This window comes from Salmo salar, chromosome 21 (assembly GCF_965601325.2).
Source record: "Salmo salar chromosome 21, fSalSal1, whole genome shotgun sequence".
NCBI classification, from domain to species: Eukaryota; Metazoa; Chordata; class Actinopteri; order Salmoniformes; family Salmonidae; genus Salmo; species Salmo salar.
In genome coordinates, this window is record NC_138311.1 from 52,169,260 (window position 1) to 52,241,348 (window position 72,089).

The 72,089-nt window shown below is 42.5% G+C and overlaps 1 protein-coding gene and 1 long non-coding RNA gene across 2 annotated transcripts; one reads left to right on the forward strand and one right to left on the reverse strand.

The window, feature by feature from the left end:
• The first annotated feature begins 6,808 nt into the window (after positions 1 to 6,808).
• On the forward strand, positions 6,809 to 56,062 carry LOC145862598 (uncharacterized). Its single transcript, XR_014382090.1, has 2 exons — positions 6,809 to 7,147; positions 55,587 to 56,062. It is a non-coding gene; the product is annotated as an uncharacterized LOC145862598 (long non-coding RNA).
• LOC123729575 (trace amine-associated receptor 13c-like) lies at positions 40,763 to 42,333 on the reverse strand. Its single transcript, XM_045704821.2, has one exon. It carries the CDS (start codon positions 42,272 to 42,274, stop codon positions 41,312 to 41,314), a length of 963 nt encoding a protein of 320 aa, XP_045560777.2. The 5' UTR covers positions 42,275 to 42,333; the 3' UTR covers positions 40,763 to 41,311.
• Positions 56,063 to 72,089: the final 16,027 nt, after the last annotated feature.

Genomic DNA, 72,089 nt, shown 5'->3' on the forward strand with positions numbered 1-72,089 from the left:
GTGTCTGTGAGTAAAACAGAACTCATATGGCAGGCAAAAAACCTGAGAAAAATTGAATCAGGAAGTGGGAGAATTTAGAAATGTAGTTTCTGTTTAGAATCCCTTGGAAAACTACAGTGACATAGGATTTACGTTACACCTCCTAACTCTTCCATTGGCTGTCAGCAATCTTTATGAACAGGTTTCAACCGTCATCTGTTACCGGGCAGATCATTTTGGCTCAGTCAATCACAGGCCAGTCTGAGGAGAGGTGTCTTATGATGTGCGTACACGTGACGTCATCGTCTTTTTATTTTTCCTCTTGGATGAATAGCTATTGCCTGGTTGTAAAATTATCGCAATTTTACGTAAAAAAAATACCCTAAAGGATTGATTGTAAACATCGTTTGACGTGTTTCTACAAACGGTAATGGAACTTTGAACATTTCGTCTATGGATTTGCGTCCACGCCACATGGCATTGTAAAGGGTTCTGGATGGGTCAACAAAACGGACGTATTTGGACATAAATGATGGGCTTTGCAGAACAAATGAACATTTCTTGTGGAAGTGGGTGCCCATCCGAGTGCATTCCGCCGAAGATCAGCAAAGGTAAGTAAATATTTCGAACATATTGTTAGAGATTTGTTGACGCCGTGGTTGTAGGCTAACTGTATAGCTTAGCATTGAAGGCTAAGTTCTGTACTCAGAATATTGAACAATGTGCTTTTTCTGTAACGTTATTTTGAAATCTGACAAAGTGGTTGCATAAAGGAGTAGATTATCTCTAATTCTTTAAATAATTGTTAGAAAATTTTTCAACGTTTATGAGTTCTTCCGTAAATTAAATGTGCCTATTCACTGGCAGTTATGGGGAGAAAACATTTTCTGAACGCCACGCGCCAATGTAAAAATTGGGTTTTTGGATATAAATATAAACTTGATCGAACAAAAAATGCATGTATTGTCTAACATGATGTCCTAGGAGTGTCATCTGATGAAGATTGTCAAAGGTTAGTGCTTAATTTTAGCTGTATATCTGGTTTTGTGATGCTATCGTGTTTGGAAAATGGCTTTTTTTTTCTTTGCTGAGGTCCTATGCTAAAATAATCAAATGTTTTTCTTTCACCGTAAAACCTTTTTTAACCTGTTAGGGCTAGGGGGCAGTATTTGCACGCTGGATAAAAAAATGTACCCGATTTAATCTGGTTACTAATCCTACCCAGTAACTAGAATATGCATATACTTATTATATATGGATAGAAAACACCCTAAAGTTTCTAAAACTGTTTGAATGGTGTCTGTGAGTATAACAGAACTCATTTGGCAGGCAAAACCCTGAGACATTTTCTGACAGGAAGTGGATACCAGATGTGTTGTATTACCTTTAAACCTATGCCATTGAAAAACACAGGGGCTGAGGAATATTTTGGCACTTCCTATTGCTTCCACTAGATGTCACCAGCCTTTACAGAGTGTTTTGAGTCTTCTGGAGGGAGATCTGACCGAACAAGAGCCATGGAACGATGATGGCCCATTAGACACCTGGCGTGCGAGTTCATGTTGGGTACCCTCGTTCCAATACGTTATAAAAGAGAATGCATTCGTCCACCTTGAATATTATTCATGTTCTGGTTAAAAAAGGCCCTATTGATTTATGCTATACAACGTTTGACATGTTTGAACGAACGTAAATATATTTTTTCCCCTCGTTCATGAAGTGAAGTCCGGCGGGCTTAGATCATGTGCTAACAAGACGGAGATTTTTGGACATAAATGATGAGCTTTTTTGAACAAAACTACATTCGTTATGGACCTGTGATACCTGGAAGTGACATCTGATGAAGAGAATCAAAGGTAATGGATTATTTACATAGTATTTTCGATTTTAGATCTCCCCAACATGGCGGCTAGTCTGTATCGCAACGCGTATTTTTCTGGGCGCAGTGCTCAGATTATTGCAAAGTGTGATTTCCCAGTAAGGTTATTTTTAAATCTGGCAAGTTGATTGCGTTCAAGAGATGTAAATCTATAATTCTTTAAATGACAATATAATATTTTACCAATGTTTTCTAATTTTAATTATTTAATTTGTGGTGCTGACTTGAATGCCGGTTATTGGAGGGAAACGATTTCCTGAACATCAACGCCACAGTAAAACGCTGTTTTTGGATATAAATATGAACTTGATAGAACTAAAAATGCATGCATTGTCTAACACAATGTCCTAGGAGTGTCATCTGTTGGAGATTGTAAAAGGTTAGTGCATAATTTTAGCTGATTTTATGGTTTTGGTGACGCCTGTCTTTGAATTGGCACAACATTACACACAACTCTTGTAAATGTACTGTCCTAACATACTCTAAATTTATGCTTTCGCCGTAAAACCTTTTTGAAATCGTAAAACGTGGTTAGATTAAGGAGATGTTTATCTTTCAAAGGGTGTAAAATAGTTGTATGTTTGAAAAATTTGAATTTTGACATTTATTTGGATTCAAATTTGCCGCTCTTGAAATGCACCTGCTGTTGATGGAGTGCACCACGGGTGGGACGCTTGCGTCCCACCTAGCCCATAGAGGTTAAATAAGACAATGTGATTGGATTAACGAGTTGAGTATCTTTAAAATGCCGTATAATACTTGAATTTTAATTTTGAGATTATTTTGTTTTGAATATCGCGCCGTGCTATCTCACTGGTTGTTGTCCAACCAATCCCATTAGCGGGATTGTAGCCTCAAGAGGGTATTTAGTCACATGAAAGTTCATATTTTCCAGAAGACAATTCTGGCAAAAAAAACGCATTTAGATTTAAAAAAAAATAATGTTTACACTCAAATGCCTCTCCTGTTAAGCAGTGATGTGTGATATATGCCTAGTTTCCTGAAATTACTCACATACAGATATTCAGTAACACTTTATAAAAATACTTTGGAATAAAGCATTTATAATAGATTAGTAAATCATGTATTCATTTATTTATCATTACTCCCACGTTTGTAAATGTTAGTAAGATAGGTATTTACACATTTATTCATAAGTGATGAATAAACTTTTTACTAACTCATTATAAATGCTTAATTACAATGTGCTATTATGAAGTGCTGACAATTAGGGTTACAGTATGAATGTAGTAACATCTCAAAAAGCAAACTAATGTCTACTTTAGGTAAACAACTTGGAAAGGCCTTATCAGAGGCCTGATTCAAGTCGTGAAATTAGTGCTGCGTTTGTGAAACAAGCATTTAGCATGTAAGATGTGTCTATATGGATCCTGGATCATATTATATCTGTGTTGATCCTTGATCATTATTTAGTTGAATTGACACTGGATAATATCATATCTGTGTTGATCCTGGATCTTCATATCTGTGTTGAACCTGGATCTTCATATATCTGTGTTGATCTAGGGTCATCATATATCAGTGTTGATTCTGGACCGACATATGTGACCGACCGCCTTGATTCGGTCTTACGTAGCAAAATTTGAAATTTAGTTTTTAACATTGGATAAAAGCAGAGACACAGAGCTACAAAATGGTATATCATGCATTGCATTTGAGGAACAATGAGAAAGAAATTCTGCTTTGAAATTTGATATACTTGTTATCTCACTTTTGAGAAAATGGCCTTTGAATATTGGGACCTACTGGAGAGCTGTTCTTTGTCTCCTCCCATTCAGCATGGTTCACATCCTCTAATCTTTAGCCCCCACCCAAACTCTGACCATTTTACTCACCTTAGTAGGGCTGGTTAGGTGGTTTTCATGTTATCCAGAGCGTTGGTGACTGTAACTGTGCTGCTGGTAACAATTTAACTATGCTTTAATTGCGGACGTTTACTGACACCGGCCATATTCAACGGTTGATGAGTGAATTCATTAGTTATTCTGCGCACTGGCACATTCAGACGAGAGTGCTCTGAAATCGGAGTAGATGGCCAGAATGAATTTACAAACGCACCTGAAATGGTTACTTGCATAGTGGAGTCTTTTGTTAAAACCGCTAACAATTAACCATAATCCCAAGTCATGACATTACTATCCTGCATGAATCTGCAAGTAGCTAACTAACCAGGTTCAATGTTAGTCAGCTAACATTAGGCTATAACTAGGCAAGCAAATGAATCTGAGGGAGAAACTCCACAAATACAGATGTGCTAAGCTTGTATCGTCATACCCTGTAATCACTGGCAAAGGTGCTTCAGCAAGTTACTGAGTAAAGGGTCTGAATGCTTAGGGCTCTCCAGAGGATGGTGTAGTCTTCCCAACATATCACCGGGAGCACACTGCCTGCCCTCCAGGACACCTACTGTACCCGATGTCACAGGAAGGGCAAAAAGATCATCAAGACCATCAACCACCCAATCCACGGCCTGTTCACCCCGCTATCATCCAGAAGGCGAGGTCAGTACAGGTGCATCAATGATGGGATCGAGAGACTGAAATACATCTCAAAGCCATCAGACTGTTAAATAGCCATCACTTGCCGACTACCACCCGGTTACTCAACCCTGCACCTTCGAGGATGCTGCCCTGTGTACATAGACATGGAATCACTGGTCACTTTAATAATGGAACACTAGTCACTTTAATAATATTTACGTGCTATTTTACCCACATCATATGTACATACTGTATTCTACTGTATTTTTTGTCAATACCTCTCAGACATTGCTTGTCCTAAAATGTGTATATATTTTTAAATTCCATCCTTTACTTTTTGATTTGTGTGTATTATTGTGAATTGTTAGATACTACTGCACTGTTGGAGATAGGAACAAAAGCATTTCACTACACCCGCAATAACATCTGCTAAACATGTGTATTTGACCAATAAAATGTGATTTTGAAATGATTTTGTTGTGTATTATGGTAGTAAACCTTGAAACTTAATGTTCAGTTAAATTATGTACTTAAATTATGTATTTATATACTGGTTCCTTTTCCATGTAAGCAGTCTATGAACTGCTCTTAGTCTGTGCCACTCTGATATTGTTCATCCATATATTCATATATTATTAATTCCATTCCTTTACTTAGATTTGTGTGTATTAGGAATTTGTTGTGAAATTCTTAGATATTACTTGTTAGATATTGCTGCACTGTCGGAACTAGATGCATAAGCATTTCGCTACACACGCAATAAGATCTGCTAAACACATGTTTTTGACCAATACAATTTGATTTGATTTCTAATGAGTGACTGCAATCAGTCACTGCCTAAAAGCAAGAATGTTATCATTTACAGACAAAACACGTTACTTCCTTCAGCACACTATTACAACAGTGTGACTGTTTTGGAATAAAATGTTCAATATATTTCCTTTAACATTGTCCAGGGTGTGTACGGGAGGAGAAGTCAGGTGCAGGAGAGCAAAGTGTAGTGAACAGGCGCACTTTAATTCCATTCCACAAAATACAGCACATCAAAACAATAACGTGGAAAAAACACGGAACATGGGAACCGACAATAATCCACATCACAAAAAGGAAATGACATACAAAGACATGGAGGGGAAACAGATTACTAAATACATGCAGTAATTATGGAATGAAAACCAGGTCTGTAATGGAACAAGTCAAAACCAATGTAATATTAGAAATGGAGCGGCGATGGCTAGAAAGCCGGTGACGTCGATCGCTGATCGCTGAACGAACAAGGAGAGGAGCCGACTTCGGTGGAAGTCGTGACAAACATCCTCTGTGTTGTGTGCTTGTTGTTTAATCGGCCTAGGAACAGTGGGTTAACTGCCTTGATCAAGGGCAGAACGTCAGATTTGTACCTTGACAGCTCGGGGATTCGAATGTACTATTAGAATACTTACTATTTATCATTAAGTAACACGGAACAACCACAACCTTATGATTTAGAGTACACAATCCACAATGACTATGATGTTTTTTATAAAACAAGCTTAAGCTTTCTTATGCCTTCTCTAAGTCATTCCAATCCAATGCAGACAAATCAATCTGTATCAACACCACATGTATCTATGATGACAACACTGACGTAAGTAATGTCAGTGTATTGTTACATGAAATAAATACTTACAACAATTGTAGAACAAAACTTTATCAAACCTAGGGAATAAAATTATAGGAACTATGAATGTCTTATCTTCAATGTTAATAAAAGTTTAGCTGTGACTTTGAACTATGGATAAAATAAAGCATAAATTATTGGATTAATTAAAGAATTAACAAGTGGCAGAAAAATGATGAAATATGATAAGAAATTGTCAGTTAAAAAAGAAAAAAAAAGTTAATAAATAGAGTTGAAATCCAACAAATGAAATAGTTGAAAACAACAATAGAAAGAGTTTTTGCTGCTTTTCTCTCAGACTTATTAGCCTGTAGAGTTTTAACACCAGACACACTGCCAGCCTCTTTTGAAAATACCTTTCTGGCCTGTGATCTGGCCACCACAAAGATTTTCATATAAAGTGTTATAATAATAGAGCACGGGACAACCATTGTAATTACAAGGTCAATGATATTACCCCGTGTTATTCCTTCAAAAATAAAACATTATTTCAAACACCTACTGGGTACCTGTACATTTACAAAGTTTTTTTAAATAACAGCATCGTATATGATACAACAACACCAGGTGATGGATATACAACACATAATTCCTGTTATTGTTATTCTAGAGTGGTATAATAAGGGATCACACAGCAACATAGCGGTCAATAGATATCAAGACCAAATTGCCAAGCAATAAAGAAGTACATAAAAAAGATCAGTAACCCAACCCTGTGAAGAGACAGGGGTTATAAACGATGAAACACCTCCCTCCCCCTCCCCACTATATAATCCTTTGACGAAAAGATAATCAGTAGTTCCAGTACGGGAGGGCTGCAGCCTCCACGTTAGAAGGAGACACACATATCAAGGACAGAACTATGCCAACCTCGGCGGGAGCTTTGATGGCGAATGGTATGAACTTTGAGCTTATTCACTACAGAAGTGATACTTCCTAGCCGTTGAGTTAACAGCTGCCGCTGTCGACGTGGGCTAGGAAAGGACGGACGACGGATCCAGTCTAACAGACGGACGAAGATACCACCACGTATCCAATTTACCACCAGAGACATTGTTCCGAGTACAGGAAGATCTGTTGGCCAACCCGGCCAGCATCTACGACCAATCTACCGAAGCGCAGCTCAGAGTAAATATTTATTGCATTTTCCTTTTCCAAATGGGCGGTAATTTAGAATGCATGAGATAATGTATTTACGATAGCATAGCTGCTGTTTCTTTGTTCCTAAATCTTCCCTCTCTTTCATTCAAGCCCAACCCCCTTTCCTTTGTGTAACCAGCTTTCATACAGGTTCCGTCCACCAGGACGCTTTCTGTATGACATCATTGTATTCTGTGTATTTGTAATTCTGTGTGATTAGTTAGGTATTTAGTAAATAAATAATTAAACCCAATTTTGTATTGCTGATTCAACTTGTTAGCCAGGGTTCGTGAAGATAACCAAGAATTTACAACTTTCATTATGAGACTGAAAATAAAACAAGGGTTAATATTGACTGCTATCGATGTAAAATATTACAAAGTATTTTAAGAGTTTATTCAGAAGATAACGGCTCTATAAACGTTCTTCCATGGTGCCCCGACTTTCTAGTTAATTACATTTACATGATTAGCTTAATCAGGTAATATTAATTACAGAGAAATCATTTTATAAGTTAGCATGTCATATCACTTAATCCGGCATAGCCAAAGACACGACACTGCCATGCTAGGCCATAAGTTAGCTGCCATGTCTGAAGTCTCCTGCCCAGCTCAGATCGCAGCCCCTTACAAAAGCGGCAGCTCTAGCCTTTAGCTTGATGCGGATATTGCCTGTAATCCATGGCTTCTGGTTGGGATATGTACGTACGGTCATTGTGGGGACGACGTCGTCGATGCACTTATTGATGAAGCCGATGACTGAGGTGGCATACTCCTCAATGCCTTTGGATGAATGCCGGAACATATTCCAGTCTGTGTTAGCAAAACAGTCCTGTAGCGTAGCATCTGCGCCATCTGACCACTTCCTTATTGAGCGAGTCACTGGTACTTCCTGCTTAAGTTTTCTTTATCTAGTCCTGGGCCTATCAATGCACTGAAGTTGTAAGGCAGAGATTTCCGAGTTGCTAACAATATTAGTTAGCCTCTTACATCTAGACGTTCCGCTAGCGGAACACCTGCTCCAATATCCAATGATAGGCGTGGCGCGAATTACAAATTCCTCAAAAATACAAAAACTTCAATTTTTCAAACATGTGACTATTTTACACCATTTTAAAGACAAGACTCTCCTTTATCTAACCACACTGTCCGATTTCAAAAAGGCTTTACAGCGAAAGCAAAACATTAGATTATGTCAGCAGAGTACCCAGCCAGAAATAATCAGACACCCATTTTTCAAGCTAGCATATAATGTCAAAAAAAACAAACAACTACAGCTAAATGCAGCTTTGATGATCTTCATCAGATGACACGCCTAGGACATTATGTTATACAATACATGCATGTTTTGTTCAATCAAGTTCATATTTATATCAAAAACCAGCTTTTTACATTAGCATGTGACGTTCAGAACTAGCATTCCCACCGAACACTTCCGGTGAATTTACTACATTACTCACGATAAACGTTCCCAAAAAACATGACAATTATTTTAAGAATTATAGATACAGAACTCCTTTATGCACTCGCTATGTCCGATTTTAAAATAGCTTTTCGGTGAAAACACATTTTGCAATATTCTGAGTAGATAGCACGCCATCACAGGCTAGCTATTTTGACACCCACCAAGTTTGACCCTCACCAAACTCCGATTTACTATTAGAAAAGTTTGATTACCTTTCCTGTTCTTCGTCAGAATGCACTCCCAGGACTTCTACTTCAATAACAAATGTTGGTTTGGTTCCAAATAATCCATAGTTATATCCAAATAGCGGCGTTTTGTTCGTGCGTTCAAGACACTATCCAAGGGTGACGAAGGGTTACGCGCCCGACGCGTTTCGTGACAAAAAAAATTGAAATATTCCATTACCGTACTTCGAAGCATGTCAACCGCTGTTTAAAATAAATTTTTATGCCATTTTTCTCGTAAAAAAAGTGATCATATTCCGACCGGGAGTGGTTGTTTTCGTTCAAAGAGAGAGAAAGTAAACATGGAGTCGACTCGTGCACGCGCCTCAGTCTCATTGTTCTCAGATCGACCACTATCAAAATGCGCTAATGTTTTTCAGCCAGGGCCTGCAAAGCCACCATTCAGCTTTTTGCCACCTTCTGAGAGCCCATGGGAGCCATAGGAAGTGTCACGTAACAGCTGAGATCCCCTGTTTTGGATAGAGATGATCAAGAAGGCCAATAAATGGTCAGACAGGGTACTTCCTGTACAGAATCTTCTCAGGTTTTGGCCTGCCAAATGAGTTATGTTATACTCACAGACACCATTCAAACAGTTTTAGAAACTTTGGAGTGTTTTCTATCCAAAGCTAATAATTATATGCATATTCTAGTTTCTGGGCAGGAGTAATAATCAGATTAAATCGGGTATGTTTTTTATCCGGACGTGAAAATACTGCCCCCTATCCATAACAGGTTAGCTAATATTAGGCTATAACTAGCAATGCAAATGGCTTTCTGAGATACGAGTAATATAACTACAAAGATCATGGATGTAATGTTATCTAGCAAGCAAGCAATGAAAACTACTTTTTTACAAAATTAGAAACGTATACTATCTGAAAATTTAACTTGCTAGACTCTTACCCATTTATAGTACATGGATGAGTGCAGATAGCATACACTGTCATGGAAACCATGGTTGTAATCCGGAGATAGGTGTTTTATACAACATCCTTCTCTGCTCTCTTTTTGAATCCCTCTACATATTTGCAATCAAAGCCAGAACTTTTCTCCATCTCCTCAGCTATCATACTCTGCTTCCACCGGGCATCTCGGGCAATTTCTTCCATGACAACAATACTGTTGATTGTCGTTTCTTCCCCATCATTGTCATCAGAAGACTCTACAATGTCTGGTTCAATGAAAAGGTTTTTACATAAATCATGGATTTCCTCATTGTCTGATTAATTTTCAGAATCAGAGAGAGTCAACGTGGCATGATCGTCCTCCAGAAACTGGGCAGCAGTAGTAACACTTGCAATTCTTCATGATATCTTTCAAAAAAGCAGAGGTAGAAAGGATTATCTACACATTCTGAGCAGCTCATGTTAAAGTCAGAAGCATGCTACATGGAAAACCAATCCAAACTCATCTCTTGACATGTCCAGCCAATCCATTATCAGCCAATCATGGCTAGCGGCAAGGTTCCTGTCTTTTTCCATGACTAAAGCAACTGAGCTCGTAATTTTTTGTCTTTCGTATTTACAGATAGCATACACTTTTGTTACATGAAAGTTGCACATATGTTCCAGAACGCATTTCTGCCAACCCAAAAAAACGCATATTGATTAAAGTAAATGTTTACGGTCAGATGCCTCTTCTGGGAAGTAGTGACGTGCGACATATGCCTAGTTTCCTGAAATGAGTCACATATAGAGATTCAGTGGTAACACTTTAAAATAACACCAGGTAATAAAGCATTTGTAATGGATTAGTAAGTTGTTTATTCATCATAAATGTATCATTACTCCCACATCTGTAACTGTTAGTAAGCTAGTTATTCACACATGTATTAATAAGTTATAACTAGTAAGCTGGTCATTCACATATTTATTTACCTCTTAAGGATCAGACCCTTCAATTTCCGCCTAAAATTACATCAAATCAAAATGTATTTGTGACTGACCAGCTCAAATCGGTCTTAAGTTGCAACATTTGAAATATTTTTTTTTACATTGGATAAAAGGAGCGACTCTAGAAAATGGTATATCATACATTGGAATTGAGGAAGAATGGGAAAGTAATTCTGCTTTGAAAGTTGATCAACTTGTATACTCATTTTTGAGAAAAGGGCCTTTGAAAGTTTTCGTACCTACTGGGGTGCTCTCCTTTGTCTATATCCATTCAGCATTGTTCACAACCTCTTAAGCCAGCCCCACCCATCTCTTCAAGGATTCACGTGTGAGGTCATGTGCTAAACAGTGAGTAGTATAGTAAAGATTAAGACTAATAGTGGTAGTAGCCTACAATAAGGAACAATTCCAGGTAAACATAGTGTCCAGACGTTAGTTAGCTAACAGCAAGCTTTAACTTGGGGTCTTTTGTTTAGACATGTCATGTTAATGTTAGCTAGCTAAAATATGAAATATAATCCCAATCCATAGAGTAGCTGTAAGGGGTGCGTAACTGGTGGCAGGGAAGTCAGACGCAGGAAAGCAGAACTAGGTAGTAGCCGGAGCAGTTTAACCTGTTAGGGCTAGGGGGCAGTATTTACACGGCCGGATAAAAAACGTACCCGATTTAATCTGGTTATTACTACTGCCCAGAAACTAGAATATGCATATAATTATTGGCTTTGGATAGAAAACACCCTAAAGTTTCTAAAACTGTTTGAATGGTGTCTGTGAGTATAACAGAACTCATATGGCAGGCAAAAACCTGAGAAGATTCCTTACAGGAAGTGACCTGTCAGACAAGATCTTGTTCTTCTTGGCTCTCTTTAATGAAAACTGAGGATCTTTGCTGTAACGTGACACTTCCTACGGCTCCCATAGGCTCTCAGAACCCGGGAAAAAGCTGAATGATGTAATTCCAGCCACTGGTTGAAAAACATTAGCGCCTTTGGTAAGTGCTCTATCAGGGGACCATCAGACTGAGGCTCGTGCACGAGGGGATCCCATGTTTTTATTTTCTCTCTCTTTGAACCTAAACACGCTTTCCCGGTCGGAATATTATCGCTTTTTTTACGAGAAAAATGACATAAAAATAGATTTTAAACAGCGGTTGACATGCTTCGAAGTACGGTAATAGAATATTTTGAATTTTTTGTCATGAAATGCGTCGTGCGCGTAACCCTTATTTACCATTCGGATAGTGTCTTGAACGCACGAACAAAACAGAGGATATTTGAACATAACTATGGATTATTTTGAACCAAACCAACATTTGTTATTGAAGTAGAAGTCCTGGGAGTGCATCCTGACGAAGAACAACAAAGGTAATAACATTTTTCTTATAGTAAATCTGACTTTGGTGAGTGCTAAACTTGGTGGGTGTCTAAATAGCTAGCCGTGATGGCTGGGCTATGTACTGAGAATATTGCAAAATGTGCTTTCACCGAAAACCTATTTTAAAATCGGACATAGCGAGTGCATAGAGGAGTTCTGTATCTATAATTCTTAAAATAATTGTTATGTTTTTTGTGAAAGTTTATCGTGAGTAATTTAGTAAATTCATCGGAAGTTTGCGGGGGCTATGCTAGTTCTGAACGTCACATGCTAATGTAAAAAGCTGTTTTTTTATATAAATATGAACTTGATTGAACAAAACATGCATGTATTGTATAACATAATGTCCTAGGGTTGTCATCTGATGAAGGTCATCAAAGGTTAGTGCTGCATTTAGCTGTCTTCTGGGTTTATGTGACATTATATGCTAGCTTGAAAAATGGGTGTCTGATTATTTCTGGCTGGGTACTCTGCTGACATAACCTAATGTTTTGTTTTCGTTATAAAGCCTTTTTGAAATCGGACAGTGTGGTTAGATTAACGAGAGTCTTGTCTTTAAAATGGTGTAAAATAGTAATATGTTTGAGAAATTGAAGTAATAGCATTTCTAAGGTATTTGAATAACGCGCCACGGGATTCAACTGGCTGTTGAGTAGGTGGGACGATTTCGTCCCGCCGACCCTAGAGAGGTTAATATCAAAACCAACGGCATCAAGAAAATAATCAACATGGGTACAAAACCTGACGCGCAACAGTAAACATGTGCACAAGCACTTACAACAAACAATCCCAAACAAAGACATGGGGGGAACAGAGGGTTAAATACACAACAAGTAAATTAGGGAATTGAAACCAGGTGTGTGGAAAAACGAGACAAAACAAATGGAAAATGAAAAGTGGATCGACGATGGCTAGAAGACCGGCGACGCCGCCCGAACAAGGAGAGGACCCGACTTCGGCAGAAGTCGTGACAGTAACGTTACTAGCAATACAAACCGATTGTCATAGCAAGCTAAAGTCAACCAAAAATGTTTAGGTTCATTGATAGTTAGCAAGCCAGCCATCGAACTCCAGCTGGTTAGCTCACAGCAAGCTTTAGCTTGCAATGAAAACAACTTTGACAAAATTAGAAATGTATAAAATCTGAATCTGTAGCTAGATTCTTACCTGGAAACATGGAAGCTTCATGAGAGACTGCAACCCCTTTTATAAGACCTCCTGTGTTGTTTCCGTTTAGTTTGCATAGCTTGAATGTACGGTAGTGTTTCACTGATTTCAAAACATGTTATTTTCAGAGTGAGAGAGTCAGCATTGTATGGCACGATAGTCATCTAGAAAGTAGTCCATCACAACTTTTTCCCACTGACCTTTGTCAATAGCGCCTGATAAATTCAGGGCAGCAATATTATTGAGAGCAGTAGTAACATATTTGCAGTTCTCCATGGCTAAAGTTATATATAAATGACTGCATTACGAGCAGCTCATTTTATAGACACAAGACTGCAAACCAATCCAAACTCGTCTCTCGGCATGTCCAGCCCACTCATTATCTCAGCCAATCATGGCTTGCGGGAAGGTTGCTGACTTTCTCTGTGGCTAAACCAACTAGGTTTGTAATTTAACCATTTTATTCGTATTTACAGATGACATACAAGTTTGATATGAAGGCACATGAAAGTTCACATGTTCGAGAAGGAATTTCAGCAAAACACCGCATTTTGCTACAAAGCTACAAAAATGTACGTTCATAAGGCTCTCCTGTGAAGTCGTGACTTGCAACATATGCCTAGTTTCCTGAAATTGGGTCACATTTGTCACGTGCGCCGAATACATCAGGTGTAGACCTTACAGTGAAATGCTTACTTACAGGCCACCAACAGTGCAATTTTTAAGTAAAAAAAATAGGTATTAGGTAAACAACAGATAAGGAAATACAAAATAAAAAAAACAGTAAAATGACAGTGAAAACCAGTTGGCTACAAACTGTTGTGAAAAGGGAGGATTCTCATGAACACCATGGCGTTCTCCCGTTTTACTCTACAACCCCCACAAGTGTCACGGGACTCATCTAAAGGTAACCGGTTTAAAAAATGTATGAAAGTATGGAGGTTTTGTGCCTACCCCATTATAAGTGTAAATCAATTATCTATATATATTTCCTGAGCTTTCTTATATAGGACAGACACTTCAAAACCTTATTCCTTATGATTTATTATTTGACTGTCTTTTTTGCCATTTATGAATGTGTTATTCAATGTGTTTCTATGGGCTATAGTAGTAAAGGCCAAATCAAATATCTTTTGGAACTGACTTCAAATTGTTTATCTTAAAACAACCCCCCCAACCCCCAAAGGCTGAGACTTTTAATAATTAATGCCACCCGCCCATCTGCTAAATGACCTAAATGGAAAATGTGTAGCAGAGGTGAGTCAGACTCATGCTCTCATGATGAGGTAGCCCTGCCTGGTACTTCTAAATCAGTGTCACCCTCAGTCCAAGAGGGACTTTCCTCTTGGACTATTGATTAAGATGTTGGTTTTCCACTCAGGATACCACGGTTCAGATCCCACCTGTGACAGAGTCATGATTCTTGACCTGTGCAGGGAAGACTAGTTTAGGGGTGAGGGTTGTACTGAAGCTGAGGCCTAATGGAAGTTGTACTCAGACAAATGACAATATAGCTGTACTCAGGTTCACTTTGAATGTTTATGCTGTTTTAGGGCCTTATTAGGTCCCTGGAGTAAAGCATTTGTGTGTCTCCAACACCTTAAATTGGTAGAATTCCTTAGAGTTCTGAACGTCATTCACAGAGCACAGGTTGAGTTTTGCTGATGTAATATGAAATCACAGTGTACTAGGTGTGTGTGTGTGTGTGGTGTGTGTGTGTGTGTGTGTGTGTGTGTGTGTGTGTGTGTGTGTGTGTGTGTGTGTGTGTGTGTGTGTGTGTGTGTGTGTGTGTGTGTGTGTGTGTGTGTGTGTGTGTGTGTGTGTGTGATCTTGTTTGATACCTTTAATTGTTAGAGTGACGTGTCATTATTACTGAGCCTTGCATGTTAGTGCTAACAGGTCTCTCTGGAATCTGAGACAATAACAAACTATACAACAATATGATTGGGTCAGAATACTGCAGGGTGATGTCTGGCAAATACTATGTGTCCCAATGATGTAACTGTCTCCCTCAACTTGAATAATTATTTCATAATTCAGTTCAGATGGACTTTTGTACAAGTCTATGGAATGTTCCTATGGTATGCCATTAGCGCATACTGCATAAAGATATACCATCTTATCAACTGCCCAACTGTCCATTTTCATATGCACTGGCAAAAGGACATATGCCGTGATGTAGTTTCACAAGGCCATCCTTCCAAATGTCATTTCGTTGTCTTGACTATTGGAAGTAGGACAGTTTGTGTTTGAGTGGCAGGGCTTGCATATAACACTCACCATTAGTTTCTTATCTTATGATACCTAGCTTGATGCTGAACATTTTTCAGAAACAAAACCTCTGTTTGGAGCTCCACCTATGCAAAAAAGTTGATTGGTTTGATAAGTGGCAACCTGTCACCAGTTCCCAGAACCTTTATAAAACCTTATGAAAGGGTTCTTTATGGCACCATGAAAGGTTTCAATTAGAACCTTACGATCATGGTTCTTTACACCTTTAACTGTCTCTTCTTGAAAAACATGTTGAAAAAATGATTTCATCTTAAATTCCTATTACTTACAACTCAAATAGGAATTTCCAAAAGTACATTTTTTATATTCCACTTTATTTCTTGGAAATAACCGAACTCTACCAGGCAGTTAACTAATGTCAAGAGAGTCATACCAGCTATGCCATATTACAATGTTCAGACTACATTTGGAGTTAATATATGTGACATGTTTCAGGAAACTAGGCATATGTCGCGGGTCAGTACTTCACAGGAGAGCCGTTTGAACGTAAACTTTTTTTCTACCAAATGCATTCTCAAACATGTGAACTTTCATGTGCCTTAATAACAGACCTGTATGCCATCTGTAAATACAAATAATATTGTTAAATTAGGAGCCTAGTTGGTTAAGCCACAGAAAAAGTCCACAACCTTCCCACTAGCCATGATTGGCTGAGATAATGAGTGGGCTGGACATACCGAGAGATGTGTTTGGATTGGTCTGCCATATATCACGCTTCTGTCTATTTCAAATCAAATCAAATCAAAGTGTATTGGTCACATACACATGGTTAGCAGATGTTAATGCGAGTGTAGCGAAATGCTTGTGCTTCTAGTTCCGACCATGCCGTAATATCTAACAAGTAATCTAACAATTTCACAACAACTACCTTATACACAGGAGTAAGTGTAAAGGAATGAATAAGAATATGTATACATAAATATATGGATGAGCGATGGCCGAATGGCATAGGCAGGATGCAGTAGATGGTATAGAGTACAGTATATACATATGAGATGAGTAATGTAGGGTAAACATTATATAAAGTGGCATTGTTTAAAGTGACTAGTGATACATGTATTACATCCAATTTTTATTATTAAAGTGGCTAGAGATTTGAGTCAGTATGTTGGCAGCAGCCACTCAATGTTAGTGATGGCTGTTTAACAGTCTGATGGCCTTGAGATAGAAGCTGTCCCTCAGTCTTTCGGTCCCAGCTTTGATGCACCTGCACTGACCTCGCCCTCTGGATGATAGTGGGGTGAACAGGCCCCCCTATTGGGTGATTGCGGTCCCCGATGATCTTTTTGGCCTTCCTGTAACATTGGGTGGTGTAGGTGTCCTGGAGGGCAGGTAGCCCGCCCCCGGCGATGCGTTGTGCAGAACTCACTACCCTCTTGAGAGCCCCGCGGCTGTGTGCGGAGCAGTTGCCGCACCGCCGACTGCGCATCTATAAAAGTTTGAGTGTTTTTGGTGACAAGCCAAATTTCTTCAGCCTCCGGAGGTGGAAGAGGCGTGCTGTGCCCTCTTCACCACGCTGTCCGTGTGGGTGGACCACGTCAGTTTGTCTGTGATGTGTATGCCGAGGAACTTAAAACTTTCCTCCTTCTCCACTACTGTCCCATTGATGTGGATAGGGGGGTGCTCCCTCTGCTGTTTCCTAAAGTCCACATCATCTCCTTTGTTTTGTTGACGTTGAATGTGAGGTTGTTTTCCTGACACCATACTCCGAGGACCCTCAGCTCCTCCCTGTAGGCCGTCTCGTCGTTGTTGGTAATCATGCCTACCACTGTAGCGTTATCTGCAAACTTGATGATTGAGTTGGAAACGTGCATGGCCACAGTCATGGGTGAACAGGGAGTACAGGAGAGGGCTGAGAATGCACCCTTGTGGGGCACCAATGTTGAGGATCAGCGGGGTGGAGATGTTGTTTCCTAACCTCACCACCTGGGGGCGGCCCGTCAGAAAGTCCAGGACCCAGTTGCACAGGGCAGGTTTGAGACCCAGGGTATCGAGGTTAACCTGTTAGGGACAGACGTTCCGCTAGCGATGGTATAGATTGGCGCGAATTACAAAAACCTCAAAAATGCAAAAACTTCCATTTTTCAAACATAAGACTATTTTACACCATTTTAAAGACAAGACTCTCCTTTATCTAACCACATTGTCCGATTTCAAAAAGGCTTTACAACGAAAGCAAAACATTAGATTATGTCAGGAGAGTACCCAGCCAGAAATAATCACACAGCCATTTTTCAAGCTAGCATATATGTCACAAAAACCAAAACCACAGCTAAATGCAGCACTAACCTTTGATGATCTTCATAAGATGAAACTCCTAGGACATTATGTTATACAACACATGCATGTTTTGTTCAATCAAGTTCATATTTATATCAAAAACCAGCTTTTTACATTAGCATGTTTTGTTCAGAACCAGCATACCCACCGAAAACTTCCGGTGAATTTACTAAATTACTCACGATAAACGTTGACAAAAAACATTATTATTTTAAGAATTAGAGATACAGAACTCCTTTATGCAATCGCGGTGTCCGATTTTAAAATAGCTTTTCGGTGAAAGCACATTTTGCAATATTCTGAGTAGATAGCCCGGCCATCACAGCTAGCTATTTTGACACCCACCAAGTTTGGCACTCACCAAACTCAGATTTACTATAAGAAAAATTGGATTACCTTTGCTGTTCTTCGTCAGAATGCACTCCCAGGACTTCTACTTCAACACCCAATGTTGTTTTGGTTCCAAATAATCCATAGTTATATCCAAATACCGCCGTTTTGTTTGTGCGTTCAAGACACTATCCGAAGGGTGATGCGCCGGCGCGTTTCGTGACAAAAAAAAATCTAAATATTCCATTACCGTACTTCGAAGCATGTCAAACGCTGTTTAAAATCAATTTTTATACGATTGTTCTCGTAAAAAAGCGATAATATTCCAACCGGGAGACGTATCCGTTCAAACACTGAAATAAGAAAATGGAGTCATCACATGCACGCGTGCGCCAGTGTCATTGTTCTCAGAAGTACCACTCACCAAAACCCCTACTGTTTTTCGCCCAGAGACTGCAGAGTTATCATTCAACGTTCTGGCGCCTTCTGAGAGCCAATGAAAGCCTTCGAAAATGTCACGTTACAGCAGAGATCCTGTATTTTTGATAAAAAGGCTACAGAAGGCCAAGAAATGGTCAGACAGGGCACTTCCCATATAGAATCTTCTCAGGTTTTGGCCTGCCATATGAGTTCTGTTATACTCACAGACACCATTCAAACAGTTTTAGAAACTTTAGGGTGTTTTATATCCAAATCTACTAATTATATGCATATTCAAACAGCGGCGTTTTGTTCGTGCGTTCAAGACACTATCCGAATGGTAAATAAGGGTTACGAGCATGGCGCATTTCGTGACAAAACATTTCTAAATATTCCATTACCTTACTTCGAAGCATGTCAACCGCTGTTTAAAATCAATTTTTATGCCATTTTTCTATATAAAAAGCGATAATATTCCGACCGGGAATCTGCGTTTAGGTAAAAAGAAGAAAGAAAATAAAGCTCGAGGTCGACTCGGGCATGCGCCTAAGCCCATTGTCCTCTGATCGGCCACTTGCCAAACGCGATAATGTGTTTCAGCCTGGGGCTGCCTCGATATCGTTCAGCTTTTTCCCGGGCTCTGAGACCCTATGGGAGCCGTAGGAAGTGTCACGTTACAGCAAAGATCCTCAGTCTTCAATAAACAGAGGCAAGAAGAACAACAACTTGTCAGACAGGCCACTTCCTGCATGGAATCTTCTAAGGTTTTTGCCTGCCATATGAGTTCTGTTATACTCACAGACACCATTCAAACAGTTTTAGAAACTTTAGGGTGTTTTCTATCCAAAGCCAGTAATTATATGCATATTCTAGTTACTGGGTAGGAGTAGTAACCAGATTAAATCGGGTACGTTTTTTATCTGGCCGTGTAAATACTGCCCCCTAGCCCTAACAGGTTAACCTCTCTGGGCTAGGTGGGACGCTTGCGTCCCACCTACTCAACAGCCAGTTGAATCCCGTGGCGCGTTATTCAAATACCTTAGAAATGCTATTACTTCAATTTCTCAAACATATGACTATTTTACAGCATTTTAAAGACAAGACTCTCGTTAATCTAACCACACTGTCCGATTTCGAAAAGGCTTTACAACGAAAGCAAAACATTAGATTATGTCAGCAGAGTACCCAGCCAGAAATAATCAGACACCCATTTTTCAAGCTAGCATATAATGTCACATAAACCCAAACCACAGCTAAATGCAGCACTAACCTTTGATGATCTTCATCAGATGACAATCTTAGGACATTATGTTATACAATACATGCATGTCTGTTCAATCAAGTTCATATTTATATCAAAAACCAGCTTTTTACTTTAGCAGGTGAATAGCATGTGACTAGCATTCCCACCGAACACTTCCGGTGAATTTACTAAATTACTCACGATAAACGTTCACAAAAAACATAACAATTATTTTAAGAATTATAGATACAGAACTCCTCTATGCACTCGATATGTCCGATTTTAAAATAGCTTTTCGGTGAAAGCACATTTTACAATATTCTAAGTAGATAGCCCGGCATCACAGGGCTAGCTATTTAGACACCCAGCAAGTTCACCACTCACCAAAGTCAGATTTACTATAAGAAAAATGTTATTACCTTTGCTGTCTTCGTCAGAATGCATTCCCAGGACTTCTACTTCAATAACAAATGTTGGTTTGGTCCCAAATAATCCATTGTTATATCCAAATAGCGGCGTTTTGTTCGTGCGTTCAAGACACTATCCGAAAGGGTAAATAAGGGTTACGAGCACGACGCATTTCGTGACAAAAAAAATCTAAATATTCCAGTACCGTACCTCGAAGCATGTCAACCGCTGTTTAAAATACATTTTTATGCCATTTTTCTCGTAAAAAAGCGATAATATTCCGACCGGGAAATTGTTTTTTATTACAAAGAGAGTGAAAGTAAAAGCATGCTATCCCCTCATGCACGAGCCTCAGTCTGATGGCCCTCTGATAGAGCACTTGCCAAACGCGCTAGTGTGTTTCAGCCTGGGCTTTGAATTACGTCATTCAGCTTTTTCCTGGGTTCTGAGAGCCTATGGGAGCCGTAGGAAGTGTCACGTCATGCCAGAGATCCCCTGTTTTTGTTAGAGATGATCAAGGAGGGCAAGAAATGGTCAGACAGGCCACTTCCTGTACAGAATCTTCTCAGGTTTTGGCCTGCCAAATGAGTTCTGTTATACTCACAGACACCATTCAAACAGTTTTAGAAATTTTAGGGTGTTTTCTATCCAAAGCCAATAATTATATGCATATTCTAGTTACTGGTCAGGAGTAGTAACCAGATTAAATCGGGTATGTTTTTTTCCGGCCGTGCAAATACTGCCCCCTAGCCCCAACAGGTTAAAAGCACTTATAAATGAACCTTTCACAAAAAAAATGACAACTCTTTTCGAATAACTCACTATTTGCAATTTGATCAAGTTAGGCCATTTGATCAAGTTAGGCCTCCTTACCAGCCTCAACGGTAGCCCCCAGACCCTGGGCAGAAGGATCATCTGTAAGGTTCTGCATTTATTTTCTTAGTCAACCTTGTGTTCTGTTTCATTGTGTTCTTGAACGTAGCCCTTTCTTTCATTTTGTTCATTGATTACACCTGTGTTAGTTACTCACCTGGTCTCATCAACTCCTTATTTAGTTCAGTTCATTCTGTGTGTGCTTTTGTGAGGTATTGTTCATTTTGACTCTTCTAAGCCTTTTCCTAGCTCGTTTGTGAGAAACAGTTATAGCCTTCAGTCCTAATTTTGATTCACCTGCCTGTTTGCCTACCTGTGTATGACCATTGCCTGCCTGTGACCACGATTCCTGCCTTCTGTGAAAGTGAAATAAACACCTACTGCGCGTGAATCTACAATTTTTCTCCCTGAGAATTCATGACACCATCTAGAGTGAGGGAAAAAAGTATTTGATCCCCTGCTGATTTTGTACGTTTGCCCACTGACAAAGAAATGATCAGTCTATAATTTTAATGGTTTATTTGAAAAGTGAAAGACAGAATAACAACCAAAAAATCCAGACAAACGCATGTCAAAAATGTTAGAAATTGATTTGCATTTTAATGACAGAAATAAGTATTTGACCCCTCTGCAAAACATGACTTAGTACTTGGTGGCAAAACCCTTGTTGGTAATCACAGAGGTCAGACGTTTCTTGTAGTTGGCCACCAGGTTTGCACACATCTCAGGAGGGATTTCACCCAGTTGTCCTCTGAATCATTCAGATGTTCATTGGCAGACTTCAGACAGGCATGTATATGTGCTTTCTTGAGCAGGAGGACCTTGCGAGCGCTGCAGGATTTCAGTCCTTCACGGCATAGTGTGTTACCAATTGTTTTCTTGGTGACTATGGTCCCAGCTGCCTTGAGATCATTGACAAGATACTCCCGTGTAGTTCTGGGCTGATTCCTCACCGTTCTCATGATCATTGCAACTCCACAAGTTGGGATCTTGCATGGAGCCCCAGGCAGAGGGAGATTGACAGTTTTTTTGTTTCTTCCATTTGCGAATAATCGCACCAACTGTTGTCACCTTCTCACCAAGCTGCTTGGCGATTGTCTTGTAGACCATTCCAGCCTTGTGTAGGTCTACAATCTTGTCCCTGACATCCTTGGATAGCTCTTTGGTCTTGGCCAGGGTGGAGAGTTTGGAATCTGATTGATGAATTGATTGCTTCTGTGGACAGGTGTATTTTATACAGGAAACAAGCTGAGATTAGGAGCTCCTAATCTCAGCTCGTTACCTGTATAAAAGACACCCGGGAGCCAGAAATCTTTCTGATTGAGAGGGGGTCAAATACTTATTTCCCTCATTAAAATGCAAATCAATTTATAACATTTTTGACATGCTTTTTTCCAGATTTTTTGTTGTTATTCTGTCTCTCACTGTTCAAATAAACCTACCATTAAAATTATAGACTGATCATTTCTTTGTCAGTGGGCAAACGTACAAAATCAGCAGGGGATCAAATACTTTTTTCCCGCACTGTATAATGCAAGTCTACAGTATTGTAACAGTAAACGTACCTTGCACAAAACCATATGACTGTCACCTTTGGGACATTAATATTTGTGACCTAATTCGGTAACACTTTATAATGATGTTCAGTAATAAACCAGTTGTAAGGCATTTGTATTTAAAAAAAGATTACAAATGTCAATGTTATATTTAAGTAGGCAGGTCAGTTAAGAACAAATAGTTCTTAACCAGGCCTAACCTGGGCTAATTGTGCGTCGCCCTATGGGACTCCCGATCGCGGCCAGTTGTGATACAGCCCAGGATCGAACTCGGGTCTGTAGTGACGCCTCTAGCACTGTGATAAATTGACTCAGACAGCTGAGCCACAAAGCTAGGTATTCTCACAGGTATAAACAACTTTTAAATGATGCATTAATGATTCATTGTCACGTCCTGACCAGTAAAGGGGTCATTTTTTTATTGTAGTATGGTCAGGACGTGGCAGGGGTGTGTTTGATTTATGTGTCTTGGGTTTTTTGGGTAATGTTCTATGTTGTCTATTTCTATGTTTGAATGTCTATTTCGTCTATTTCTATGTTCAGGGTTTTGGTTTGGCCTTCAATTGGAAGCAGCTGTTCTTCGTTGCTTCTAATTGGAGGCCATATTTAAGTAGGGGGTTTTTGTCACTGTGTTTGTGGGTAGTTGTTTCCTTTGTTGAGTGTGAGCACCTTACAGGACTGTCGTTCGTTTTCTTGTTTTGTTTAGTGGTCACGTTTAAAAGTATAAGTATGGACACTGCACCCGCTGCGTTTTGGTCCCATCATTACGGCGAGTGTGACATTCATTGAATTTTTTGAATGTAAACCATTTATTAATCAAATATTTTTGCAGTCCCTAATCTAAAGTGAGAACTATTTATACTTTTGAAATCAGGATTGGATGTTTTGAGTGACCTGTGCAATTTCTCTCAATTAGTAGACATTTAAGGTGTTAAAATGGCCTAGAACAGTCTCCTGAATGGCACAGTGGTCTAAGGTACCGCATCGCAGTGCCACTAGAGATTCTGGGATTGAGTCCAGGCTCTATCGACCGGGAGACCCATTGGGGCGGCTCACAATTGGCCCAGCGTCGTCCGGGTTAGGTTTGGCCAGCATTGATGTCCTTGTCCCATCACGCACTAGCGACTCCTGTGGCTGGCCGGGCACAGTGCACGCTGACACAGTCGCCAGCAGATAAACAAAACAGGAGAAGCATGCTGAACGTGAGCAAAACCAACACTGCCTAATGAATGAGGCTACTGATTGCTATATAAAAGGAGAGTATTCAGGGTGGTGATGAAGTCCAGGTGTGCGTAATGATGGGGAGCAGGTGTGTAAAATGATGGTTGCCAGGTGTACAAAATGTGGGTTGCCAGGACCGGTGGTTAGCAGACCAGCGACGGCGAGCGCGGAGGGAGCAGGCGTGACAATTGTAAAAGAATAAGCACACAACACAGGTTGTTTAAGGAAATATATCTGCCATTTAATTCACAAACAGTTGTTTAACAACTATTTTAGAAGACCTAAGGAAGTGTTGTATTGCAAATATTTAGCTAATGTTGTCAACCTCAAACTAATCATAAAACAGGGAGATGTAACCTACACACACACACACACAAAACAGCTGGTCAGACTGGACAGTTTATATCTAGTGGATTTTTTTCCCTTCATTACTACTGATATGTATGTTGTGTCGTCTGCAAACTTGATGATTGAGTTGGAGGTGTGCATGGCCACGCTGTCGAGGGTGAACAGGGAGTACAGGAGAGGGCTGAGCACGAACCCTTGTGGGTCCCCAGTGTTGATGGTCAGTGAAGTGATATGTGAATGAAATTTAGATGTATTTTCAGGAAGAAATTATACATATATATCCTAACCTTTAAATATTTCCAGTGGTTCAGTCTTTTAACCGCAGACTATCTTCAAACTTTGCTTTGTTTGGCTGCACTCTTACTAGGTCTTTAAAGGTACTAATCCTTTAACTGTAATGTTCAGCAAGTTATGTATTTACATATTGGTTTCCTAACCCTGTAAGACTTTGGTTTTGGTAGACAGGTCATGGCAAACAAACACGAATGTTTGCATTTTTGGAGTGTGTCTGAAGTTACACATCACACTATTACAATAGTGTGGCTGATTTGGAATAAAATATTCAAAATATACATTTTAACATCCTCTGTGTTGTGTGTTTTATTTTTTAACCATTGTTACCTAGGTCATTTTGAGACCTTAAAGGGCAGCTGAACTCAAAAACCAACTTCTCTGATTGAAAAAGGTCGATGTTGCATCGATATTAGTCAGACACATTGATTCTAGTGTATAAATGTTGTACAAAGTGTAAATAACATTATTTTCGTCATATCTTCCAAAACAGAGATTTGAGTAAGCTGTTATGTTCCTAGATCACTGGTAAATGCACGCTCGAAAATCAGAAATTTATGTTGCAGTTGACAATAAAAGTCCTCAAAAATGTGCATTTTCTCCCGTCGGACAACGTGAACATTCTGACCAAAGTGGGCGTGTGCAGTGTCCAGATGCGCATTTCCAAGCACTCTCATTGGTTGGGAATGGCAGGGCTTTGATTGGTGAGGGATAACTTAGGTAGGCTGAGCAGCCAAACTAACGGGACTTAAGGGAAACTGAAGGGACTGTGAGGGGAAGTTAGGTAGAGAGGAGTGGAGCAGGACAGCCTTTTTTATAGCGGCCCTCAAATATCCTATATAATTATTAACATCCACAAAAAAGGCCTCAAACCTAAATGGTACAGTCTCTAATGGGGGCAAAATTATTTAAAAGGACAAAGTCTCTGAAAAGCCTATTCTTAGCATGTCTAATCCAACCCTGCAGAAAAGGCATGGCTTAGGGGCCGCCCCACGAGGGAGGTATATAAATAAGTCGGAGACAGTCCTAGGCCGCTTCATGGAATGCAATGCGGGTGGGGGAGGGCCCTCTAACTCAGCTGGTGCAGGGCAGCTGGGGCCCATCCTTAGACGCTGAGTGCAATGCCAGAGGTTGGACACGGCTGAAGCTGGTGGCTCGACGAATTTGGCATGCCGGCCACAACTGTTATTGGCAACTCACTGGCTGCGGCTGGTGACTCTTTCACCACTGCTGAAAGTGCTAACTCCCATGTTGGAGCTTGTGGGGACCCCTGGGGGAGGATCATCAGGAATCTGGAGTTCCAAACATCTCTTAAATAATTATGAATAGATCCACCATTGAGCACAAAAACAACACTTGTTACAGAATATTTTACATAGATGTTATTTCTATCAGACAAACCATGCCTGACAACATGATCCAATAAGACAGAAAAATAGAAGAACATTTAAAGGCTGTGGACATTGTGAACTGCAGTCGAGAGACATCAGGACCCACTGGTCAGGGAATGGTGGTTCCCCGATGTCAGGGAGCTGAGGGCCTAGCAGGGCAGGGGACTTGGAACCCACTACTAAACCTGAGGACTGCAAGTCAGGTATAGTGGGAGGCCGCAAAACTAGCGAAGCAGGGAACGTATAGCCTAGTGCTAGTATAAGTGACTGGGGGCAGGCTGAGGGCTGTGAACTGTCTAACTGCACACCTAGAGGAGCAGATAACTCCGGGTCTAGCAGGACGGGAGACCCAGGGCCTAGAACTAGGGCGGGTGGTTTGGCATGTAGCACTGAGGGAGCTGACTGCTTGCCGACGGAGAGTGGAGGCTGCCGAACAACTGAGGGCAGATGCTGCATACCTAGTGGGGCAGAGAACCTATAGCATTGCAGAGCAGTGGACTGAGGGCCGACTAGAGCTGGAGACAGGGAGAACGACTCTGAACCTGACAGGGAGAACGACTCTGAACCTGACAGCGAAACTGACGCTGTACTTGGAGAATTGTAGAGCGCTGGCCCTAACAGAGCAACTGGTACCTTTGAACCTAGCGGGGCAAGAGCCTGATGACCCACCTGGGCTAGGGACTGAGGGACGACTAATGCTGGAGACAACAGACCTAGTGCAGCTGGAGACCATTGACTTAGTGCAGCTGGAGACCAATGACCTATTGTAGTTGGAGACCAATGACATAGCGCAGCTGGACACCAACGACCTAGTTTAGATGGAGACCAATGACCTACTGTAGCGGGAGACGAATGACCTAGTGTAGCTGGACAGCAATGACCTAGTGTAGCTGGACACCAATGACCTAGAGTAGCTGGACCCCAATGACCTAGTGTAGCTGGAGAACAATGACTTAGTTTAGCTGGAGACCAATGACCTAGTGCAGCTGGAGACCAATGACCTAGTGCTAGGGACTGAGGGCTGACGATGGTTGAGGACTAAGAACCTAGCACAAGTAACTTGTGGCTTAGCAGGGCAGTTGGCTCTAAGCATGGTGGGATAAGTAGCTACTGGATGACCATGTCTGGAGACCGCAAGCCTATTACAACAAACTTGGGGCCTTGTAAGGCAAGAGGCTCTAACCCTGGTGGGATAAACAACTGCCTAACAACTAAGGTAGAGGTCTGCAATCTGGGCAGGGCAGGAGACTGCAGACCTGCAGACGGAGAAGCTAACTTATGGTCTAGCATGGCAGACGGATCAAAGCCTGGTGGGATAGGGAACTGCCTAACAACTAAGGTAAGGGGCTGTGATCTGAGCTGGGCAGGGGACTGCAAACCTGCAGACAGGGCAGATAACTTATGGCCTAGCATGGCAGGATACACTAGACCTACTTGAGGGTCAGAAAATACTTTGCCTACTGAGAAGGCAATGGACTATAAACCTGACCCTACCGGGAAGGAAGGGAACCGGGAAGGAGGGGAACTCTCACCCTTCAAGGAAGGAAGGGAACTCTGACCTCACCAGGAAGTAGGGGAACTGGACAACTAGGTCAGGGGAGACATCAGGGGTGACTTCTGGTGGGTCACCTGGGGTGTTGTCTGGCTGGTCCCCTGAGGTGAGTTCTGGAGGTAGCAGGACCCTTGGGGTCCGGAACTATCACATTGCTAGCAGTAGGGACCAGCAGAGACTCCAGGACTGGGACCGGCAGGTCCCACCAGGATGTGACTGGAGAGGCCCCTGTACTTGACCTCTGCTGTAGCTGCAGACTGTGGACCATCCAAGGACCGGGTGACTACTTCAGTGTGGGCTTGGGCTCTGGGCCAGGAACAGTGAGGGGCTCCTGAGGGAGAGCAGGTGTAGTCTGTGCCTGAAGGTTCCAGGGTAGAAGAAAGTCAAACCTCGGGCACCAGAGTGACTGCCCCACTGGGAGTAGAAGTCTCAAAAACAGCAACCAGAACAGGCCCCTTGGCAGCGGATGGCTGTGGCTCCATGACTGGAGCGGGAGCCTCCTTAACTCTGGCTAGTCAAGGAGCTGGCTGAGGAGGGTGCAGACCTTGGTGTTGTGGACTGTGCACTAATGATTTCATATGCTTGGGAGCTAGGCTGCTCTGGGGAACAGAAGTGGACCCGATGCTCCTGTGCCTCTGGCCGGGGGGAGCTCGAGGGATGTCGGTCCGGAGAACGGCTGGAACACTTCGGGGGGAGGTGGCACTCCTGACGTTTTGGCAGACATGACGTAGACTCCAGCCGGGGGGCCTGGAGTGATGAAGATCTGTTAAATAGCTTGGCCACCTCAGGACGTGTAAAAACAAAGGGTGGGGGCTCAATGTAAATAGTCCGGGTTGCCATTTGATTCATTGTTCAGCAGTTTTATGGCTTGGGGGAGGGGGGGGAGTAGAAGCTATTAACTTCTTCAGACTAGGGGGCGGTATTTTCACATCCGGATGAAAAGCGTGCCCAAAGTAAACTGCCTGTTTCTCAGGCCCAGAAGCTAGGATATGGATATAATTATTAGATTTGGAGTTTCTAAAACTGTTGATGTCTGAATAACGTTTGTGAGTATAACAGAACTGATTTGGCAGGCAAAACCCCGAGCACAATCCATCCAGGGAAAACATTTTTTGAGCTCATTGTGTTTTCCAATGGTTTTCTTTGGGAATCCTGATATATAAGGGCCCTGGCTTCCGCTAGATGTCAACAGTCTTTAGAAATTGGTTGATGTTTTTCTTTTGAGGAATGAAGAAGTACGGCTGTTCTTGTACGTGTCACTCTGACAGGATCAAGTCTTTTGTTGTGCGTACACAGGACTGCGCTCCGTGGTATTTTTCTTCGGTATTGAAAACAGATTATCCCGTCTTACATTTTATCATATATTTACATTTTAGAATCCCTGAGGTTGGATTAGGAACGTTGTTTGAAATGTTTGGAGCAAGTTTACAGGTAACCTATTAGATACTTTGTAGTCATGTTGGGCGAGTTGGAACTGGTGTATTTCTGAATCAAACGCACCAAATAAATGGACATTTTGGGGATATAAAGAAGGAATTTATCGAACCAAACTACCATTCATTGTGTCACGGAGACATTGGAGATTGCAAAAAGATGAAGATCTTCAAAGGTAAGGCATTTATTATATGGCTATTTCTGACTTTCGTGTCGCACCTGCCTGGTTGAAAGTTGAATGTTGTCATTTTTTATGCGGGGCACTTTCCTCAGATAATCGCATGGTCTGCTTGCGCCATAAAGCCTATTGGAATTCTGACACCGCGGCTGGATTAACAAGAAGTTAAATAAAGGTGAAATAAATCAAATTAAATAAAAAATGTAATTTGCCATTTATTTATGTACATGTATAATATTCCGACCGGGAAACCCTGTTTTCGTTCAAAGACTAAAAATCTAAAATGGACTCTTCACGTGCACGCGCACCCCCGTCTCATTGTTCTCTGATCGACCACTTACCAAATGCGCTACTGTTTTTCAGCCATGGCCTGCAAAGTCATCATTCAACGTTCTGGCGCCCTCTGAGAGCCTATGGGAGCCGTAGGAAGTGTCACGTTACAGCAGAAATCCTCAGTTTTCAATAAAGAGAGTGTAGAAGGCCAAGAAATGGTCAGAGAGGGCACTTCCTGTAAGGAATCTTCTCAGGTTTTTGCCTGCCATATGAGTTCTGTTATACTCACAGACACCATTCAAACAGTTTTAGAAACTTTAGGGTGTTTTCTATCCAAATCAAACAATTATATGCATATTCTAGTTTCTGGGCAGTAGTAATAACCAGATTAAATCGGGTACGTTTTTTATCCGGCCGTGCAAATACTGCCCCCTACCCAAGAGAGGTTAACCAGGTAGGCTAGTTGAGAACAAGTTCTCATTTACAACTGCAACCTGGCCAAGATAAAGCAAAGCAATTCGACACATACAACAACACATGGAATAAACAAACATACAGTCAATAATACAGTAGAAAAAAATAAGTATATATACAGTGTGTGCATTTGAGGTAAGATAAGGGAGGGAAATAAGGCAATAAAATAGGCCATAGTGGCGAGGTAATTACGATATAGCAATTAAACACTGGAGTGGTAGATGTGCAGAAGATGAATGTGCAAGTAGAGATACTGGGGTGAAAAGGAGCAAAATGATTACATAAATACAGTATGGGGATGAGGTAGTTGGATGGGCTATTTACAGATGGGTAATGATCTGTGAGCTGCTCTGACAGCTGGTGCTTGAAGTTAGTGAGGGAGATAAGAGTCTCCAGCTTCAGCGATTTTTGCAGTTTGTTCCAGTCATTGTCAGAAGAGAACTGGAAGAAAAAATGCAGCCAAAGGAGGAATTGGCTTTGGGGGTGACCAGTGAATTATACCTGCTGGAGCGCGTGCTGCGGGTGGGTGCTGCTATGGTGACCAGTGAACTAAGATAAGGCGGGGCTTTACCTAGCAAAGACTTTTAGATGACCTGGAGCCAGTGGGTTTGGGGACGAGTATGAAGCGAGGACCAGCCAACAAGAGCATACAGGTTACAGTGGTGGGTAGTACATGGGGCTTTGGTGACAAAACGGATGGCACTGTGATAGACTGCATCCAATTTTTTGAGTAGTGTTGGAGGCTATTTTGTAAATGACATCGGCGAAGTCGAGGATCGGTAGGATGGTCAGTTTTACGAGGGTATGTTGGGCAGCATGAGTGAAGGGTGCTTTGTTGCGAAATAGGAAGCCGATTCTAGATTTAATTTTGGATTTGAGATACCTAATGTGGGTCTGGAAGGAGAGTTTACAGTCTAACCAGACTCCTAGGTATTCGTAGTTGTCGACATATTCTAGGTCTGAACCGTCCAGAGTAGTGATGCTGGACAGGCGGGCAGGTGCGGGCAGCGATCGGTTGAAGAGCATGCATTTAGTTTTACTTGCATTTAAGAGCAGTTGGAGGCCACAGAAGGAGAGTTGTATGGCATTGAAGCTCGTCTGGAGGTTAGTTAGCACAGTGTCTAAAGAAGGGCCAGAAGTATACAGAATGGTGTCGTAGAGGTGGATCAGAGAATCACCAGCAGCAAGAGCGACATCATTGATGTATACAGAGAAGAGAGTCGGCCTGAAAATTGAACCCTGTGGCACACCCATAGAGACTGTCAGAGGTCCGGACAACAGGCCCTCTGATTTGACACAGTGAACTCTGTCTGAGAAGTAGTTGGTGAACCAGGCGAAGCAGTCATTTGAGAAACCAAGTCTGTCGAGTCTCCCGATAAGAATGTGGTGATTGATAGAGTCGAAAGGCTTAGCCAGGTCGATGAATGCGGCTGCACAGTATTGTTTCCTATCGATGGCAGTTATGATATTGTTTTGGACCTTGAGCGTGGCTGTGGTGCACCTGTGACCAGCTCGGAAGCCAGATTGCATAGCGGAGAAGGTAAAGTGGGATTCGAAATGGTCGGTGATTTGTTTGTTAACTTGGCTTTCGAAAGACCTTAGGAAGGCAGGGTAGGATAGATATAGGTCTGTAACAGTTTGGGTCTAGAGTGTCTCCTCCTTTGAAGAGGGGGATGACCGCGGCAGCTTTCCAATCTTTGAGGATGTCAGATGATACGAAAGAGAGGTTGAACAGGCTAGTAAGTGGGGTAGCAACAATTTCCGCAGATCATTTTAGAAAGAGAGGGTCCAGATTGTCTAGCCCGGATGATTTGTAGGGTTCCAGATTTTGCAGCTCTTTCAGAAAATCAGCTATCTGGATTTGGGTGAAGGAGAAATGGGGGAGTCTTGGGCGAGTTGCTGTGGGGGGGTGCAGGGCAGTTGACCGGGGTAGGGTAGCCAGGTGGAAAGCATGGCCAGCCATAGAAAGATCACCTAGCATCACCAGCTCTGAAGATAGATGGGGGGCAATCAATTCACATATGGTGTCCAGGGCACAGCTGGGGGCAGAGGGTGCTCTATAGCAAGTGGCAACGGTGAGAGACTCGTTTCTGGAAAGGTGGATTTTTAGAAGGAAAGCTCAAATTGTTTGGTCGCAGACCTGGATAGTATGACAGAACTCTACAGGCATTCTCTACAGTAGATTGCCACTCCACCCCCTTTGGCAGTTCTATCTTGTCGAAAAATGTTAGTTAGGGATGGACAATTCAGGGTTTTTGTTGGTCTTCGTAAGTCAGGATTCAGACACGGCTAGGACATCCGGGTTGGCAGAGTGTGCTAAGGCAGTGAATAAAACAAACTTGGGGAGGTGGCTTCTCATGTTAACATGCATGAAACCAAGGATTTTACTGTTACAGAAGTCAACACAAGAGAGCGCCTGGGTTAACCTCTACATCACCAGATGAACAGAGGAGGATTAGGATAAGGGTACGGCTAAAGGCTATAAGAACTGGTCGTCTAGTATGTTCGGAACAGAGAGTGAAATGAGCAGGTTTCTGGGCGCGATAGAATAGATTCAAGGCATAATGTACAGACAAAGGTATGGTAGGATGTGAATACAGTGGAGGTAAACCTAGGCATAGAGTGACAATGAGAGAGATATTGTCTCAATAAACATCATTTAAACCAGGTGATGTCACCGCATGTGTGGGAGGTGGAACTGAAGGGTTAGCTAAGGCATATTGAGCAGGGCTAGAGGCTCTACAGTGAAATAAGACAATAATCACTAACCAGAAAAGCAATGGACAAGGCATATTGACATTAGAGAGAGGCATGCGTAGCTGAGAGATCATAGGGGTCCAGTGAGTAGTTAAGCTGTATGGAGACACGGCGATTCAGACAGCTGATGGGCCGGGGATATCAAGCTAGCAGAAGGGCCTTAGAGGTACGTCACGAAGGAAGAAGTCTATTGTAGGCTCCTCGTGTGGAGCCTCGCCGTGATGGATTAGTGTAGTAAAGGTGCCCAGTCCAATTGGCAAAATAGGTATGGTGGCCCAAGAAAATTGGCCGATGGCCTATTCAGCAAACAGTCCGATATGCTCTAGACAGCTAGCGGGCCGCGGATAGCAGGCTAGCAGATGGGCATTCAGGGGACGTCTCGACAGAGGGGCCTGTTGCAAAAAGAACCCTCGGGCAGATTACATCGGTAGTCCAGCCGTGATGGATTAGCAGGGCTTCGTGTAGTGAAAGGGGTCCAGGCCAATTGGCAAAATAGGTATTGTAGCCCAATGAGTGGCTGATGGACCTCTTCAGCTTGCCAGGAGATGGGCCTAGCATGGGCTAATTGATGCTTGCTTCGGGACAGAGACGTTAGCCAGCAGTAGCAACTCAGATTGCAGCTAGTTATGATCCAGGCGATGATCCAGGTGAAAAGGATCAGAGCTTGCGGTAGGAATCCGGGAATATGGAGAGAAAATAAGTCCGGTACGCTCTGGTTTGAATCGCGTTGTGCAAACTGGAGAAAGATTTCCGAGCTAGATGTTAGCTGATGACCGCTAGCAGTGGTTAGCTGACTACTTGCTAGTAGCTAGTTAGCTGGCTAGCTCCTGTTGGGGGATTCTGGTTCGGAAGTAAAGAAAAATACTTTAGAAAATAGCAGATCCAAACCACATTGGGTGAAGTGGGTTGCAGGAGTGTATATTGAAGTTGAGGTTTAGGAAAAATATAAAAAATATATGCGAAGAAGATAAAATATATATACACGGGACACGGGACAAGAGGAGGACAAAGACGTCTGACTGCTACGCCATCTTGGAATTAAAAAAAAACAAACATCACACTTACAACATGACTATAACAGGCTATAAACACAATATAAACATAAACATTTCACCTCTTAGAGAGAAACAAATTACTTGGATTGACAGAGGCTCAAGATTTATGGCACCCTCTCTCCAGCCCTCTGTGAGAATCTACCAGGCTGAGATCTTATCAGATCTGCCCTGGCACCACAGGGTCATAAATTACAATGCGAATGAGCAAGCGTCAAGAACCATCTGGGGTGACCCTGGGATGACTCTAGATGCTCGCCCATGGCAGAAAATGCTGTGGTAAGTGTGCATGCAAAAGACTATGTTTACCAATACAACAATGAAACCACTTCTGCAAAAGTATTTGTGCAACCAAAAGAATAATACTTACGCAGGAAGGAATAATACTACACACGATAAACAATACGCAAAGCATTATTGGCAACTCCAACATTAAAGAATAGTAACAGCCACAGTAAAACATATGGCTGAAACTTATCAAAGTAACATGAAAAAATGAGTGCTAATTACCTATTATTACTGTTCCTGCGAGTTGGATTTAGTTACTAACAGGTTTTACATGGTCTGTCATTTCTCCGGATTTAGCGACAAATAGATTTTACAAGACCTTTATTTGCTTTCTGTATAGGTTATGTTTATGTTTAAATGGTCTCATCATAAAGGCATTTAGTTAAAATGTCTCTCTGCTGAACATAATGCATTCCTATGTGATTTTACCTAGAGTGACGTCTACAGGCCACATTTAGTTCAATTGGGTTACAAACAGCACCCTCTAATTATTGGGACAGTAAAGCATATTTTCTTCTTTTGGCTCTATACTGCAAAGGTTTAGATTTGAAATCAGACAATGACTATGAGGTTGGCAGCTTTAAAGATGGAATCCGTAGCGGTGAAATTACCAGATACTCTTCCTGGGGTCCAGCAAAATTAAGGCAGTTTGAACAATTTAAAAAACATTACAATACATTCACAGATTTCACAACACAGTGTGCCCTCAGGCCCCTACTCCACCACTACCACATACATACTGTACAATATCCATGTGTATGTGTGTGTATAGTTCCGTATGTTATTGTGTGTGTGTATGCAAATGTCTGTCCCTATGTTTGTGTTGATTCACAGTCCCTGCTGTTCCATGAGGTATTTTTTTAATCTGTTTTTTTAAATCTAATTTTACTGCTTGCATAAGTTACTTGATGTGGAATAGAGTTCCATGTAGTCATGGCTCTATGTAGAACTGTGCGCCTCCCATAGTCTGTTCTGGACTTGGGGAATGTGAAGAGACCTCTTGAGGCATGTCTTGTGGGGTATGTTTGGTTCAACAGACAGCTCAGTGCATTCAACATGTCAATACCTCTCATAAATACAACTACTGTAGTGATGAAGTCAATCTCTCCTCCACTTGGAGCCAGGAGAGATTTACATGCATATTGTTAATATTAGCTCTCTGTGGACATCCAAGGGCCAGACGTGCTCCCTTGTTCTGAACAAATTGCAAAATTTCCATTTTTGTGGCACCTGACCACACGACTGAAAGGTTATCCAGGTGCGACAAAACTAGGTTCTGCTGTTAAGAAGGTAGAGCAGTGCTTTATTATGGACGTACTTCTTCCCATCTTAGCTACTGTTGTATCAATATGTTTTGACCATGACAGTTTACAATCCAGGGTAACTCCAAGCAGTTTAATCAGCTCAACTTGCTCAATTTCCAAATGATTTATTACAAGATTTAGTTGAGGTTTAAGGTTTAATGAATGATTTGTCCCAAATACAATGCTTTTCAATTTAGAAATATTTAGGAGTAACTTATTCCTTACTACCCACTCTGAAACTAACTGCAACTCTTTGTTAAGTGTTGCAGTCATTTCAGTCACTGTAGTAGCTGACATGTATAGTGTTGAGTCATCCGCATACATAGACACTTTCGCTTTACTCAAAGCCAGTGGCAATTCATTAGTTAAGATTGAAAAAGTAAGGTGCCTAGACAGCTGCCCTGGGGAATTCCTGATTCTACCTGAATTATGTTAGAGAGGCTTCCACTAAAGAACACCCTTTGTGTTCTTTGAGGCAGATAACACTTTATCCACAATATAGCAGGGGGTGTAAAGCCGTAACACATACGTTTTGTCAGCAGCAGACTATGATCGATAATGTCAAAAGCCACTCTGAAGTCTAACAAGACAGCCCCCACAATCTTTTTATCATCAATTTCTCTCAGCCAATGATCAGTCATTTGAGTAGGTGCTTTGCTTGTTGAATGTCCTTCTCTATAAGCATGCTGAAAGTTTGTTGTCAATTTCTTTACTGTAAAATAGCATTGTATCTAGTCAAACACAATTTTTTCCAAAAGTTTACTAAGGGTTGGTAACAGGCTGATTGGACGTCTATTTGAGCCAGTAAAGGGGGCTTACTTTTTTTTAGCGGAATTACTTTTGCTTTCCTCCAAGCCTGGGGGCACACACCTTCTAGTAGACTTAAATGTATAATATTGCAAATAGGAGTGGCAATATCGTTCGCTATTATCCTCAGTAATTTTCCATCCAGTGACACCATCTAGTGACACCTCTAGTACTGAGATTCAGTGCCTTAGACTGCTGCGCCAATCGGGAAAAGGGTTACATTTCCCCAGTCTCATCCCTAAAATGTTTACCTAAAAAGGTGGTGGGGTGGACGCTTTGTTGTTGTTTGAACTGCAGATTGCCCCTTTAGGATTTGTGTATGATAGAGGAATATGTGTATTGTTTTCTGAATTCCAATTTGAGACAAAGTAATTATTGAGCTGCATGGGCCTACACAAGCCATATTTGAACATGTTTGATATTTACGAGATACCATTTTGAAAACAGTTGCATCTTGAGTTCATTCACTCCCATTATTTTGGGGCCAAAATTAACCAATGAAAAAGAAACAAGGGGACAAAGTCAGACAACATTTGGTTTGTTTATGCAGTTCGAGGTTTATATTGACTTTGACATTCCAAATATTGCAAATTGAAACCTAGGTTCCTACTTCAGGAGTGTGAACCTAATATGTCTGGTTTGTCTGTCCCCTGCAGGTTGACTGGTGTCAATTTGAAGCGGCAGCTGCCACGGCTGTGTAGAGAAACATCTGTTCTTCAACATGTCCGTCTTGCAGCCAGTGAAGCAGCTTTCTCTGGCGCAGTTGGAAATGACGAACCAAGGTTCCTTCTGGTCCCATAGGCCCTCAGTGTGTCCCTGTACAAGGTGCCACGAGCCCAACCGCAGACTGGTGCTGTCCCAGTAGGTGCAACTGGAACCACACTAAAACATTTCCTGTAAAATGTACAGGAACTTACTGGAAGCAATTGGCCAGTAAGTTACTGTAATTTATTTTACAGTACAGCGACTGTAGTCCATTTTACGGCAAATAATTTCATGTAACCAACATTTTTACTGTAATCAAATTGACAGTATATTACTGGAATTCCCATGCAGCTACATATTGCCCAGTGTTCTTTGCAAGTTTTAATTTACATTTTGTTCATTTAGCGGGCGCTCTTGTCCTTAGTAACGTACAGTCAGTGCATTCAACCAAGGTTGATAAAAAAGAATGCATATCACAGACATAGCAAGTAAAACATTTCAGTAACCATTACGGAAAATGTTGTTGTAGTTAAGGATATGTTGGTCTTCAAAATAATTGTAATTACAATATTATCTTATGATATACAGTGCATTCGGAAAGTATTCAGACCTCTTGACTTTTCCCACATTTTGTTAAGTATCCCATGGTGGCGGTGGGGATATGGTATGGTCAGGCATAACCTACGGACAAGAAACAAATTCCATTTTATCGATGACAATTTGAATGCACATAGATACAGTGACGAGATCCTGAGGCACATTGTACTGCCATTCATCCGCCGCAATCACCTCATGTTCCAGCATGATAATTCACTCTCCAATGTTGCAAGGATCTGTACACAACTCCTGGAAGCTTAAAATGTCCCAGTTCTTCAATGGCCTGCATACTCTCCATACATGTCACATATTGATCATGTTTGGTATGCTCTGGATTGACGTGTACGGGAGCATTTTCCAGTTCCTGACAATATCCAACAACTTTCACAGCCACTGAAGAGGAGTGGGACAACATTCCACAATCAACAGGCATTTTTTCCCACCTTTAACTAGGCAAGCCAGTTAAGAACAAATTCTTATTTACAGTGACGGCCTACACTGGCCAAACCCGGACGACTCTGGGCCAATTGTGCACCGACCTATGGGACTCCCGGTTGTGATAGAGCCCGGATTCAAACCAGGGTGTCTGTACTGACACCTCTAGCACTGAGATGCAGTGCTTTATACCGCTGTGCCACTTGAGAGCCCAATCCACACTGCAAAGGAGATGTTTTGTGCTGCATGAGGCAAATTGTGGTCACATGAGATACTGAGTTTTTCTGATCAAGGCCCCTACTTTTAAGGTACACTTCATGACCAAAAGTATGTGGATTCCTGCTCGTCGAACATCTCATTCCAAAATCATGGGCATTAATATGGAGTTAGTCCCCCTTTGCTGCTATAACACCCTCCACTCTTCTGGGAAGGCTTTCCACTAGATGTTGGAACATTGCTGTGGGGACTTGCTTCCAGTCAGCCACAAGAGCATTAGTGAAGTCGGCCATTGATGTTGGCCGATTAGGCCTGGCTTGCAGTCTGCGTTCCAATTCATCCAAAGGTGTTCGATGGGTTCGAGGTCAGGGCTCTGTGCAGGCCAGTCAGAGTCTTCCACACCGATCTCGACAAACAATTTCTGTATGGACCTCATTATGTACAAAGCAGCATTTTTATGCTGAAACAGGAAAGAGCCTTCCCCAAATTGTTGCCACAAAGTCTAGGTTGTTATTGTATGTTGTAGTGTTAACATTTCCCTTCACTGGAACTCAGGGGCCCAGCTCGAACCATGAAAAACATCCCCAGACCATTATTCCTCCTCCACCAAACTTTACAGTTGGCACTATGCTTTGTGGCAGGTAGAATTCTCCTGGCATCCGCCAAACCCAGATTTGTCCATCGGACTGCCAGATAGTGAAGCGTGATTAATCACTCCAGAGAACGCGTTTCCACTGCTCTAGAGTCAGATGACGACATGCTTTACACCACTCGAGCCGACACTTGGCAATGCCCATGGTGATCTTAGGCTTGTGTTTGGCTGCTCGGCCATGTAAAACCATTTCATGAAGTTCCCAATGAACACTTCTTGTGCTGATGTTGCTTCCAGAGTTTGGAACTCAGTAGTGAGTGTTGCAACCGAGGACAGAGGATTTTTACTCGCTACGCACTGCAGAACTCAGCCTTCCAGTTCTGTGAGCTTGTGTGGCCTACCACTTAGCGGCTGAGTTGTTTTTGCTCCTAGACGTAAAAACACAACCAAGACGATGCAGGAGTGGCTTCGGGACAAGAAAGCGACGCTCCCCATCCAACCTGACAGACCTTAGAGGATCTTCAGAGAAGAATGGGAGAAACTCCCCAAATACAGGTGTGCCAAGCTTGTATCGTCATACCCTGTAATCACTGGCAAAGGTGCTTCAACAAGGTACTGGGTAAAGGGTCTAAACACTTAGGGATCTCCAAAGGGTGGTGCGGTCTGCCAAATGTATCACCGGGGGCACACTGCCTGCCCTCCAGGACACCTACTGTACCCGATGTCACAGGAAGGCCAAAAAGATCATCAAGACCATCAACCACCCGGGAAACGGCCTGTTCACCCCGCTATCATCCAGAAGGCGAGGTCAGTACAGGTGCATCAATGATGGGATCGAGAGACTATCTCAAAGCCATCAGACTGTTAAATAGCCATCACTATCTGACTACCAACCGGTTACTCAAACCTGCACCTTAGAGGATGCTGCCCTATGTACATAGACATGGAATCACTGGTCAATTTAAAGGAAACACTAGTCACTTTAATAATGTTTACATACTATTTTAACCATTTCGTATGTATATACTGTATTCCACTGCATTTTTTTGTCAATACTACTACTTGCTTTTCCTAATATTGATATGTTTATTTTATTTTTAGACATGTGTGTATTATTGTGAATTGTTAGATACTTCTGCACTGTTGGAGCTAGGAACAAAGAATTCTGCTTAAAACTCGCAGTAACATCTGCTAAACATGTGTATGTGACCAATAAAATTTGATTTTGATTTGGTAGTGTATAAAAGGTAATAACCCTTTAAACGTAATGTTCAGTTAAATTATTATTTAGATATTGGTTCCCTTACCATATAAGCAGTCTATGAACTGCTCTAAATGAGTTACTGCAATCCACACTTTGGTTTTGATAGTCACTGCCAATAAACACGAATGTTATAATTTTCAGACAAACACGTTACTTCCTTCAGCACACTACTACAACAGTGTGACTGTTTTGGAATATAATATTCAATATATTTCCTTTAACATCCTCTGTGTTGTGTGCTTATTGTTTAACCATTGAAATGTTCTAGTTCATTTTGAGAACTTAAGGAGCATCAGGTACTGCTGGAATGTCTACCAATAGCATGTCCATCTTCTTGTGAGACATTACACTGGTCACTGTTCAAAACATTTATAAAGTATTAAGAAAGTATGAATAGTCCTCACTTTAGATTAGGGACTGCAAAAATACTTTACTAATGATTATTAAATTATTTATAAAGATATTTAATAAACATATGAATGATCTTATGAATAATTATTGTAGACTATACAAGTTGTTTAGAGATGTGTGAATTACTAGCTTACTAATACAAATGTGGGAGTAATGACACATGAATGGTGAATAAACTATTTACTAATCCATTATACATTCTTTATTACAAAGTGTTATTATAAAGTGTTACCAATCTCTATATTCATTCTGACTCCACAGCATCTGAGAGAGCTGCTCCCCCTGACCTGGCAGCAGTGATGTAGTGAGAGTAGTGGTAGTGTTCATAACCAGTATGTTGAGGTTGAAGTGTCTACTGTGATTTCCTGCACTGTTGTGCTTAATCATTAATGCATATAGTAGTTATTTATACATTTGAGAATACCGAGCTGACTAACGTTTAACAAATGTGGGAGTAATGATTCAAAAATGGTAAGCAAACTGTAAATTCCTTACAAATAGTTTATTACCGAACATTATAAAGTGTTAACCATATTTGCATATTCTTAATTTTGACCATCAACTACTTACACAATACACCATTATTTTTTCCTTGGATGTTATCTGATATGATGCATATTGCACATTTCAATTTGCCTACTTGTTGAAGGCATTGTGTACCAATTGAGCCACTAGATGGTGATGTTGTTAAACATACATAATACTCATGATGTCCTAAAAATGTACTTTTAGAATACTTACATACTATTTATCATTAAATAACATGGAACAACTACAGACTTTGGTATTTGGAATATACAACTCAAAATGTCTTCATTGCTTTTTATAACACAAGCTTAATCCTTCTGTTGCCTTCTCCAAGTCATTCCATTCCAATTCAGACGAATTATTCTGTATAAAAACCACATATATCTATGATGACAACACTGAGATTAGTCATGTCAGTGTATTGTTACATGAAAGGAGAAATTACAACAATGTTATTACAAAACCATATTTAACCTGTTTCTCAAACTGGGGAATGAAAACAAAGGAACTATGAACGCCTTAAGATCAGAGTTAAAATATGTTTAGCTGTCACCTTGAACCATGGATAAAAGAATGCATAAATGATTGGATTGATAAAAGAATTAATCAGTGGCAGAAAACCAATGATAAATGATAAATTGTCGCTAAAAAAAGACAAATGAAAGAAAGAAGAAAGTAGAAATGGAATCCAACAAATGAAATAGGTGAAAACAACAATAGAAAGAGTTTTTGCTGCTTTTCTCTCAGACTTATTAGCCTGTAGAGTTTTAACACCAGACACACTGGCAGCCTCTTTTGAAAATACCTTTCTGGCCTGTGATCTGGCCACCACAAAGATTTTCAAATAAAGTGTTATAATAACAGAGCACGGGACAACCATTGTAAATACAACGTCAATGACATTACCCCAGGTTATTCCTTCAAAAATAAAACATTCTGTCAAACACCTACTGGGTACCTGTACATTTACAAAGTTGTTTATAATAGCAGCACGGTATATGATACAACAACACCAGGTAATGGATATACAACACATAATTCTTCTCATTGTTATTTTAGAGTTGTATAATAAGGGATCACACACAGCAACATAGCGGTCAATAGATATCAAGACCAAATTGCCCAGAGATAAAGAAGTACATAAAAAATCTATGTAGATATGAAACACACAGAAATATCCTCCAAAAACCCAGCATGGTTCCATTATTGCTACAGTCGTTACTGGTATCACAATCAGTCCCACCAGGAGATCTGACACAGCCAGAGAGAGGATGAGCAGGTTGGTTGTAGTGTGGAGCTGCTTGAAGTGAGAGATGGAGATGATCACCAGTATGTTCAAAAATACTGTAACTGCTGAAATCAATGAGAAGAAGATGTACAGTGTTATGTAGATAGATGTCGATAGCAAAGCCTTTCTGCAAGAAGAGTTTCTGTCTTGAAAACAGTATTGAACATCTTTGTTTTCCTCCATTTGTAATAAAGGGTCAAAATGCTGAGGTCCTGCGCCTGCTTGGTCCTGTGTGTGATCCTGTCAGGTCCGCCTTCTGACAAACTCTGAGCTCTGCCTCTCTATTTATCCTTAAGTGGCAAACAGATACTCTCCTCCCCAGCGTCTCTCTGCACACACACACGCACACACACACACACACACACACACGCACACGCACACGCACACACACCACCACCAACAAAACATACACAAGTGAGCACAGAAATTAACAAACGGTTGGTTAAACAAATCATTTGTGAAAACATGATGTAATGTATGAAAGGATTGGATGTTGCTGTGCCCACCTAGCCTGTCATTCAACCTTACTGATAGTTAGAGATGAGAGATATGTTACATTTACTCAACTAAGCATTTTAATGGGGAAAATATAGTATGGGTGATGTTTTGGTCCATCAAAGGCTATTTTACATGGGAAATAGGATAACTGTGCAGACTAACTGGTTTGGGTGATGTCAGTGCTTAGTTTGGAACATAATCCACAACCTCAGGACACATGACGGCACGACACGTCAGCTGGCAACTGTGTAGGAAAGTTGACAGTAGGGAATTTGATGAGATAGTATAAGTTCATGGTGTACACGCTTATAGCAAATGCAATCAAAATTGTCTCATTCCATAGGAACATTCCATAGACATTAAAATGTCCATCTGATCTGAATTATACACTACAAAATCAAATCAAAATCAAATGTTATTGGTCACATACACATATTTAGCAGATGTTTTTGCGGGTTTAGTGAAAATCTTTGTTCCTAGCTCCGACAGTGCAGTAGTATCTAACAATTCACAACAATACACACAAATCAAAAGTAAATGAAGGGAATAAAGAAATATATAAATATTAGGAAAAGCAATGTCTGAGTTGTATTGACAAAAAATACAGTAGAATACAGTATGTACATATGACATGTGTAAAATAGTATATTAACAGTATTAATGTGACATGTGTTCCATTTAAAGTGACAAGTAATTCCATGTCTATGTACATACGGCAGTATCCTCTAAGGTGCAGGATTGAGTAACCGGGTGGTAGCCGGCTAGTGATGGCTATTAAACAGTCTGATGGTCCTGAGATGGAAGTTTTTGTCAGTCTCTCGGTCCAAGCTTTGATGCACCTGCACTGACCTCGCCTTCTGGATGATAGCGGGGTGAAAAGGCCGTAGCTCGGATGGTTGATATCCTTGATGATCTTTTTGGCCTTCCTGTGACATCGGGTACTGTAGGTGTCCTGGAGGGCAGGCAGTGTGCCCCGGTGATGCATTGGGCAGACCGTACCACCCTCTGGAGTGCCCTGTGGTTGTGGGCGGTGCAGTTGCTGTACCAGGTGGTGACACAGCCGGACAGGATGCCCCCAGTTGTCCCCAAAGCACACACATCCCTGGGTCGCTTGTCTTTTCAGTTCGCTGCAGCTAGCGACTGGAACGAGCTGCAAAAAACATTCAAACTGAACAGTTTTATCTTAATCTCTTCATTCAATGACTCAATCATGGACACTCTTACTGACAGTTGTGGCTGCTTTGCGTGATATTTTGTTGTCTCTACCTTCTTGCCCTTTGTGCTGTTGTCTGTGCCCAATAATATTTGTACCATGTTTTGCGCTGCTACAATGTTGTGCTACTGCCATGTTGTGTTTCTACCATGTTGTTGTCATGTTGTGTTGCTACCATGCTGTGTTGTCATGTGTTGCTGCCATGCTATGTTGTTTTCTTAGGTCTCTCTTTATGGGGCGTTGTGTTGTCTCTCTTGTCGTGATGTGTGTTTTGTCCTATATATATGTATATACTACCGTTCAAAAGTTTGGGGAAACTCAGAAATGTACTTGTTTTTGAAAGAAAAACATATTTTTTTGTCCATGAAAATGACATAAAATTGATCAGAAATACAGTGTAGTCATTGTTAATGTTGTAAATGACTATTGTAGCTGGAAAGTTCCTCTGTCCAGTTTCTGTGTTCTTTTGCCCATCTTAATGTTTTATTTTTATTGGCCAGTCTGAGATATGGCTTTTTCTTTGCAACTCTGCCTAGAAGCCCAGCATCTCGGAGTCGCCTCTTAATTGTTGACGTTGAGACTTGTGTTTTGCGGATATTATTTAATGAAGCTGCCAGTTGATGATTTGTGAGGCATCTGTTTCTCAAACTAGACACTCTAATGTACTTGTCCTCTTGCTCAGTTGTATATTAATACAACTTAATAGCGGAGAAGGTAAAGTGGGATTCGAAATGGTCGGTGATCTGTTTGTTCACTTGGATTTCAAAGACTTTAGAAAGGCAGGGCAGGATGGAAATAGTTCTGTAAAAGTTTGGGTCAAGAGTGTCTCCCCCTTTGAAGAGGGCGATGACCGTGGCTGCTTTCCAATCTTTAGGAATCTCAGATGATACGAAAGAGAGGTTGAACAGACTAGTAATAGGGGTTGCAACAATGGCGGCGACTAGTTTTAGGAAGAGAGGGTCCAGATTGTCTATCCCAGCTTGTTTTTTGGTATCCTGAGTTTGCAGCTCTTTCAAAACATCAGCTGTCTGGATTTTGGTGAAGGAGAAGCGGGGGGTGGGGGGGGGGGGGGGGTGCGGGGGGGTGCAGCGCTGTTGACCGGGGTAGGGGTAGCCAGGTGGAAAGAATGGTCAGCTGTAGAGAAATGCTCATTGAAATTCTTGATTATAGTGGATTTATCAGTGGTGACAGTGTTTCCTAGTCTCAGTGCAGTGGGCAGCTGGGAGGAGGTGCTCTTATTCTCCATGGACTTTACTGTGTCCTGAAACTTTTGGAATTAGTGCTGCAGGATGCAAATTTCTGTTTGAAAAAGCTAGCCTTTGCTTTCATAACTGACTATGTGTATCGGTTCCTGACTCCGTTTTATGGAGCGTTTGACAGTGATGAGGGGTGGTCGTTTGACCACGGACCCATAACGGACTCAGGCAATGAGGAAGTGATCGCTGAGATCCTGGTTGAAACAGCAGAGGTGTATTAAAAGGGCAAGTTGGTCAGGGTGATATCTATGAGGGTGCCCATGTTTACAGATTTTGGGTTGTACCTGGTAGTATCATTGATAATTTGTGTGAGATTCACGGCATCTAGTTTAGATTGTAGGACGGCCGGGGTGTTAAGCATATACCAATTTAGGTCACCTAGCAGTATGAATTTGACAATAGATGGGGGGCAATCAATTCACATATGATGTCCAGGGCACAGCTGGGAGCTGAGGAGGGTCTATAACAAGCAGCAACAGTGAGGGACTTATTTCTGGAGAGATGGATCTTTAAAAGTAGAAGCTCGAACTGTTTGGGCATAGACCTGGATAGTATGACAGAACTCTGCAGGCTATCGCTGCAGTAGATTGCAATTCCACCCCCTTTAGCAGTTCTGTCTTGACGGAAAATGTTGTAATTGTGGATGGAAATTTCAGAATTTTTGGTGGCCTTCCTAAGCCAGGATTCAGACACGGCTAGGACATCAGGGTTGGCGAGTGTGCTAAAGCAGTGAATAAAGCAAACTTAGTGAGGAGGCTTCTGATGAACCAAGGCTTTTACAGTTGCAGAAGTCAACAAATGAGAGTGCCTGGGGACACACAGGGCCTGGGTTAACCTCTACATCACAAGAGGAACAGAGGAGGAGTAGGATGAGGGTACAGCTAAAGGCTATAAGAACTGGTTGTCTAGTGTTTTGGGAACAGACAATAAAAGCAGCAGATTTCTGGATGTGGTAGGATAGATTCAGGGCATAGTGTACAGACAAGGGTATGGTAGGGTGCGAGTACAGTGGGGGTAAACCTAGGCATTGAGCGACGATGAGAGAGGTTGCATCTCAGGAGGCGCCAGTTAAGCTAGGTGCAGTCTCCGCATTTGTGGGGGGTGGGACAAGGGGGCTATCTGAGGCATATTGAGCAGGACTAGGGGCTCTGCAGTAAAATAAAACAATGCGAGCTGCCCTAAACAACAGTACACAAGGCATATTGACATTAGAGAAAGGCATAAAGTAATCACAGGTGTTGATTGGGAGAGTTAAGTCAACAATGGGTGAGACAACAACAAGTAAATAGCTAGGACAACAACAACGGGTAAATGGCTATGAATGGGCAGAGAGGGTCAGTTAGCTATACACAGGGCCTGAGTTCGAGGCTGAGTCCCTAATCTTGATCCGTCTGCCATGCTAGACCATAAGTTAGCTTCTCCGTCTGCAGGTCTGCAGTCTCCTGCCCTGCCCAGATTGCAGACCTCTACCTTAGTTGTTAGGCAGTTGTTTATCCCACCAGGGTTAGAGCCTCTTGCCTTACAAGGCCCCAAGTTTGTTGTAATAGGCTTGCGGTCTCCAGACATGGTCATCCAGTAGCTACTTATCCCACCATGCTTAGAGCCAACTGCCCTGCTAAGCCACACGTTACTTGTGCTAGGTTCTTAGTCCTCAACCATCGTCAGCCCTCAGTCCCTAGCACTAGATCATTGGTTTCCAGCTGCACTAGGTCATTGATCTCCAAATAAACTAGGTCATTGTTCTCCAGCTGAACTAGGTCATTGGTCTCCAGCTACACTAGGTCATTGGGGTCCAGCTACTCTAGGTCATTGGTGTCCAGCTACACTAGGTCATTGCTGTCCAGCTACACTAGGTCATTCGTCTCCCGCTACAGTAGGTCATTGGTCTCCATCTAAACTAGGTCGTTGGTCTCAAGCTACACTAGGTCTGTTGTCTCCAGCATTAGTCGTCCCTCAGTCCCTAGCCCAGGTGGGTCATCAGGCTCTTGCCCCGCTAGGTTCAAAGGTACCAGTTGCTCTGTTAGGGCCAGCGCTCTACAATTCTCCAAGTACAGCGTCAGTTTCGCTGTCAGGTTCAGAGTCGTTCTCCCTGTCAGGTTCAGAGTCGTTCTCCCTGTCTCCAGCTCTAGTCGGCCCTCAGTCCACTGCTCTGCAATGCTATAGGTTCTCTGCCCCACTAGGTATGCAGCATCTGCCCTCAGTTGTTCGGCAGCCTCCACTCTCCGTCGGCAAGCAGTCAGCTCCCTCAGTGCTACATGCCAAACCACCCGCCCTAGTTCTAGGCCCTGGGTCTCCCGTCCTGCTAGACCCGGAGTTATCTGCTCCTCTAGGTGTGCAGTTAGACAGTTCACAGCCCTCAGCCTGCACCCAGTCACTTATACTAGCACTAGGCTATACGTTCCCTGCTTCGCTAGTTTTGCGGCCTCCCACTATACCTGACTTGCAGTCCTCAGGTTTAGTAGTGGGTTCCAAGTCCCCTGCCCTGCTAGGCCCTCAGCTCCCTGACATCGGGGAACCACCATTCCCTGACCAGTGGGGCCTGATGTCTCTAGCTGCCTCCAGATCCCTGATGATCCTCCCCCAGGGGTCCCCACAAGCTCCAACATGGGAGTTAGCACTTTCAGCAGTGGTGAAAGAGTCACCAGCCGCAGCCAGTGAGTTGCCAATAACAGTTGTGGCCGGCATGCCAAATTCGTCCGCCGCAGTCGGCGAGCCACCAGCTTCAGCTGTGTCCAACCTCTGGCATTGCACTCAGCTTCTAAGGATGGGGACCAGCTGCCCTGCACCAGCTGAGTTAGAGGGCCATCCCCCACCCGCATTGCATTCCATGAAGCGGCCTAGGACTGTCTCCGACTTATTTATATACCTCCCTCGTGGGGCGGCCCCTAAGCCATGACTTTTCTGCAGGGTTGGATTAGACATGCTAAGAATAGGCTTTTCAGAGACTTTGTCCTTTTAAATAATTTTGCCCCCATTAGAGACTGTACCATTTAGGTTTGAGGCCTTTTTTGTGGATGTTAATAATTATATAGGATATTTGATGGCCGCTATAAAAAAGGCTGTCCTGCTCCACTCCTCTCTACCTAACTTCCCCTCACAGGCCCTTCATTTTCCCTTAAGTCACGTTAGTTTGGCTGCTCAGCCTACCTAAGTTATCCCTCACCAATCAAAGCCCTGCCATTCCCAACCAATGAGAGCGCATCTGGACACTGCACCCGCCCATTCTGGTCAGAATGTTCACATTGTCCGAAGGGAGAACACGCACATTTCTGAGGACTTTTTATTGTCAACAGGAACATAAATATCTGATTTTCGAGCGTGCATTGTCCAAATGCGCATTTCCAAGTGATCTAGGAACATAACAGCTTACTTAAATCTCACAAATCTCTGTTTCAGAAGATATGACCAAAATAATGCTATTCTTTTACAATTGTCACACCTGCTCCCTCCATGCTCGGCGTCGTACAACATTTATACACTAGAATCAATGTTTCTGACTAATATTGATGCAACATCGACCTTTTTCAACCAGAGAAGTTGGTTTTGGAGTTCAGCTGCACTTTAAGGTGATCTAGATAACATCAATGGTTAAAAAATAAACACACACAACACAGAGGATGTTAAAATAAATATTTTGAATATTTTATTCCAAAACAGCCACACTATTGTAATAGTGTGATGTGTAACTTCAGACACACTCCAAAAATGCAAACATTCGTGTTTGTTTGCAGTGACCTGTCTACCAAAACCAAAGTGTGGATTGCAGTCACTCATTTGAGCAGTTAATAGACTGCTTACAGGGTAAGGAAACCAATATGTAAATACATAACTTGCTGAACATTACAGTTAAATGATTACTACCTTTAAAGACCCAGTAAGAGTGCAGCCAAACAAAGCAAAGTTTGAAGATAGTCTGCGGTTAAAAGACTGAATCACTGGAAATATTTTAAGGTTAGGATACACATGTATAATTTCTTCCTGAAAATACCTCTAAATTTCAATCACATATCAGCAGTAATGAAGGGAAAAAAATCCACTAGATATAAACTGTCTAGTCTGACCAGCTGTTTTGTGTGTGTGTGTGTGTGTGTGTGTGTTTGTGTAGGTTACATCTCCCTGTTTTATGATTAGTTTGAGGTTGACAACATTGGCTAAATATTTGCAATACAACATCTCCTCATGTCTTCTAAAATAGTTGTTAAACAACTGTTTGTGAATTAAATGTTATATATATTTCCTTAAACATCCTGTGTTGTGTGCTTATTCTTTTACAATTGTCACACCTGCTCCCTCCATGCTCGGCGTCGCTGGTCTGCTAACCACTGGTCCTGGCAACCCACATTGTGTACACCTGGCAACCATCATTTTACACAACTGCTCCCCATCTTTACGCACACCTGGACTTCATCAACGCAGTGACTACTCTCCCTTTATACAGCAATCAGTAGCCTCAGTCATCAGGCAGTATTGGTTTTGTTCACGTTCAGTATGCTTCTCCTGTTTTGTTAATCTGCTTGATCTCATCATTAAACTTACCTTCTGCACCTGCTTCCTGACTCCAAGCGTATACGTTACAACCATTAATATGTTCTAGTCCATATAAATTATATTTTTACTACATTTTCGTGGTATCTAATTGGTAGTTACAGTCTTTCCTCACCGCTGCAACTCCCGTACGGACTCGGGAGAGGCGAAGGTCGAGAGCCGTGTGTTCTCCGAAACCCAACCGCACTGCTTCTTGACACAATGCCCACTTATCCCAGAAGCCACATCAATGTGTCAGAGGAAACACTGTACACCTGGCGACGTGTCAGCGTGCACTGTGCCCGGCCAGCCACAGGAGCTGCAAGTGTGTGACGGGACAAGGACATCACTGCTGGCCAAACCCTCACCTAACCCGGGCGACGCTGGGCCAATTGTGCGCCGCCCTAATGGGTCTCCCGGTCGTGGCCGGCTGCGAAAGAGCCTGAACTCAAACCCAGAATCTCTAGTGGCACAGCTAGCACAGCGATGCAGTGCCTTAGACCACTGCGTCACTCAGGAGACTGTTCTAGGCCATTTTAACACCTTAAATGTCTACTTATTGTGACAAATTACACAGGTCACGTAAAACATCCAATCCTGATTTCAAAAGTACAAATAGCTCTCACTTTAGATTAGGGACTGCAAAAATATTTGATTAATAAATGGTTTACATATAAAAAATCAAATGACTCATTAATACTGAATTTAAAAGTTGTTTATACATGTGAGAATACCTAGCTGTGTGGCTCAGCGTTCTAAGGCAATGCATCACAGTGCTAGAGGCGTCTCTACAGACCTGAGTTCGATCCCGGACTGTATCACAACCAGCCGTGATCGGGAGTCCCATAGGGTGGCGTCCCGGGCTTGAGGGGCTTTACAAGTAGGCCATCATTGTAAATAAGAATTTGTTCTTATCTGACTTGCCTAGTTAAATAAAAGGTTTACATGTTATTTTTTTTATATACAAATGCCTTACAACTGGTTTATTACTGAACATTATAATAAAGTGTTAGCGAATTAGGTCATAAATATTAATGCCCCAAAGGTGACATTCACAATCACAGGATTTTGTGCAAGGTATGGTTGCTGTTACTATACAGTAGTTAGACTAGCATTATAGATGGTCCTTGTGCCATGGGTCTGGGTGGGGGCTACCGTTGAAGCTTTTGAGGAGTGCTAACCTGATTAAATGGCTAATAGTGAATTATTCTAAAAACAGTTGTCATTTTTTTGTGAAAGATTCTTTTATAAGTGCTATTGAAATGATTGATTCAAATAAATGAAATGGAAATTACATTTATTTTTTTGTTTAAATCAGCGAAAACAACACATCAGAAAAGGAAGACAACATTAAGGGATGATTGGGTCAGAATACATTGTCGTTGTTCTGATGTCTGACAAAAAGTATTTGTATCCATGATTGAACTGAGACAAAGTCTCCCTCAACTTGAAGAACTGTGGTTCATAATTCAGTTCAGGTGGACATTTGTAAAAGTATATGGAATGTTCAAATGGAATGACTACATGTGCTATAGTGCATACCCCATACTGCCCTACAAAGGTAAAACGCAGTAACTACGTAATTTATTTTACTGCAAAATCTGACTTCAAAGTAGTTTTCTGTCTAGACGGACAGCACTTTCTGATACTGCATGATATATTCTGATCAACTGGCTTGTTCCTGTGTCAGGAAACGAATACCACATTAATCAGATAATATACTTGGCCATTACAACAGACTAAATTCCTAGTTTCTGCGTTTTGCCTTTGTCGGGCAGCATAACCTTATGCCATTTCATCAACTTCCCTACTGACAACTTTCCTACACACTGACTAGCTGACATGTGGCGTGCCGTCATGTCTCCTGAGGTTGTGGATTACGTTCCGACACTGAGCACTGACATCACCCAAACCAGTTAGTCTGCACAGTTATCCTATTTCCCATGTAAAATAGCCTTTGAGTGACCAAAACATAACCCACACTATATTTTCCCCATTAAAATCAGTTGAGAAAATGTACATTTTCTCTCATCTCTAACTACCAGTAAGGCTGAAGGACAGGCTAGGTGGGCACAGCAACATCCAATACTGTCACACATTACATTTACATTTTACATTTTAGTCATTTAGCAGACGCTCTTATCCAGAGCGACTCACAGTAGTGAATGCATACATTTCATACATTTTTTTCCTGTACATCACGCTTTCATAAATGTGTGTGGTGTGTGTGTGTGTGTGTGTGTGTGTGTGTGTGCAGAGAGGCTCCTGGGAGGGGAGTGAGGAATTTACAGTTTGCTCACCATTTAAAAATCATTACTCCTACATTTGTTAAATGTTAGTCAGCTAGGTATTCTAAAATGTAGAAATAACTACTCTATGCATAAATTATTAAGCACATCAGCTCAGGAGACCATAGCAGACACTTCAACCTCAACATACTGGGTATGAACACTACCACTACTCTCACTACATCACTCCTGCCAGGTCAGGGGTCAAGCCAGAGCAGCTCTCAGATTATGTGGATTCAGAATTAATATAGAGATTGGTAACACTTTATAATAACACTAATAACACAAGAATGTATAATGGATAAGTCAATAGGTTATTCATCATTCAAGTATCATTGCTCCCACATTTGTTTTAATAAGCTTGTTTTTCCCACATTTATAAACAACTTTTATAGTCTGTAATAATGATTCATCAGAACATTCATAAGATTTTTAATGAATTAACTTTTAAACCATTTAATAATCATGAGTAAAGTAGTTTTGCAGTCCCTAATCTAAAGTGAGGACATAATACTTTATAAATGTTTTGAACAGTGACCAGTGTAATTTATCACAAAAAGATGGACATGCTATTGGTAGATATTCCAGCAGTACCTGATGCTCCTTAAGTTCTCAAAATGACCTGGAACATATCAATGGTTGAACAATAAGCACACAACATAGAGGATGTTAAAGGAAATATATTGAACATTTTATTCCAAAACAGTCACTCTGTTGTAATATTGTGCTAAAGGAAGTAATGTGTTTTGTCTGAAAATGATAACATTCTTGTTTGTTGGCAGTGACTATCAAAACCAAAGTGTGGATTGCAGTCACTCATTAGAGCAATTTATACACCGCTTACATGGTAATGGAACCAATATCTAAATATATAATTTAACTGAACATTACGTTTAAAGGGTTATTACCTTTAATACACTACAAGTGACGTTTTCTGAATACTAATGACTGTGTTCAAATGGGGGGACAAGTACAAAATGCTGTATTGAAGAGCCCAGTTTAAAAACAGTTTTTCTGCAGAGTTTTACACCCAATGGGCACACACTTGTTATATCAGCTTTGTTTCTTTTTGAACCAACAATGACTAGACATTGAATTGACGTCTGTGCCCAGTGGGCAGAGATTGTTTTCAGTATGTGCAGTGGCCATAGGATGGCAGTATAATTCACAATCTGTGACTGACAGGGATAATATGACTCATTCTATATGAAAGAGAAGTATGTCTGTTCTGTCAAGTCTTTTTCTATCTGAACTTTCTGTTAGGTGAAAACTGTTTCTGTATCAAACTGAGAAGAGACCAGCTGTCTGAATAATACCAATGCCTTTTAATTACAGGAGACTCAGTGAAAATAAGGGTTTTATTATGCGTGATGGAGAAAAAAAATTAAGCACAAAACATGGCAAATCAACCTTTCCTTAAATATACTCCACCAACCACCCACTTTCTTCAAGTTATCCCTAACAGTCCTGAGAACCCAGCAAAAAAAGTGTCTGCGTGGTTGAGATGGCGTGGTTGGTGCCGCTCAGCGGCAACAGGCATTCTCCGTGGCAGAGTTGGCCAGGGAGCCCTGCGGTGGGATGATGTAGACCTGCCAGCCCACGTCCTTGAAGTTGATGTAGAGGGGACAGGCCTACACACATGGCTGGGTGTCACCGGGAAGTAGACAGCGCTCCTCTAACGTTGGCTAGCTTCCTAGCTCCTTGCAGACACATAATGAGAAAACACCCCCACTGACCACTTTACTCGCCCTAGCATAGCTAGTTAGGCTGTTTTCATGTTGTCCAGAGCATTGGTGACTACAACTGTGCTGCTGGTAACAACTGAATTATGCTTTTTTGCCAAAGTTTACTGTCACTGGCCGTATTCAACGGGTGTTGAGCGTTCATATTTTCTTCAGTTATTTGGAGCTCTGGCACACTCAGACGAGAGTGCTCTGAAATCGGAGTAGATGACCAGAGCATATTTACCAGCTACGTCTATCGACAGTTGTCGCAGTGACATCACAAACAATCTATTGAAATGGTTACTTGCATAGTGGAGCCTTTTGATTAGACATGTAGCAAGCTAGCTAAACAATGAACCTTGCATGAATCTGCAGGTAGCTAAACAACCAGGTTCAATGTTAGCTAGCTAACATTAGGCTATAGGTTGGTACCGCCGATGGGAAAACTTCTGTCCGTAGCATCCGAACGGATTGGACTACAAACTAATATGACCCCACCATCGATAACTAAGACTCTCACAAACACCTACATGCTGGTTGTTTTGTATGACGCCAACAAGACTCACGAGACTCGCCTCAAGGTAACCCCGTACCAGTTTAAAAAAATTAAGGGAAGTATGGAAATACTTTAGTGCCAACAAATAGATATAGGACAGACAATTCAAAACATACTTCCTTTTAATTTATTTTTGGACTATCTGTTTTACCATGTATACAGAGCATTAGGAAAGTATTCAGACCCCTTTACTTTTTCCACATTTTGTTACATTACAGCCTTATTCGAAAATGGATTTAAAAAATAACTAAATGATCTCTCTTTTGAAGAACATATCAAGACTGTTTCAAGGACAGCTTTTTTCCATCTACGTAATATTGCAAAAATCTGAAATTTTCTGTCCAAAAATGACGCAGAAAAATTAATCCATGCTTTTGTTACTTCTAGGCTGGACTACTGCAATGCTCTACTTTCCCGCTACCCGGATAAAGCACTAAATAAACTTCAGTTAGTGCTAAATACTGCTGCTAGAATCCTGACTAGAACCAAAACATTTTATCATATTACTCCAGTGCTAGCCTCCCTACACTGGCTTCCTGTTAAGGCAAGGGCTGATTTCAAGGTTTTACTGCTAACCTACAAAGCATTACATGGGCTTGCTCCTACCTATCTTTCCGATTTGGTCCTGCCGTACATACCTACACGTACGCTACGGTCACAAGACGCAGGCCTCCTAATTGTCCCTAGAATTTCTAAGCAAACGGCTGGAGGTAGGGCTTTCTCCTATAGAGCTCCATTTTTATGGAATGGTCTGCCTACCAATGTGAGAGACGCAGACTCAGTCTCAACCTTTAAGTCTTTACTGAAGACTTATCTCTTCAGTAGGTCCTATGATTAAGTATAGTCTGGCCCAGGAGTGTGAAGGTGAACGGAAAGGCTGGAGCAACGAACCGCCCTTGCTGTCTCTGCCTTGCCGGTTCCCCTCTTTCCACTGGGATTCTCTGCCTCTAACCCTTTTACAGGGGCTGAGTCACTGGCCTACTGGTGTTCTTCCATGCCGTCCATGGGAGGGGTGCGTCACTTGAGTGGGTTGAGTCACTGACGTGGTCTTCCTGTCTGGGTTGGCGCCCCCCCCCTTGGGTTGTGCCATGGCGGAGATCGTTGTGGGCTATACTCGGCCTTGTCTTAGGACGGTAAGTTGGTGGTTGGAGACATCCCTCTAGTGATGTGGGGGCTGTGCTTTGGCAAAGTGGGTGGGGTTATATCCTGCCTGTTTGGCCCTGTCCGGGGGTATCATCGGATGGGGCCACAGTGTCTTCTGATCCCTCCTGTCTCAGCCTCCAGTATTTATGCTGCAGTAGTTTATGTGTCGGGGGGCTAGGGTCAGTCTGTTACATCTGGAGTATTTCTCTTGTCTTATCCGGTGTCCTGTGTGAATTTAAATATGGTCTCTCTAATTCTCTCTTTCTTTCTCTCTTTCTTTCTTTCTCTCGGAGGACCTGAGCCCTAGGACCATGCCTCAGGACTACCTGGCATGATGACTCCTTGCTGTCCCCAGTCCACCTGGCCGTGCTGCTGCTCCAGTTTCAACTGTTCTGCCTGCGGCTATGGAACCCTGACCTGTTCACCGGACGTGCTTGTTGCACCTTCGACAACTACTATGATTATTATTATTTGACCATGCTGGTCATTTATGAACATTTTAACATCTTGACCATGTTCTGTTATAATATCCACCCGGCACAGCCAGAAGAGGACTGGCCACCCCTCATAGCCTGGTACCTCTCTAGGTTTCTTCCTAGGTTTTTGGCCTTTCTAGGGAGTTTTTCCTAGGGAGTTTTTCCTAGACACCGTGCTTCTTTCACATGCTTTGCTTGCTGTTTGGGGTTTTAGGCTGGGTTTCTGTACAGCACTTTGAGAATATCAGCTGATGTACGAAGGGCTATATAAAAATAAATTTGATTTGATGATTTGATTTGATCCATAGTATGAACATCTTAAAACAATTCAATGTCTCAGCTTAAAATCTTTGGAGGGTTCATTCTAGAACCCTCTATGTACAGTTCCACCAGCCTTATTACCCTTTAATTACCCACAACCTTCATTCAGAATGATTGCCAGGGTAGAGTAGATGTAATACTGATACTTCCTCAATCATCTAAACTGGAACAACCATCTCAGTAACAGGTGCAATAAATCCAATTACTAGTAGAGTGGATTAGTTTGGAAAAGTCCATGATATTTATCTTTGTGGCATAAAATGTATCAACCAATCAATGAAAAATCACATATTACAGTAAAACAAACAATTCTGCAAAGCTCTCTGCAATGGAGCATGCTGGGGAATATGATATATGGTTCTTTGTAGAACCCTTCTTGCCTTCCGAATAATCCTTCTGGCTTTCCAAAGAATCATCAAAGAACCCTTTATTCCAAAAAATGGTTCTTCTGATCAATATGGTTCTTGGTAGAACCCTATCCCTCCACAAAGAACCCTTGTGGAACCCTTCTTTCTAAGAGTGTTATGGGTAAGTGAACAACTCTTTAAAGTCTCTGAAAAGCCACAGGCCTCAAGGGGAAGCTTATTCTTAGCTTACCAAATCTTACCCGGCAGAAAAGGCATGGCTTAGGTGCCGCCCTGCGAGGGAGGTGCAGAGATACGCGTAGACAGTCCTGGGGCTGCCCTATGGAACGCCACTCAGGTGGGGAAGGGCCCTCTAATGCAGCTGATGCAGGGCAGCTGGGTCCCATCCTAAGAAGCTGAGTGCAATGGCAATGGCCGTGGCTGAAGCAGGTGGATTGCCTACTGTGGCTGAGAAATGTGGCATGCCGACCACAAATGTTGTTGGCAGTTCACTGACTGTGGCTGAGGCTGCTGACTCTTTCAGCAGGGGGAAGTTGAGGGTCATCCAAGGCAGGAGAAGAGAGGCCCCCCCAGAACTAAAGACAGCAGGCCCCACGAGTCAGGGAACAGTGGTTCTCCCAGATCAGGGAGCTGAGGGCCAAGCAGGGCTGGGGACTTGGAACCCACTACTAAATCTGAGGACTGAATGCCAGGTATCGTGGGAAGCTGCAAACCTAGCCAAGCAGGGAACATATAGGATAGTGCTAGTATAGGAGGCTGGTTGCAGGCTGAGGGCTGTGAACTGTCTAACTGCACACCTAGAGGAGCAGCTATCTCCGGGTCTAGCGGGACGGGAGACCCAGGGCCAAGAACTAGGGCAGGTGTTTTGGCATGTAGCACTGAGGGAGCTGACTGCTTGCTGACTGAGGCTGGGGGCTGCCGACCAACTGAGGGCAGATGCTGCAAACCTAGTGGGGCAGAGAACCTATAGCCTGTTTGAGGAGTGGACTGATGGCCGACTAGAGCTGGAGACAATGAAACTAGAACGGCTGAAGGCTGTGATCCTAGTGCTGATAACTTTAGGCTTGACAGTGGAAACCGATTATTGACATGACAGTGAAACTGACTCTGGACCTGTCAGGGAATCAGACTCTGGACCTTAGAACCTAACAGTGAGAACGAATCTGAATCTGACAGGGAGAACGAATCTGAAACTGACAGGGACAACGAATCTGAAACTGACAGGGAGAACGAATCTGAACCTGACAGGAAGAACGACTCTGAACCTGACAGGGAGAACAACTCTGAACCTGACAGGGACAACAACTCTGAACCTGACAGGGAGAACGGCTCTGGACCTGACAGGGAGAACAACTCTGAACCTGACAGAGAGAACGATTCAGACCCTGACAGGGAAAACAACTCTGAACCTGACAGGGAGAATGATTCAGACCCTGACAGGGATAACAACTCTCAAATTGACAGGGAGAATGACTCTGGACCTGCCAGGGAAACTGATACTGGACACGGAGAATAGTAGAACTCTGGGCCTACTAGAGAAACTGGAAACTTTGAGCCTAATGGGGCAAGAGGCTGATGACCCAGCTGGGATATGGACTGAGGGACGACTAATGCTGGAGACAACAGACCTAGTGCAGCTGGAGACCAATGACCTAGTTCAGCTTAAGACCAATGACCTAGTGCAGCTGGAGACCGATGACCTAGTGCAATTGGAGACCAATGACCTAGTGCAGCTGGAGAACAATGACCTAGTGCTTGGGACATACTTGGTCTACTGGGAAAGGAGGGTACTCTAAACCTGAATGTTCTGGGAAGGAAGCGAAACGGGAAGGAGGGGAACTCTCACCCTACAAGTAAGGAAGGGAACTCTAAACTTACTATGGAGATAGGATACACTGGACCTACTTGAGGGGCAGGACACTCAATGCTTGGTCACTTTACACCTGCCAGGAAGGCCCGAAACTGTAACTCTAATCTGCAGCGGTAGTCTACTTAACTCTGGCTAGTTGAGGAGCTGGCTGAGGAGGGTGCAGACCTTGGTGTTGTGGAATGTGCTCTCTGGATTTCATATACTTGGGAGCTAGGATGCTCTGGGGAGCAGAAGTGCACCCGACAATCCCGTGCCTGTGGCCAGGGGGGCCTGGAGGGACGTCGGTCGGGAGAGCTGCTGGATCACCTCTGTGGCGCCTTGTGGCGCTGCATCACTGACCTTGGGTTGTGGCTAATTGTGTGAAGTTGCCTAGAGGTTAGCAGTTATGCATTTAAAGTGAATTTACACTCAAAAACTATGTTTAGTTTTTACTATTCCAGTGTTGATACAGTCCCAAAATGTTTTGCATGTCTGATGTCAACTTTTCAAGATATTGGACTTTCAAGAATCAAAGTGTCACCGGCCACATCATCATACTGTATGACGATGCCTTTTGCATCATACAATATTTTGCATCATCATGATGATGTGGCCATTGACACTTTGATTCTTGTTTTTGAGTGACATTTCGCTTTAAAGCTGGAATCCGTATCGGTGAAACTGCCATGTCCGTTTGCGGGGTCTAAAAAAAAGGGGTTAAGCTCAAAACATGAAAAAGAGCCCCAGACCAAAGCCATAGTTGGCTTTATGCATTGGGGCAGGAAGCGTTCTCATGGCATCCGCCAAATCCAGATTTGTCACTCCAGAGACTGCTCCAGAGTCCAACGGTGGCGTACTTTACACCACTCGAGCCAACACTTGGCATTGCGCATGGTGATTTTAGGCCTGTGTGCGGCTACACGGCCATGGAAACCCGTTTCAGGAAGCTCCTGACGAACAGTTCTTGTGCTGACGTTGCTTCCAAAAGCAGTTTGGAACTTGGTAGTGAGTGTTGCAATCGAGGACAGAGGATTCTGCCTTCCCGTTGTGTGAGCTTGTGTGGCCTTCCACTTCACGGCTGAGACATTGTTGCTCCTAGATGTTTCCATTAAACTATAACAGCACTTACAGTTGACTGGGGCAGCTCTAGCAGGGCAGAAATTTGACTGACTTGTTTGAAAGGTGGCATCCTATGACGGTGCCACGTTGAAAGTCACTGAGCTGTTCAGTAAGCCAATCTATTGCCAATGTTTGTCTATGGAGATCACATGGCTGTGTGATCGCATTAATACAACTGTCAGCAATGTGTGTGGCTGAAATAGCCCAATCCACAAATTTGAAGGGGTGTCCCCAAACTTTTGTATATCTTTGACCAACATATGTATATTTGTATTCCCAATCATGTGAAATCCATAGGCCTAATGAATTCATTTCAATTGACTGATTTCCATATGACTATTCAGTAAAATCTTGCGTTTATATTTTTGTTCAGTATAGAATAAGTCAAGTTATCCCTCTGTCACAGATTTTGAATTATACTGCCTTACTCTGGCCACTGTACATACTGAAAGTAAAACCTGTCCTCTGTTTCACTCTGAAGGAAAACTTTTTTAAAAATGTAGCTCTTTACTCCAGCACTTTGGATATGAGATCAAATGTTTAATATGAGGCGACATTATAGAATGTAACCTTTTATTTGAGGGTATTTTCATACATGAAGGGCACTATTCGGCATTTTGATAAGGATCTCCATATTGCAAATGTACGGTCCCTTACAAGACGTCCGCAAATGTTTTTAAAATAGGCCGGCCTCAGGCCCCAGGGCCAGATCTACCGGGAAGTCATCGAATGAAGTCTCTCGGACATTTGGTTTCCGTTTTATTATTTATTTATTTTTTTCTCGCTGTTCGGGAAAATTCCACCAGATAGTGAATGACTGCTTATTGCAAATGGACAAAACATCACCAAAGTGACATGGCCATTTCTCCTAAACGGAAAAGACTTTGAAGACGAAACTCGGTGAGCACAGGTTTGGCCAAATGGGCTGTTAGAAACAAGATGACGTCAAGGCCTCAATGCTTTTTGAGTTAAAGTTAAAGTCCATTTTCAGGTCAAAAACATTCATAGAGTGCTAATTTGACCGCTTCACATCAAAGTACATGAACCTACGGTGTCAGGAAAAAAAGAACCAGCCATTTATCTATCGTAATATACGAGAATCTGTACAATGTACAATTGGTGATGGTTAAAGACATTTTTTTTTAAGTTACAGATCCAGTTGCGGCTTGGTCAGATGAATCCGTTAAGGCAGGTTTTGGAGCTCTATGTGATTTCTGTGATTTTCTGAAATCCCACACACACAGTCAACGGGCAGTGACACAGTGTGGGGCTTAGAGACACACAGAGCCTGCAATAGTTACCTGCATTCAAACTATCAAAGAACAGTCAGACCTAGAGCTCTGAAACTTTATATACATGTTCTAGAGCTTGTCAGTCGTGCACAGTGAGTTATGTGGCTCTAGAAGGTTCTCAGGCCGGGAAACAGCCTCACACATTTGCTATGACTTCAATTCATTTTGACCTTAGCTGTCACGGTTGTCGTAGGTTAAAGACCAAGGTGCAGCGGGTTGCATGCTCATCATTATTTTATTTATAGGTGAACACGAAAAAACAATAAACAAAGAACGACAGTACGACAGTTTCGCAGGCTATACACAGTAGTGCAAAAACAATCTCCCACAACGGGACAGGTGGAAAACAGGCTCCCTAAGTATGACTCTCAATCAGAAACAACGATGTACAGCTGTTCCTGATTGAGAGCCACACCAGGCCAACAAAGAAATACACAACATAGAAACCCTAGAACACAAAAACAAGAACATAAACCAAAAACCCCGGAACACATAAATCCAACACCCCTCTACATACACACACACACCCCAAACCATATAAAACAAATACCCCTCTACCTAAATACATAGCCCAAACCACATGAAACAAACACCCCTTGCCACGTCCTGACCAAACTATAATAACAAATAACCCCTATTACTGGTCAGGACGTGACAGTACCTCCCCCAAAGGTGCAGACCCCGGATTTACCTCACACAAATAACCAAAAATGACCCCAAAAAAATAAATCCCAAATCTAAAGGGAGGGAAGGGAGGGTGGCTGCCGTCACCGACTGCTCCTGTGCTACACCCCCCCTCCCCAAACCTCCTACACTGGAGGTGGCTTAGGCTCAGGCCTTAATCCCCTGCCGGACCAAACCACCCCCACTGCATACCTCTGCCTGAGGCCAGCCACTGAAGACCCTGGACTGGGCTCTGGGAGCTCTGGACTGTAGGGCGACTCTAGGAGCTCTGGACTGTAGGCCGACTCACTCAGTTCCTGACTGTAGGCAGACTCACTCGGTTCCTGACTGTAGGCAGACTCACTCGGTTCCGGACTGTAGGCAGACTCACTCGGTGCCGGACTGTAGGCCGTCTCACTGAGGTGCCGGACTGTAGGCCGTCTCACTCGGTTCCGACTGTAGGCCGTCTCACTCGGTTCCGGACTGTAGGCCGTCTCACTCGGTTCCGGACTGTAGGCCGTCTCACTCGGTGCCGGACTGTAGGCCGTCTCACTCGGTGCCGGACAGTAGGCCGTCTCACTCGGTGCCGGACAGTAGGCCGTCTCACTCAGTTCCGGACAGTAGGCCGTCTCACTCGGTTCCGGACTGTAGGCAGACTCACTCGGTTCCGGACTGTAGGCAGACTCACTCGGTGCCGGACTGTAGGCTGTCTCACTGAGGTGCCGGACTGTAGGCCGTCTCACTCGGTTCCGGACTGTAGGCCGTCTCACTCGGTTCCGGACTGTAGGCCGTCTCACTCGGTGCCGGACTGTAGGCCGTCTCACTCGGTGCCGGACAGTAGGCCGTCTCACTCGGTGCCGGACAGTAGGCCGTCTCACTCAGTTCCGGACAGTAGGCCGTCTCACTCGGTTCCGGACAGTAGGCCGTCTCACTCGGTTCTGGACTAGACACTGTAGGTACTGTTGCCGGATACTCTGGACGAGGTACTGTTGCCGGACACTCTGGACGAGGTACTGTTGCCAGACACTCTGGACGAGGTACTGTTGCCGGACACTCTGGACGAGGTACTGTTGCCGGACACTCTGGACGAGGTACTGTTGGCGGACACTCTGGACGAGGTACTGTTGCCGGACACTCTGGACGAGGTACTGTTGCCGGACACTCTGGACTGGGACTGGGCTGACGCACTGGAAGCATAATGCGTGGGGCTGGTAGTGGAGGTACCAGACTGGGGACACGCACCTCAGGGCTAGTGTGGGGAGCAGGAACAGGACCAGTTGGACTGGGCTGACGCACTGGAAGCCTAATGCGTGGGGCTGGTAGTGGAGGTACCAGACTGGGGACACGCACCTCAAAGGCTAGTGCGAGGAGCAGGAACAGGCCGAGTTGGACTGGGCTGACGCACTGGAAGCCTAGTGCGTGGTGCTGGTACTGGAGGTATCAGACTGGAGACATGCACTTCAAGGCTAGTGCGAGGAGCGGGAAACACTGGACCGTAGAGGCGCACTGGCGGCCTCGAGCGCAGGACTGGCACCACCCGTACTGGCTGAGTGCCCACTTCCCCCTGGCAAATGCGGGGCGCTGGCACTGTGCACACCGGCCTGAAAATACTTGGCCTCGCCACAGTATGCATTACCCCTAAGCACGGGACCTGTCCAGTCATATGTTGCCTAAAAAAAGCACGGGGATTTGGCTTGGGGCTTAATCCTCGCCCAGCCAAACTACCCGTGTGCCCCCCCAAAACATGTCTTGGGGCTGCCTCTCGGGCTCCCTTAACTCCTACATAGCCCTGGAAATGCTCATCCTCATCTCCTCCCATGTCCATCCTTCTTCCTCGTGCTCCTTACACCGCTGCTTGGTCCATTTGTGGTGGGAGATTCTGTCACGGTTGTCGTAGGGTAAGGACCAAGACGCAGCGGGAATATGTACACTCATCCTCTTTATTACGGACAAAGAAGGAAAAACCCAAAACAAATACGTATACAAAAAACAACGACTAATAACAGGCCGGTAAGGCAAAAAGCTATACACAGCACTTTCTCCCACAAAAACCCATGACAAACACACCCCTAATTACAGGACCTTCAGTCAGAGGCAACGATAGACAGCTGCCTCCAACTGAAGGCCCCAACACCAATTAACTAAACATAGAACTACAATAGACTAGGTAGAACATAGAAAAATACTAACATAGAACATAAACTAACAAACCCCGAACCACATAAACCAAACACCCCTCTACCTAAATACATAGCCCAAACCACATGAAACAAACACCCCCTGCCACGTCCTGACCAAACTATAATAACAAATAACCCCTATTATTGGTCAGGACGTGACAGTAGCGAAAATGACGACATTTACAAAAGTCCCAGAGTCACAAGACTAGGTGCATTGAAACGGCCTCGGCCCATAGAGATGGAGCCTAAAGTTTCTGTCCGATAGCTCTTTCAGAGAACCCATAGCAATGCCCGGAAAAAGTGCATTTTCAGCACTAATTAAGGTCACTGCCAATCGAGCCAAAACTCGGGATTCTGGGTCGCCTCAGCTAGAACTACACATAATGTCGGAACTGGACCTGCAGCTAGAACGTAACTACGTATTTTACGTTTTTATAGCTGTTTAAACAGAAGGCTCTGTGAATTTTGGGCCTGCTCTGAAAAATGTGATAGTTGGCTTCTAAACGAGTTGGACAAAGTGGGTTTGGTGTCAGTTTGTATCAGTTTGATGTCAGAATTATATGTTATTGACTGATGGACGCTGACTTGCTGGCTGACTTTTTCCATTTGCAATAACTTTAAACAGTGATAAACCATCATCAAAATGACAAACTGAAATCAACACTAAAATAGTTGGCAAATGGCATCACTGTAGTCTCTAGGCCATGCAGAGTTCAAGAGGATGCCCCACTTGCCCGTAGCTCGCTCTGTCTCACCGCAGCGACCGTGCAAGCAAGGATGCCCAAAATGAAGCCTGGCCTAAATTTCACGTGCTTTTGTGAGACATCAGCAAAACCGTTAGGGTTAGAAGCACAATTCAGGTGGAGGAACGTTCCGAAGGTCCTCCCGATCTGTCCAAACCTTGACCGTGTGGCATTAACCCTTAACCTGTCTGGGCAACGTGGGATGTTTGCGTCCCACCCTAGTCAACAGCCAGTGGAATCGCGTCGCGCGAAATACAAATACCTCATAAATGCTATAACTTCAATTTCTCAAACATATGACTATTTTACACCATTTTATAGATACACCTCTCCTGAATCGAACCACGTTGTCCGATTTCAAAAAGGCTTTACAGCAAAAGCAAAACATTAGATTATGTTAGGAGAGTACCCTGCCAAAAATAATCACACTGCCATTTTCAAAGCAACTAGCATGCATCACAAATACCCAAAACACAGCTAAATGCAGCCCTAACCTTTGACAATCTTCATCAGTTGACACTTCTAGGACATTATGTTACACAATACATGCATTTTTTGTTCGATAAAGTTTATATTTATATATAAAAACAGCATTTTACATCGGCGCGTGACGTTCAGAAAATATTTTACCTCAAATGCTTCCGATGAATCAGCAATACAATTTACAAAATTACAATTCGAAAACATTGGTAAATTATAATATTGTCATTCAAAGAATTATAGATTAACATCTCGTGAATGCAACCACATTGCCAGATTTAAAAATAACTTTACTGGGAAATCACTCTTTGCAATAAACGAGGTGCTATGCTCAGAAAAATAGGCTAGGCGATACAGGTTAGTGCCATCTTGGAACCATCTCAAATCAAATATACAATTGTAAATATTCCCCTACCTTTGATTATCTTCATCAGAAGGCACTTCCAGGAATCCCAGGTCCACAACAAATGTAGTTTTGTTCGAAAAAGTTAATAATTTATGTCCCAAAAGCTCCTTCTTGTTAGCGCGTTCCGAAGGCTACTCATAATGTGAGAGGTGCGCAGAACTTGTCATCACGAATGTGCAAAAAATATATATTTACATTTGGCAGACCGTTGGGCAGACCGCACCACCCCCTGGAGAGCCCTAAGTATTCAGACCCTTTACTCTGTACCTTGTTGAAGCATTTTTTCCAGCGATTACAAGGTATGACGCTACAAGCTCGGCACACCTGTATTCGGGGAGTTTCTCCCATTCTTCTCTGCAGATCCTCCCAAGCTCTCTCAGGTTTGGATGGGGAGCTTCGCTGCACAGTTATTTTCAGGTCTCTCCACAGATGTTCAATCAGGTTCTGGTCTGGGCTCTGGCTGGGCAACTCAAGCACATTCAGAGACTCCTGCATTGTCTTGGCTGTGTGCTTAGGGTTGTTGTCCTGTTGGAAGGTGAACCTTCGACCCAGTCTGAGATCCTGATCTCTCTGGAACAGGTTTTCATCAAGGATCTCTCTATACTTTGCTCTGTTCATCTTTCCCTTAATCCTGACTTGTCTCTCAGTCCCATCCACTGAAAAACATCTCCACAGCATGATGCTGCCACCACCATGCTTCACCGTAGGGATGGTGCCATGTTTCCTCCAGACGTGACACTTGGCATTCAGGCCGAAGAGTTGGTTGGTTTCATCAGACCAGAGAATCTTGTTTCTCATGGTCTGCGTGTCGTTTAGGTGCCTTCTGGCAAACTACAAGGCTGTTGTGTGCCTTTTACTGTGGCGTGGCTTCCATCTGGCCACTCCACAATACAGGCCTGATTGTTGGAGTGCTGCAGTGATGTTTGTCCTTCTGGAAGGTTCTCCCATCTACACAGAGGAACTCTGGAGCTCTCTCAGAGTGAACATCGGGTTCTTGGTCACCTCCATGACTAAGGCCCTTCCACCAAATTTCTCAGTTTGGCCGGGCGGCCAGCTCTCGGAAGAGTCATGGTGGTTCCAATCTTCTTCCATTTAAGAATGATGGAGGCTTCTGTGTTCTTGGGGACAGTCAATTGAAATTAATTCATTAGGCCTATGGATTTCACACGATTGGGAATACAAATATATATATATGTTGGTCAAAGATAAACAGAAGTATGGGGACACCCCTTCATATTAGTGGATCTGGCTATTTCAGCCACACACATTGCTGACAGTTGTATAAACTCGATCACACAGCCATGCAATCTCCATAGTTTAACATTGACAGTAGAATGGGCTTACTGAAGAGCTCAATGACTTTCAACGTGGCACCATCATAGGATGCCACCTTTCCAACAAGTCAGTTCGTCAAATTTCTGCCCTGCTAGAGCTGCCCCGGTCAAATGTTAGTGCTGTTATTGTGAAATGTGAATCGTCTTGGAGCAACAACAACTCAGCCGCTAAGTGGTAAGCCGCACAAGCTCACAGAACGGGAAGGCCAAGTGCTCCAGCACGTAGCGAGTAAAAATCTTCGCTACCGAGTTCCAAACTGCTTCTGGAAGCAACATTAGCACAATAACTATTCATTGGGAGACTTCATGAAATGGGTTTCCATGGCCAAGCAGCCGAACACAAGCCTAAGATCACCATGCTCAATGCCAAGTGTCGGCTTGAGTGGTGTATAGCACGCCGCCGTTGGACTCTGGAGCAGTGGAAACGCGTTTTCTAGACAAATCTGGGTATGGCGGATGACAGGAGAATGCTACCTGCCCAATGCAAATGAATTGTCGAGATCGTTGTGGAAGAACCTGACTGGCCTGCACAGAGCCCTGACCTCGACCCCATCGAACACCTGTGAGCCAGGTATAATCGGCCAACATCAATGGCCGACTTCACTAATGCTCTTGTGGCTGAATGGAAGCAAGTCCCCGCAGCAATGTTCCAACATCTAGTGGAAAGCCTTCCCAGAGGAGTGGGGGCTGTTATAACAGCAAAGGGCGGACCAACTCCATATTAATGCCCATGATTTTGGAGTAAGATGTTCAACGAGCAGGTGTCTACATGCTTTTGGTCATGTAGTGTACCTTAAAAATGAAGTAGGGGAGTGGATCAGAAAACCAGTCAGACGATCCCATCAGGTTATGAAGCCGATGTGGAGTACCTGGGCTGACGTGGTTTCACGTGGTCTTCGTTTATTGCAAACTCACAAAAATGTTATTTATCTCAAATTTTGTGCACAAATTAGTTTTATATCCCTGTTAGTGAGCATGTCTCCATTGCCTATCTTGCCTAACCGTTTTGGCAAATCAAGAAGCTGATTAAACAGCATTATCATTACACAGGTGCTACTTGTGCAGGGGACAATAAAAGGCCACTCTAAAATATGCAGTTTTGTCACACAACACTATACCACAGATGTCTCAAGTTTTAAGGGAGCATGCGAATTGGCATGCTGGCATGCTGACCAGCAAGAGTGTACACCAGAGCTGTTGACAGAGAATGTAATTTTAATTTCTCTACCATAAGCTGCCTCCAACGTCATTTTAGAGAATTTGGCAGTACGTCCAAACGGCATCCTGCCAAAGTTCTCTTAATTCCCACATATAGTCAGAACTTGTTGGCTGCTTTCCCTTCACTCTTGTTGCAATGATAAACATGGTATTTTCCATGCAGAAACTACCACAGAGATTTTCATAGTGGCCTTTATTAAGGTGTTTTATTTCGCTGCCATGGGTGAGCTTCTAGAGTCATCCCAGAGTCATCCCAGAGTCACCCCAGACGGTTCTTGGAGCTTGCTCATGCGCAGAGTAATTTATGACCCTGTGGTGCTAGGGCAGATCTGATAAGATCTCAGCCTGGCAGATTCTCACACAAGGCTGGAGAGAGAGGGTGCCATAAATCTTGACCCTTTGTCAATCCAAGTAATTACTTTCTCTCTCTCAAAGAGGTGAATTTTTAAGTTTACGTTTTTAGTGATGCTGTGTTTATAGCCCTTTATAGTCATGTTGTAAGTGTAATGCCATTTGCCATTTAGTCATGTACATATATGTATAGTGCATCATTAAAACCCTTATCATCACCGCCTGGTTTGGCAACTGCTCGCCATCCGACCGTAAGAAGCTATAGAGGGTAGTGCGTATGGAACAATACTACACTGGGGCCAAGCTCCCTGCCATCCAGGACCTGTACACTAGGCGATGTCAGAGGAAGGCCCAAAAAATTGTCAAAGACTACAGACACCCTAGTCATAGACTGTTCTCTCTGCTACCGCATGGCAAGCGGTGCCGGAGCCCCAAGTCAAGGTCCAAAAGGATCCTTAACAAGTTCTACCCCCAAGCCATAAGACTGCTGAACAATTAATCAAATGGCCACCCGGACTATTTACAATGACCCCCCCCCCCCCCCCCTCCCTTTGTTTTTACACTGCTGCTACTCGCTGTCTATTATCTATGCATAGTCAATTTACCTCAACTAACCTGTACCACAGCACATTGACTCGGTACCGGTATCCACTGTATATAGCCTCGTTATTCTTAAGTATTTTCATTGTGTTATCTTTTTATTTTAGTTTATTTTTTCAAGTTTTCTTAACTCTAATTCTTGAACCGCGTTGTTGGTTAAAACCTGTTGGGGCTAGGGGGCAGTATTTTCACGGCCAGATGAAAAACGTACCCAATTTAAACAGGTTACTACTCTGGCCCAGAAACTAGAATATGCATATTATTAGTGGATTTGGATAGAAAACACTGTGAAGTTTCTAAAACAGTTTGAATGGTGTCTGTGTGTATAACAGAACTCATATGGCAGGCAAAAACCTGAGAAGAAGTCAACCAGGAAGTGTTGTTTCCAGGCACTGACTGATTGCAGTCACTCATTAGAAATAAGTTCAAATTGTATTTGTCAAAAACGTGTTTAGTAGATGTTATTGCGAGTATAGCGAAATATTTATGCATCTAGTTCCGACAGTGCAGCAATATCTAACAAGTAATATCTAACAATTCCACAACAAATACCTAATACACACAAATCTAAGTAAAGGAATGACATTAATAATATATGGATGAGCAATGTCAGAGTGGCTTAGACTAAGAGCAGTTCATCGACTGCTTACTGGGTAAGGGAACCAAAATCTAAATACATAACTTAATTGAGCATTACGTTTAAAGGTTTACTACCTTTAATACACTACAAAATCAAATCAAAATCACATTTTATTGGTCACATACACATGTTTAGCAGATGTTATTGCGGGTGAAGTGAAATGCTTTTGTTCCTATCTCCAAAAGTGAAGTAGTATCTAACAATTCACAATAATACACACAAATCTAATAGTAAAAGAATGGAATTAAAAAATATATACATATTTTAGGACAAGCAATGTCTGAGTGTTATTGACAGAAAATACAGCAGAACACAGAATATACATATGACATGGGTAAAATAGCCTAGTGGTTAGAGCGTTGGACTAGTAACCGAAAGGTTGCAAGATCGAATCCCCAAGCTGACAAGGTAAAAATCTTTCGTTCTCTCCCTGAACAAGGCAGGTAACCCACTGTTCCGAGGCCATCATTGAAAATAAGAATTTGTTCTTAACTGACTTGCCTAGTTAAATAAAGGTAGAAAAAAGTTTCATGTCTATGTACACAGGGCAGCATCCTCTAAGTTGCAGAGTTGAGCAACCGGGTGGTAGTTGGCCAGTGATGGCTATTTAACAGTCTGATGGCTTTGAGATGTATTTCAGTCTCTCGATCCCATCATTGATGCACCTGTACTGACCTCTCCTTCTGGATGATAGCAGGGTGTGGATCGGGTGGTTGATGGTCTTGATAATCTTTTTGGCCTTCCTGTGACATCGGGTACAGTAGGTGTCCTGGAGGGCAGGCAGTGTGCCCCCGGTGATACGTTGGGAAGACCGCACAACCCTCTGGAGAGCCCTAAGTATTCAGACCCTTTACTCAGTAACTTGCTGAAGCACCTTTGCCAGTGATTACAGGGTATGACGATACAAGCTGAGCACACCTATATTTGGGGAGTTTCTCCCTCAGATCCATTTGCTTGGCTAGTTATAGCCTAATGTTGGCTGACTAACATTGCACCTGGTTGGGTAGCTACCTGCAGATACATGCAGGATAGTAATGTCATGACTTTGGATTATGGTTCATTGTTAGCTGTTTTAACAAAAGACTCCACTATGCAAGTAACCATTTTAGGTGCGTTTGTAAATTCAGTCTGGCCATCTACTCCGATTTCAGAGCACTCTCGTCTGAGTGTGCCAGTGCACAGAATCACTAATGAATTTACTCAACAACCGTTGAATATGGCCGGTGTCAGTAAACGCTGCGAAAAAGCATAGTTAAATTATTACCAGCAGCACAGTTACAGTCACCAACACTCTGGATAACATGAAAACAGCCTAACCAGCTCTACTAAGGTGAGTAAAATTGTCAGAGTTTTGGTGGGGGCTAAAGATTAGAGGGTGTGAACAATGCTGAATGGGAGTAGACAAAGAACAGCTCTACAGTAGGTCCCAATTATTCAAAGTGCATTTTCTCTAAAGTGAGATAACAAGGATATCACATTTCAAAGCAGAATTACTTTCTCATTGTTCCTCAAATGCAATGCATGATATACCATTTTGTAGCTCTGTGTTTCTGCTTTTATCCAATGTAAAAAACTCAATTTCAAATGTTGCTACGTAAGACACATATGTCGGTCCAGAATCAACACTGATATATGATGACTCTGGATCAACACAGATATGAAGATCCAGGATCAACACAGATATATGAAGATCCAGGATCAACACAGATATATGAAGATCCAGGATCAACACAGATATGATATGATCCAGGATCAACACAGATATATGATGATCCAGGATCAACACAGATATGAAGAGCCGGGATCAACACAGATATGATATGATCCAGTGTCAATACAACTAAATAATGATCAAGGATCAACACAGATATAATATGATCCAGGATCCATATAGATCTTACATGCTAAATGCTTGTTTCACAAACGCAGCACTAATTTCACGACTTGAATCAGGCCTCTGATAAGGCCTTTCCAAGTTGTTTACCTAAAGTAGACATTAGTTTGCTTTTTGAGATGTTACTACCTTCATACTGTAACCCTAACTTGCAACACTTCATAATAACACATTGAAATAAAGCATTTATAATGAATTAGTAAATAGTTTATTCATCACTTATGAATAAATGTGTAAATAACTATCTTACTAACATTTACAAATGTGGGAGTAATGATAAATAAATTAATACATGATTTACTAATCTATTATAAATGCTTTATTACAAGGTATTATTATAAAGTGTTTCTGAATATCTGTATGTGACTAATTTCAGGAAACTAGGCAAATGTCGCACATCACTGCTTAACAGGAAAGGCATTTGAGTGTGAACATTTAAAAAAAAATCTAAATGCATTTTTTTTGCCAGAATTGCCTTCTGGAAAATGTGACCTTTCATGGGACTTAATAACAAAAGTGTATGCTACCTGTAAATGCGAACACAATTGTTCAATTAACTTTTTTAGGACGGGGGGGTATTCGGAAGTTTGGATGAGAAGCATGCCCTAAGTAAACTGCCTGTTACTCAGGAACAGAAGCTAGGATATGCATATAATTGGTAGATTTGGATAGAAAACACTCTCCAAAACGGTTAAAAAAATGTCTGTAAGTATAACAGATCTGATGTGGCAGGCGAAAACCTGAGGAATATCAATCCAGGAAGTGGATATTTTTGATGTGTCTAGTTTTCAATTGAATGCCTATACAGTGTCTGTTGGGTTAGGACCTAGATTGCAGTTCCTATGGCTTCCACTAGATGTCAACA

Bases quoted from the DNA above. Each gene is read 5' to 3' on its own strand.
- LOC123729575 (XM_045704821.2), bottom strand. From the start codon at position 42,274: ATGGAGGAAAACAAAGATGTTCAATACTGTTTTCAAGACAGAAACTCT.